This window comes from Cnephaeus nilssonii (genome assembly GCF_951640355.1).
Source record: "Cnephaeus nilssonii genome assembly, chromosome: X".
Classification (NCBI taxonomy): domain Eukaryota; kingdom Metazoa; phylum Chordata; class Mammalia; order Chiroptera; family Vespertilionidae; genus Cnephaeus; species Cnephaeus nilssonii.
The window spans coordinates 77,431,595-77,503,683 of record NC_137071.1 but is presented as its reverse complement, the minus strand read 5'-3'; positions in this window follow the sequence as shown (position 1 = coordinate 77,503,683).

The window sequence follows — 72,089 nt, the reverse complement described above, 5'->3', positions numbered from 1 at the left end:
TCTTTTTTTTCATTGTTTGGTTCTTTTGCTTGCTTTGTTTTTGTTTATTTTTTACTTCTGTTTTCCCTTGCCTCACTTGATATTAGTTGGTGTTGTAGTTTCTATTAATCTCCAGGTTCGTGTAGCTGGCATTTGCTGGGATTATTGGTTATTCTATTGGAGTTTATTCCCCATATTTATAGTTTGTTCCCTTTATCTCTCTTAGTATCGTTCTTGTTTCTCTTGTCTTTTTCGTTTCTTTTCTTTTTTATTCTATTTTCCCAAGTTCATTTTCACACTCCTTTTTTTGTTCTTTCTTTTTACTCTTCCTATTCCTTTCCTATCCCCTAATTTGTCTTTCTCTGGGGGACACCTTTATTGGAGGTTATTAATATCGTGAATACAATTCTGTTCAGTGCCTTGTGTATTGTACCTGGTTGTATTGTATTTAGTACCTTTAAATCAATGCAGGAGAGAAAGAACTATATAACCAGACATTCGGAGAAGAGAGACCATGGGGAGAAAAAGAAACAGCCCCCATAGGAAAGAAAAGCAGGCACCACCAGAAAAGGAAGTAAACGAATTCGAGGCAAGCAACCTATCAGAGAAAGAATTCAGAGAAATGGTCATAAGGTGGCTGAAAAGAATGGAAGACAAATTCGACAATATGAGTAAGAACCAAGAGAAAATGAAGAAGAACCAAGAAGAAATGAGAAATGACATCACTGCTGTAAAGAACTCAATAGAAAGCATCAAGAGTAGACTAGAATAAGCAGGGGACCGCATTAGTGAGCTAGAAGACAAGATGGAAAAAAATACCCAAATAGAACAGCTTCTAGAAAAAAAAATTAGAAAGCATGAGGAGAGCCTAAGGGAACTTCAGGACAACACGAAACAAAACAACATCCGAATAATAGGGGTACCAGAAGGAATGGAAACTGAGCAAGGAATAGAAAACCTGTTTGAAGAAATAATAACAGAAAACTTCCCTGATATAAGGAAGAAAAAACCTACACAAATCCAAGAAGCTCACAGAGTACCAAGCAAAATGAACCCCAAAAGACCAACGTCAAGGTACATTATAATTAAATTGGCAAACACCAACGACACAATAAGAATATTAAAAGCGGCCAGAGAGAGACAGAAAGTTACATACAAAGGAACCCCCATCAGACTAGCAACTGATTTCTCAACAGAAACACATCAGGCCAGAATGGAATGGAATGAAATATACAAAGTCATGCAAAGGAAGGGTCTGAATCCAAGAATACAGTATCCAGCAAGGCTATCAATCAAAATTGAAGGTGAAATCAGGAGCTTCACAGACAAAAAAGGACTAAGGGAGTTTATCACCACCAAACCAGCAATGGAAGAAATGCTAAAGGATCTGCTGTAAAAAAAGAAGAAAAGAAATAGGAAGCAAAGAAGGAACACAGGGGTATAGAATAAAAATGGCGACAAATAAGTACCTATCAATAATAACTTTAAATGTAAATGGATTGAATGCCCCAATCAAAAGACACAGAGTAACTGACTGGATAAGAAAACAAAACCCATATATCTGCTGTCTACAGGAAACCCACATCAGAAAAAAAGACGCATACAGACTGAGAATGAAGGGATGGAAAAAGATTTTCCAGGTGAATGGAAATGAAAAAAAAAGCTGGGGTAGCAATACTTATATCAGACAAATTAGATCTCAAAGTGAAGGACATAACAAGAGATAATGAAGGCCACTTCATAATTCTAAAGGGAGAAATCCAATAAGAAGAAATAACTCTTGTAAACATATACGCACCCAATACAGGAGCACCCAAATACATAAGAAAACTCCTGGAAGATATAAAAGGAGAGATTGACAGCAATACAATCATAGTAGGAGACTTTAATACCCAACTATCACCATTGGACAAATCCTCTAAACAAAAAATCAGCAAAGAAACAGCAATCCTAAATGACTCACTAGACCAGATGGAATTAATCGACATGTTCAGAACATTTCACCCCAAAGCCACAGAATATACATTCTTCTCAAGTGCACATGGGTCATTTTCAAAGATAGACCATATGTTAGGACATAGGCAAAGTCTCTCCAAATTTAAGAAGATAGAAATCATATCAAGTATCTTCTCAGATCACAGTGGCATAAAACTGAAAATCAACTACAATCAAAACAATCAAAAGAAATCAAACACATGGAGACTAAACAGCATGCTATTAAACAAGGACTGGGTTACCAGAGACATCAAGGAAGAAATAAAAAACATCATGGCTAAAATGACAATGAAAACACAACAATCCAAAATCTATGGGACACAGCGAAAGCAGTCCTGAGAGGGAAGTTCATCGCTCTACAAGCCTACTGCAAAAAAACAAGAAACAATGGTAATAAATTACCTAACCCAACAACTCAAAGAGTTAGAGAGAGAGCAACAAGAAAAGCCCAGTGTAAGCAGAAGGAAGGAAATAATAAAGATCAGAGCAGAGATAAACGACATAGAGACCAAAGAAACAATACAAAAGATCAACAAAACACAGAGTTGGTTCTTTGTAAGGATAAACAAGATTGATGAACCTCTAGCCAGGCTCAACAAGAAGCAAAGAGAGAGGACCCAAATAAACAAAATCAGAAATGAAAGTGGTGAAATAACAACAGACCCCGCCGAAATACAAAGGATTGTTACAAAATACTACGAACAACTCTATTCCAACAAACTGGACAACCTGGAGGAAATGGACATATTCCTAGAAAAATATAACCTTCCAAAACTCAATCAGGAAGAATCTAAACTGCTCAACAGGCCAGTAACTATGGAAGAAATTGAAGCAGTCATCAAAATGCTTCCGGCAAACAAAAGCAGGGGCCTGACAGCTTCACAGGAGAGTTTTACCAAACATTCAAGGAAGAACTAAAACCTATCCTCCTCAGACTATTCCAAAAAATTCAAGAGGAAGGAACATTTCCAGGCTCCTTCTATGAAGCCAACATCACCCTAATACCAAAACCAGATAAAGACAACACAATAAAAGAGAATTACCGACCAATATCCCTCATGAACATAGATGCCAAAATCCTCAACAAAATTCTAGCAAATCGGCTCCAGCAGTACATCAGAAAGATCATACACCATGACCAAGTAGGATTTATCCCAGGAATGCAAGGATGGTACAATATCCGCAAATCAATAAACGTGATACATCACATAAACAAATTGAAAGATAAAAATCACATAGTCATATCAATTGATGCAGAAAAAGCATTTGACAAAATCCAACACCCTTTCTTGATAAAAACTCTCAACAAAGTGGGAATAGAAGGATCATACCTCAACATAATAAAAGCCATATATGATAAACCCACAGGAAACATCATACTCAATGGACAAAAACTAAAACCATTTCCGTAATAACAGGAACAAGACAGGCATGCCCACTCTCATCACTCCTGTTTGACATAGTACTGGAAGTATTAGACATTGCAATTAGACAAGAAGAAGAAATAAGAGGCATCTAAATTGGAAAAGAACAAGTAAAGCTGTCCTTATTTGCAGATGACATGATATTGTATATTGTAGATAAAAAACCCAAGAGACTCCATCAAAAAACTAATAGACTTAATAAATGAATTCGGCAATGTAGCAGGACACAAAATTAACACCAAGAAATCAATGGCATTTCTATACACCAATAGTGAACTTACAGAAAGAGAGACTAAAAAAGCAATCCCATTTACCATCACACCAAAAAAACTAAGATACCTAGGAATAAACTTAACTAAGGAGGTAAAAGCCTATACACGGAAAACTACAGGACACTGAAAAAAGAGATAGAGGAAGACATAAACAGATGGAAAAACATACCATGTTCATGGATTGGTAGAATCAATATCATTAAAATGTCCATACTACCCAATGCAATCTACAGATTCAATGCACTCCCCATCAAAATACCAACAGCATATTTCACAGACCTAGAAAGAACTCTCCAAAAATTCATCTGGAATAAAAAAAAGACCCCGAATAGCCACAGCAATCCTGAGAAAGAAGAATACAGTAGGAGGGATTTCAACACAAGACCTCAAGATGTATTACAAAGCCACAGTTCTCAAAACAGCCTGGTACTGGCACAAGAACAGACATATAGACCAATGGAACAGAATAGAGAATCCAAATATCGACCCAAACCACTATGCTCAATTAATATTTGACAAAGGAGGCATGAACATACAATGGAGTCAAGACAGTCTTTTCAATAAATGGTGTTGGGAAAATTGGACAGATACATGCAAAAAAATGAAACTAGATCACCAACTTACACCATACATAAAAATAAACTCAAAATGGATACAGGACTTAAACATAAGATGGGAAACCATAAAAATACTAGAGGAATCCACAGGCAACAAAATCTCAGACATATGCCAAAAGAACTTCTTCACTGACACTGCCCCTAGGGCAATGGAAGCTAAAGAGAAAATTAACAAATGGGACTAAATAAAAATAAAAAGCTTTTTTACAGCAAAATAAACCATCAACAAAACTATAAGAAAGCCCACTCTATGGGAGAACATATTTGCAAATGCTATCACTGATAAAGTTTTAATCTCCAACATCTACAGGCAGCTTATGCAACTTAATAAAAGGAAGATAAATTGTCCAATAAAAAAATGGACAACGGACCTAAATAGAATCTTTTCAAAAGAAGACAGAAGGAAGGCCAAGAGACACATGAAAACATGCTCAAAGTCACTAATTATCCGAGAGATGCAAATCAAAACAACAATGTGGTACTATCTCACACCTGTCAGAATGGCTATCATCAACAAATCAACAAATGACAAGTGTTGGTGAGGATGCAGAGAAAAAGGAACCCTCGTGCACTGCTGGTGGGAATGCAGACTGGTGCAGCCACTGTGGAGAACAGTATGGAGTTTCCTCAAAAAACTGAAAATGGAACTCCCATTTGACCCAGTAATCCCACTCCTGGGAATATATCCGAAGAAACTAGAAACACCAATCAGAAAGGATATATGCACCCCTATGTTCATAGCAGCACAATTTACAATAGCTAAGATTTGGAAACAACCTAGGTGTCCGTCAGCAGATGACTGGATCAGAAAACTGTGGTACATCTACACAATGGAATACTATGCTGCCATAAAAAAGAAGGAATTCTCATCATTTGCAGCAACCTGGATGGAATTGGAGAACATTATGCTGAGTGAAATAAGCCAGTCAATGAAAGAAAAATACCACATGATCTCATCATTTATGGATAATAAAGAACATTATAAACTGATGAACAAAAATATAGATACAGAGATAGTAAAGCATAAAACAGACTGTCAAATTATAGGGGAAGGTTAGGGCGAGGTGGGGGAGATAAGAGATCAACCGAAGGACTTGTATGCATGCATATAAACATCACCAATGGACACAAAACTCTAGGGAGTGAGGGCATGTATGGGTGTGCGTTGGGAGGGACAATGGTAAGATATTTACACATATAATACCTTAATAAAAAAAAGTGGAAAAAAAATAATTGGCCTCTTAAGCTAAAGTAAGTAATTTGTGTTTTTGCCTCTCTGACAAACCTTATGTAAAGTTACTCAAAGACTAATTGTAGAAATTTAATTAATGTCATTTACTGTCCATAACCTAGGACAAGTAAGGTTAAAAAGTAAACCTTATTTCAGACTAATCTAAACTGGCTAATTGAAATAAGTGAATATTTGAGAAAACTTAATTATACTGGGCAGGAAATTGTTCCTAAAATATTAACTAAATTTTTTACAAATGGTTCATCTCATAGTGAAATTGCTTAACATGCAATGAATCCAGAGCAGTCATATTTCTATGCAAAAAATTAAAATTGAAAGTTATCAAGACTGCATTATAAAATTTCCAAAAGCCTCCTAATATTTAAATCAAAAAGGGGGGGATAGTGGAAAAATACTCTGTAAGTAAATTGCATCAAGAAATTTTTACTTTGAAAATTATTTTTCACTTGCAATACTGATAGCATGACACCCATGAAAAATCACATGGTGTCAAAATAAGTCAAAGAAAAATTGTTTGGGCAAAAATAAAAGGATCCAAAATCTAATTTATAGAAAAGATTTCTTTATTAACCTTTGGTCGAGAATATGTTTGTATATTTCCAGAAAACTCTTCCAAGCCTATGTGGATGCCTGCAACAATGGATCCCAGAGAGGAACTGATAGGACTGCTCCAGCCACAGAAATGGCAGTGGCCCCCCAAGAATAGAGGAGAAACAGTCCAGAAATGAAGATAGTGAAGACGCCTTGCCATACTAGCAGTCAGCAACTGTGCATCGCTGCAGGTTGCCCAGGACCAAACTAGAGAGGATCGAACCTCCATTGCAACTGTTTGTCCACCATCCAGAACTGAAATATCATTGCTGACATGTACACATAAGGAACTGTTGGATATTGAAATTGGGACTCAAAGAACTGTTGGCCCAGAAAGAAACTTACTGCAGGCTAATTCCTTTAATGCCTGGCAACAATTTAAAGGGACTTGATAAAATTTTGTCCTTCCCATTGAATTTAAAAATCTTAAAATATACATTCTTGTTAAATTTAAAAAATCAAAAAGGGCAAGATGCCAGGAACCAATTCCAGCATGTCATAATTTCAAGAGTTTCATCAAAAGGTTGATGAAACTTGGGGGCTCAACAAGGGCTGAGTTACATATGTAATTACCTGTTGGAGTGGCTAGAGGGAACTTCCCCCAAACCTGAATAGGATGATTGTTTACTGCCAGACAGCTCAGGGCATCTTAATCTACATGTTATTGCCTCCTGTTGGCCAAACACCTGAACAGCTGTAGGCTATTCCCCAATCTGACAATGCTTCTGTACCCTACCCTTTGAAATGTATTATCTCCACCTTGCCTTAGGACAAATCCTATCTAATAAAAGAGTAATATGCAAATTGACCATACCTCTGCTACACCCACAAGCCACACCCACCAGCCAATCAGGAGTGAGTATGCAAATTAACCCAACAAATATGGTGGTGGCCACGGAGAGAGCAGGAGGCTTGGGTTTCCCTGGCAATGGAGGAAGCCAAGCTTTCCACCTGCCCTGGCCTGCCTTGGCCTCCGCTTAAGGCTACAAAGTTTCAATTATAGAAGATAAATAAATCCCAGATACCAGGGCCTCCACTTGGGTCGCCAGGGGGCAGGGCCGGCTTGCAAACCACTACAGGCCCCTCACCCAGGCTTCCCTATGCCCCAAGGGAACCCCCACCCTGATCTGGGACACCCTTCAGGGCAAACCAGCTGGCCCCCACCCGTGCACCAGGCCTCTATACTACCTAATAATCCTATCTAATAAAAGAGTAATATGCAAATTGACCATCACTACAACACACAAGATGGCTGCCACAAGATGACCAGCAGAGGAGAGTAGTTGGGAGGGACCAGGCCTGCAAGTGAGGGCAGTTGTGGGTGATCAGGCCAGCAGGGGAGGGTGGTTGGGAGGAACCAGACCTGCAAGGGAGGGCAGTTGGGGGCAATCAAGCCCACAGGGGAGGGCAGTTAGCAGTGACCAGGATGGCAGAGGAGGGAAGGTTGGGGCGACCGGGCCTGCAGGGAAGGGCAGTTGGGGAGGACCAGGCCTGCAAGGGAGGGCAGTTAGGGGTGACCAGGCCTGCAGGGGAGGGCAGTTAGGGGTGACCGGGCCTGAAGGGGAAGGCAGTTAGGGGCAAACAGGCTGGCAGGGGAGCAGTTAGGCATTAATCAGGCTGGCAGGGGAGTGGTTAAGGGGTGATCAGGCTGGCAGGCAGAAGCGGTTAGGGGCAATCAGGAAGGCAGGCAGGCAAGCAGTTGGGAGCCAGCAGTCCTGGATTGTGAGAGGGATGTCCGACTGCCCCTTTAGGCCCAATCCTACCTAAACGGGCAGTCGGACATCCCTTGAGGGGTCCCAGATTGGAGAGGGTGAAGGCGGGGCTGAAGGACACACACCCCTGTGCACGAATTTTGTGCACCGGGCCTCTAGTTGTGTTAATGAAAAGCAAGGGGTCCTGAGACAAGGAGAGTCTTTAGCTCCTTTAGCTGAAGCTCCTCTGACCCCCAATGCCTTTCAAAATTATCTTTCTTCTTTGGACTCTCATTGAATCTACGCACAGCCTTTCTCCAGATTACTCAACCCTTCTTAATTCTGGGACAAGAACCCCGGTATACTATGATGTGCTAAGGCAAAAAATAAAACAGAGAAGGAGATCCAGGAAAAGTTTAGAGGTGAATTGATGATGGGTCAGGGTAAAGCCTCACTGAAAAGTGGCCTTTGAATAAAGACTTAAGGAATGAAAGAAATTAAGACTAATGGTTTTCTTCCATAATTTGAGAACTCTCTAGGGAAAGAGGATCCACAAGCTTCCATCCTAGGCTCATGCACTTCCATTTACGCACTCATCCAACACCTATTGATTAAATGCCCAATGCCATTGCACTTGCTGAGGATAAAATAATAGCTAATATTTACTGTGTGCTTACCATGCATCAGGCTATTTCAAACATTTTGCATGCTTTAACCCATTTACTCATCATAACAACTCCAAGAGGTAATTTTCATTATTAGCTCCATTATACAGATAAGTAAATTGAGGAACAGGTGCAGGGATAACAAAAATATACTAGTTGTACTCAATACCTCTCAATCTGATGAGGAATACAGATATATAAGTCATTATACTGTGACCTGATACATGTCATGGGAACACAGAAGGCCCTAATCAGCCTTGAGAAGTTGGGTGTGGCAGCCAGGAAAGAGTTATCAGAAGAAGGAATTGCTTTGCAATAAAGAATATTAAAAGAAGCTGTTTGCAATCAGATTCATTGTAAGATTATTTTGGAGAATGCCATTCCCTATAAAACCTTTTTAAAGGAACTTTAAGTATCAGGAAAAAAAAACAGTTTTTTTTAAATGAGGGGGTTATTTTAAAATTTGTATGGGCATTGTAAATTCTGTAACTAATCAGATTTCTATCCTTGCCTTTCCTGCCTGCAAGTTTAGAAATAAATTTGTGGCCCACCTCTCTAGGAGCAAAAGAATCCTTTAGCAGGCATTTTTTAAAAGGTAAATCTTGCCTTCCTGAATTTTTGTGTGATTTTTCCCCCTCATTTGGATTTTCTTTCTAACTATGATTTTTATCATATATTTGTGTGTTTTTTACCATTTTATATTTTGAAAGCTATCACAAATACTTTTCAGAATAAAGTATAATATAAAAAGTAGATTAAAGCCACAGGGAGTTTATCACCACCAAACCAGCAATGCAAGAATTGCTAAAGGGAATACTGTAAAAAGAAGAAATAAACAGGTAAGAAGGAATACAGACACAAAAATAGATATGACTACAAACAAATACCTTTCAGTAATAACTTTAAATGTAAACGGACTAAATGCTCCAATCAAAAGACATCGAGTAGCTGAATGGATAAAAAAACATGACCCATATATATGCTGTCTACAAGAGACCCACCTCAGAACAAGAGACTCACACAGATTGAAAGTGAAGGGATGGAAAAATATCTTTCAGGCAAATGGAAATGAAAAAAAAAAGCTGGGGTAGCAATACTTATATCTGACAAAATAGACCTCAAAGTAAATGCCATAACAAGAGATAAGGAAGGCCACTTCATAATACTAAAGGGAGAAATCCAACAAGAAGAAATAATTCTGGTAAACATATACGCTCCCAATATAGGAGCACCCAAATACATAAAAAAAACTCCTGGAGGATATCAAGGGAGAGATTAATAGCAATACAATCATAGTAGGAGACTTTAATACCCCACTATCACCACTGGACAAATCCTCTAAACAAAAAATCAGCAAAGAAACAGCAATCCTAAATGACTCACTAGACCAGATGGAATTAATTGACATCTTCAGAACATTTCACCCCAAAGCCACAGAAGATACATTCTTCTCAAGTGCACATGGGTCATTTTCAAAGATAGACCATATGCTGGGTCACAGGCAAAGTCTCTTCAAATTCAAGAAGGTAGAAATTATATCAAGCATCTTCTCAGATCACAGTGGCATAAAACTGGAAATCAACTACAATAAATACAATCCAAAGAAATCAAACACATGGAGACTAAACAGCATGCTATTAAACAAGGACTGGGTCACCAGAGAGATCAAGGAAGAAATAAAAAACATCATGGCAACAAATGACAATGAAAACACAACAATCCAAAATCTATGGGACACAGCGAAAGCAGTCTTGAGAGGGAAGTTCATAGCTCTACAAGCCTATTGCAAAAAACAAGAAACAATGGTAATAAATTACTTAACCCTACAACTCAAAGAGCTAGAAAAAGAGCAGCAAGAAAAGCCCAGTGTAACCAGAAGGAAGGAAATAACAAAGATCAGAGCGGAGATAAATGACATAGAGACCAAAGAAACAATACATAAGATCAACAAAACCAAGAGCTGGTTCTTTGAAAGGATAAACAAGATTGATGGACCTCTAGCCAGGCTCAACAAGAAGCAAAGAGAGAGGACCCAAATAAACAAAATCAGAAATGAAAGAGGTGAAATAACAACAGACCCCGCTGAGATACAAAGGATTGTTACAAAATACTACGAACAACTCTATTCCAACAAACTGGACAACCTGGAGGAAATGGACATATTCCTAGAAAAATATAATCTTCCAAAAATCAATCAAGAAGAATCTAAACAGCTCAATAGGCCAATAACTATGGACGAAATTGAAGCAGTCATCAAAAAGCTTCCAGCAAACAAAAGCCAGGGGCCTGACGGCTTCACAGGAGAGTTTTACCAAACATTCAAGGAAGAACTAAAACCTATCCTCCTCAGACTATTCAAAAAAATTCAAGTGGAAGGAACACTTCCAAGCTCCTTCTATGAAGCCAGCCTCACCCTAATACCAAAACCAGATAAAGACAACACAATGAAAGAGATTTACAGACCAATATCCCTCATGAACATAGATGCCAAAATCCTCAACAAAATTCTAGCAAATCGGCTCCAGCAGTACATCAGAAAGATCATACACCATGACCAAGTAGGATTTATCCCAGGAATGCAAGGATGGTACAATATCTGCAAATCAATAAACGTGATACATCACATAAACAAATTGAAAGATAAAAATCACATAGTCATATCAATTGATGCAGAAAAAGCATTTTACAAAATCCAACACCCTTTCTTGATAAAAACTCTCAACAAGGTGGGAATAGATGGCTCATACCTCAACATAATAAAAGCTATATATGATAAACCCACAGCAAACATCATACTCAATGGACAAAAACAAAAACCATTTCCCCTAAGAACAGGAACAAGACAGGGATGCCCACTCTCACCACTCCTGTTTGACATAGTACTGGAAGTATTAGCCATTGCAATTAGACAAGAAGAAGAAATAAAAGGCATCCAAATTGGAAAAGAACAAGTAAAGCTGTCTTTATTTGCAGACGACATGATATTGTACATAAAAAATCCGAAAGACTCCGTCAAAAAACTAATAGACTTAATAAATGAATTCGGCAATGTAGCAGGATACAAAATTAACGCCAAGAAATCTGTGGCCTTTCTATACACCAATAGTGAACTTACAGACAGAGAGACTAAAAAGGCAATCCCATTTACCATCGCACCAAAAAAATTAAGATACCTAGGAATAAACTTAACTAAGGAGGTAAAAGACCTATACACGGAAAACTACAGGACACTGAAAAAAGAGATAGAGGAAGACGTAAACAGATGGAAGAGCATACCATGTTCATGGATTGGTAGAATCAACATCATTAAAATGTCCATACTACCCAAAGCAATCTATAGATTCAATGCACTCCCCATTAAAATACCAACGGCATATTTCACAGACCTTGAAAGAACTCTCCAAAAATTCATCTGGAATAAAAAAAGACCCCGAATAGCCACAGCAATCCTGAGAAAGAAGAATAAAGTAGGAGGGATCTCAATACCAGATTTCAAGCTGTATTACAAAGCCACTGTTCTCAAAACAGCCTGGTACTGGCACAAGAACAGACATATAGACCAATGGAACAGAATAGAGAATCCAGATATTGACCCAAACCACTATGCTCAATTAATATTTGACAAAGGAGGCATGAACATACAATGGAATCAAGACAGTCTCTTCAATAAATGGTGTTGGGAAAATTGGGCAGATACATGCAAAAAAATGAAGCTTGATCACCAACTTACGCCATACACAAAAATAAACTCAAAATGGATACAGGACTTAAACATAAGATGGGAAACCATAAAAATACTAGAGCAATCCACAGGCAGCAAAATGTCAGACATATGCCAAAAGAAATTCTTCACTGACACTGCCCCTAGGGCAATGGAAGCTAAAGAGAAAATTAACAAATGGGACTACATAAAAATAAAAAGCTTTTTCACAGCAAAAGAAACCATCAACAAAACAACAAGAAGGCCCACTGCATGGGAGAACATATTTGCAAATGGCATCACTGATAAAGGTTTAATCTCCAACATCTACAGGCAGCTTATACAACTTAATAAAAGGAAGATAAATTATCCAATAAAAAAAAAAGGGGGCAACAGACCTAAATAGAATCTTTTCAAAAGAAGACAGAAGGAAGGCCAAGAGACACATGAAAACATGCTCAACGTCACTAATTATCTGAGAGATGCAAATCAAAACAACAATGCGGTACCATCTCACACCTGTCAGAATGGCTATCATCAACAAATCAACAAATGACAAGTGTTGGCGAGGATGCGGAGAAAAAGGAACTCTCGTGCACTGCTGGTGGGAATGCAGACTGGTGCAGCCACTGTGGAGAACAGTATGGAGTTTCCTCAAAAAACTGAAAATGGAACTCCCATTTGACCCAGTAATTCCACTCCTGGGAATATATCCGAAGAAACTAGAAACACCAATTAGAAAGGATATATGCACCCCTATGTTCATAGCAGCACAATTCACCATAGCTAAGATTTGGAAACAGCCTAGGTGCCCGTCAGCAGATGACTGGATCAGAAAACTGTGGTACATCTACACAATGGAATACTATGCTGCCATAAAAAAGAAGGAATTCTCATCATTTGCAGCAACCTGGGAGGAATTGGAGAACATTATGTTAAGTGAAATAAGTCAGTCAATGAAAGAAAAATACCACATGATCTCACTCATTTATGGATAATAAAGAACATTATAAACTTGAATAAAAAGATAGATACAGAGACAGTAAAGCATCAAACAGACTGTCAAATTACAAGGGGAAGGTTAGGGAGAGGTGGGGGAGATAAGAGATCAATCAAAGGACTTGTATGCATGCATATAAGCATAACCAATGGATGCAAAACTCTGGGAGGTGGGGGCATATATGGGAGTGGGGTGTGGGGGGGCAATGGTAAGATATGTACACATATAATACCTTAATAAAAAATTGAAAAAAAAGTAGATTAATTATAAGAGACAATGAAACTTGAGGTACCCTTGAAAGGATGAGTTTATCAGATGGAAACAGAGAAAAGGACATTTGAGGTGATATGAGAAGAGGAATGAAGCCATGAGAATTGATGGTGTGCACTGGGGAAATAAGCTGGACTAGAGAGTGGCTTCAAGCAGAGCCTGTGGAGTCAAACTGTTCGGTGTCTCAGCTCCACAATTTTTATGACATTTATTTAATGTAGCCAAGCCTTGGTTTCATTTCTGTAAAATGGGAATAGTAGTTACACTTATTTAATAGAGGATTAGATTCATTCAGGCATCAAAAATATTTATTGAGGGCCCCCCATGTGCCAGGCACCGTGTTAGACACAGTGGTAAATAGGTAGAAATGGTGGTCTTGCTCCTCATGCAGCTTACACTCTGGTGGAAATAACAGATGTAAGATGTTTAGCATATGGCAAGTGCTCAATAAATAGTATAAATAATCATGTAATAATAATAACAATATAAATAGTGCTTCATGTTTAGAGCATAAGAACTATGGGAAGTATAGAGGAAGGGGATGGGAAGACAATGACTGGAAAAATATGAAAGGGGTAGAGATCTTAAAAGGCTTTGAATGCAATACTGAGGAGTTCAGAGTTAATTTTTTTATTAGGCAATATTGATATATTACACTGTATTAGTCTGAAGTGTATAACATAATGGTTCAATATTTGTATGTATTGTGAAGTGATCACCACAATAAGTACATCAACATTCAGCCCCATATATAGTTATAAAATCCTCTTATGATGATAATTTTCAAGATTTACTCTTTTGAGTCACTAAGTTCTTATGCCTGAGCCAAATCTCTCTTCCTGTAGTTTTTATTTAATTTCCATCCCAGCTCCTCTCCCTTCTCCTCCTCTTCTTCCATCTATTACTACACCTACTAGCTCTCATTTCTTGAATGATTACTATGGTAGGCACAGTACTAGGTTCTTAGCACATACTCATAGGGTTATGAAGATTATCTTCATTTTAAAGATGAGAAAACTAAAGTTTAAAAAGGTTAAGTAACTTTCCCAAGGTCACATGGTTAAGTGAGTGGTGGAATTAATTTCTGAACCCTGCAATAATGATCACTATTTAATGGGTGCTAGGCACTCACTGTGCATATCTTTTTCTCATTTCATCCTCATGACAGCTTTGCTAGATAATCTAATTATCCTCATCTTGTAGATAAACTGAGTCTCAGAGATGTTAAATAACTTTTCTAAAATCACACAGCTTATATGTAGTACTAGAGGGCCCCTGCATAGGTAGGGTCCCTAGGCCTGGCCGGCGATCAGGGCCGATCAGGTTCCCCGCCTCTGCACCTCCTCCTTCCCTCGCTGCCTCAGTGCCCGGCCACCACCGCTAGTCACCCGCCATGTTATGCTCCACCCCCTGGTGGTCAGCACACATCATAGTGAGCTATTAAACTCCTGGTCTCCCGGTCGAACTCCCAAGGGGACAATTTGCATATTAGCCTTTTATTTTATAGGATAGTTTTACATTCAAATTTTGGAGAGTACTACTATTTAAATTGGCAGATTTACAGACTATACTTAAATTCTAGATACTATAGCATAAATACTTGAGGTCAACAGATAGACCAACTGAACAGTTATTCTTGTTTTACTAGTAAAGGGGCCACCATTTCCTGTGTGTCCTGGGAAAGAATGATAAGCAATATCAAAGTTGGCTTCCCATTGAAACAGCATTACATCAATTCCTGAGGTGTCTACCTTTTAATAGAGGTTATAAACCAGAACTCATTACCAAATCAGCCTTGTCCCTTAGCCCTTACCTACAAATAACACCTTCTCCCAGATATCCTGATACCATAAAACAAACTGAAGAAGAGGGGAGTTGTGCACAGGAAGATTTGGCCTGACTGTTTACCAAAAAACCCAACAGAGGCAGAAACTAATGAATCTGAACTTGACAGGTCTCTTTCCACCAAAAAAAAAAAAAATCATTATAAAATGTTGTTTCTTGAAGCTTCTCATCCCAGCTCCTGATTCATGGGAGATAAGCTCAGAGTTGCAAGCCACCTTATTGCCACACAAAACATTAATCTTTTGTGTGTTTTTTTTTCACCACCCCTCCCCCAACAGCACAAACTAATCAGACAGAATTATAGCTCTGAGACATTCATGATCATAGGATTTGAACCAAATAAACTGCTCAGGTGTTGATATCAATAGCCAACTACAGCTTTTTCTTTTCCTATCTTTTTTTATTTTACTTCTGCTGCTAGAAGGCCAAGGACACCTTTCTATAATTACATTCCACATACATTTCAAAAAGCCTTGATTCTCCATGAGCAAAATAAGTTCATTTTTACTACCAGAGCTAGCATTTGCAGATACTGGGACAAACTGGGGCCTGGTTGTGGCCTTGGTTTATAGAAGCTTACCTTCTAGGCTCTGTTCGCTGAATGTGTGGACAAGGTGGTAAACAGGAAATGAGAGCAGAGTCTGTGCTGAGAAAACACAAGACCTGTGTAAAGGCAGAATAGGAGATATGACTGCAGGGGGCTCAAGAGGCTCCTTCTTCCTCTCTCTCCATGGACTGCTGCTGCTGCCTGAAATCTCACCATGCATGTCTGATTTCTTTGGCTTCAGGTTCACTTCCCGGTTTGAATGCTCATGTCCTTGGGAAAAGCACATTAATACAGTACAGGGCAAAAGCAGTTTTGCCCTGCTCTGTATTACAGTTGTTCATATGGAAAATAATATAATAATTAATAAATAATAACACAAGAATAAACTCTGTGGTTCATGTACACACAACTGTAAACCTACTTTTGTCCCACCCTGCATGTTTCAGAAGTGTAACTAGCTAATTCTTGTAATTTAATGTTTTCAAATAGGTAGTACATTAACATGATTCAAAATTCAAAACTATTTAAAAGGGAGACATTAAGACATCTTCTTCCCTCCTGTTTTAATTTACTCCATTCTTGGTCCAATCTTCTTGCCTCTAATAGGTAACCAATTTTATTAAGTTCTTATATAATCCTTCAATATATGTGCAAATATATGCTTGTTTCTTTTTCATATTTTCCTCCATCTACACTAATAAAAGAGAAAGATGCTAATTGACTGTACCTTCGCTATGCCCACAGCCAATCAGGAGTGATATGTAAATGAACCCAACTAAGATGGCGGGTAAGCAGGCGGGGCAGGCAGCGCCTGACTTAGCCCACAGGGTCCAGGCCTCCATGGACCCAGCAGGCCTGGTGGGCAGCGCCTGATGTCACCCACAAGGTCCAGGCCACTATAGTGACTGGGCAGGCTCGGCAGGCAGCACCTGACGCTGTCCGCAGGGTCCAGGTGGTAATTGGGACCGGGCAGGCCCAGCAGACAGTGCCTGACATCGCCCGCAGACCAGGAAGCCATTGGGACCAAGCATGGCAGCATGGACAGTGCCTGACGCTGCCCGCGGGGTCCAGGGTGCAATCGGGACTGGGCAGGTAGCGTGGTCAGTGCCTGACGTTGCCTGCAGGCTCCATAGGCGGGGGTGGCCAGGGTCTCTGGGATCACTGTCTGCCCCCGGGCCACCTGAGGACACTGGTGGAGCAGGCCAGGGTTGAACATTTTAATGAAAATGCGATTGATGATTGCCGAAACCGGTTTGGCTCAGTGGATAGAGCATTGGCCTGCGGACTCAAGGGTTCCAGGTTCGATTCCGGTCAAGGGCATGTACCTTGGTTGCGGGCACGTCCCCAGTGAGGGGTGTGCAAGAGGCAGCTGATCGATGTTTCTAACTCTCTATCCCTCTCCCTTCCTCTCTGTAAAAAATCAATAAAATATATTTAAAAAAAAAGAAAGAAAATGCGATTGATGCCTGCACCCAGCCCCACCATGCCCTGTCCCTGGAGAGGAAAGGGAAGTGGGCAGTTAGGAGGCACCGGGACTCTGAAGTGGCTGGGAACAACCTACAGGCGAGCTACCAGGAAGAGGTGCTGAACCATGAGGATGCAGAGGGCTGTCTTATGGAGGTGAGCAAAGATGCAGATGAGACGGCTCTTGCCAGCACTGAGCTGGAAAAGTGCATCGAAAGCCTGATGGACAAAATCGCCTTTCTGAAGAAGGTGCATGTCCAGTATGCTCAGATCTCCATGGAGATGGATGTATTCTCCAAGTCTGACCTCTCCGCTATGCTCAAGGACATCCGCACCCAGTATGAGAAGCTGGCTGCCAAGAACATGCAGAATGCCAAAGAATGGTACAAGAGCCGCTTCACCATGCTGACAGAGAGCGCTGCCAAGAGCACCTATGTGGTGCGGGCCAGCGACTGCTCAAGGCCAAGACCCTGGAGATTGAAGCAAGCTGGGGCATGAACAAAGCGCTGGGAAAGCAGCTGGAAGAGCTGGAGGATAAGCAGAATTCCGACGTTAGTGCTATGCAGGACACAATCAACAAATTAGAAAATGAGTTGAGAACCACAAAGAGTGAAATGGCAGGATATTTAAAAGAATACCAGGACCTCTTCAATGTGAAAATAGTTTTGGACATTGACATTGCAGCTTACAGGAAACTCTTGGAAGGTGAGGAGACCCGGCTCAGTTTCACCAGTGTGGGAAGCATAGCCAGTGGCTACTACCAGAGTTCCCAGGTCTTTGGTGATCTGCCTACGGTGGTTTACAGAATAGCTCCTACTTGATGTCTGCTCACTCCTTCCATTCTTAATACACCAGCCACGTCCAGGAGGAGCAGATCGAGGTGGAGGAGACCATTGAGGCTGCAAAAGCCAAGGAAGCTAAGGATGAACCCCCTTATGAAGGAGAAGCTGAAGAAGAGGAAAAGGAGAAGGAAGAGGCTGAGGAAGAGGAAGAAGGTGCCAAGGAAGAATTTGAGGATGCAAAGGAGGAAGAAGGAGGTGAAAGTGAAGGAGAAGATGCCCAAGAAGCTGAGGACGAGAAGAAAGATGAAGGTGCTAGGGAGGAGCAAGCAACCAAGAATAAAGATTGAGCCCCTCTTTGCTTAATTATTTCAGGAATAATCCTCCTGAAACCAGGTCAACCCCATCACCAACCAAGCAGTTGAGTTCCCGATACTATATGAATTAAGAAGTCAATATATATAACATTCTGAGTTGACTCAGGTTGGACATTAAATGTTATGCTATGACTTTTCTCCTTATACAGAGTATCTGTTTGCTTGCAGAGTGGCTTCCTGGCTTGCTGCCAGCCTGTGCATGGTCCATGCTTATGAGTTCAGGATCTATGACAATGTGAATAATTCAGATGTTTACAATAAAAACACATGAATACACGAATTCACTAATGTTAATGTTAAACTTCATGGAAAAAATAGTCCTTTGAATCTTTGGTGGTTAGAAATTAAAGACCTAATTGGGCTGGAGGTCACATCCTCCCAGTGTACCAACAGCAATCAAGGCTTAACAACACCAAGACTTTGCACTCAGCCCACAAAGGGGGATATCAAGAGCGACCACCTAGGGAGATTGGGGAAGCTGAGCGATAGGGAGGCAGCCAAAAGGGGAAGGCACCCAAACAGGTCACGAATATAAGGGATGCTGTAATTCCTGCTGAGGGGCCACAGGCAGTAGCTGACCTACACTACATTGGAGACCCAGAAATGAGGGCATCTAGTGGTCGGTGTGAGATGACACCAGACTTCGACCACTCCCATAAGGGACACATTCAAAAGGCAGACGCAGTGAGCGCCGAAGCCTTGCTGCACCAAGACCCGGCACATAGGCGTGTCTTCCGCACAGCAACTCTTCCTTTATAGACACAGAGGGTCCGCACGGCCAATAGGCCTGGAGGACAATCCCTCCCAGTGACACCAACAACAATCAAGACTTAACTATACAAACAAGGACCAAGATGGAGGCATAGGGCAGAAGCCTGATTGCTGCCTACCACAACGGTTTTGAGACTACGACGGGAGAGCAGAGCAGACACCATCCAGAACCACCGGAGGGCTAACTGAGCGGATGCTATACAACTAGAATAAAAGAGAGGGGTACGCGGGATGAAGCTGATGCCGGTGACCCAAAGACCACACTTTAAAAACTACGGCTCAGGCGACACAATGGCGGCCTGGAACGTGCTCGGTGCAGTTCCCCCAGCGGTCTCCGGCTGAGGGGAAGGCTTCACTCGCTGCCGAGCACGGACAGACGAGCCCCTGGGAGACATGGGGCGGGAGACTACGCGCTTGCTGACCTCCGAGTCCTTCAAGAATCTCAACACCCCGGAAGCGGCCAGGTGCGCACGCTCGGCGACCGGCCACCGCTGCAGACCCAAGGGCCGACGCAGCCACCCCGGACCAGCCCGCCGCCGCGCACCGGGCACACCGGAGCTTCGCCGAGCCCGCCGCCCAACGAGTTCTGCGGTGGCTGCCCTGGAACTCTGAGAAAATGGCCGAAGGAATTGCTGAGAGGGAATTGACCAACAGGAATTGGGATCAAGAAGACGAAACCCCGCTGGGTCCCGGATCTGGGTGAAGCCGCGTGCCCCTGGGTCTGGGTGAGGCTGGGAACTGGGTCAGGGTGAGGCTGGGCCCCGGGTCCGGGTGAGGCCATGTGCCCCTGGGTCCGGGCGAGGCCATGCGCCCCTGGGTCTGGGTGAGGCTGAATCCTGGGTCTGGGCGAGGCCGTGCGCCCCTGGGTCCGGGTGAGCCCTGGGCCCCGGGTCTGGGCGAGGCCGCGGGCCCCTGGATCCGGGTGAGCCCTGGGCCCCGGGTCCGGGCGAGGCCGCGGGCCCCTGGATCCGGGTGAGCCCTGGGCCCCGGGTCCGGGTGAGGCCGCGGGCCCCTGGATCCGGGTGAGCCCTGGGCCCCGGGTCCGGGCGAGGCCGCGGGCCCCTGGATCCGGGTGAGCCCTGGGCCCCGGGTCCGGGCGAGGCCGCGGGCCCCGGGATCCGGGTGAGCCCTGGGCACCGGGTCCGGGCGAGGCCGCGGGCCCCGGGATCCGGGTGAGCCCTGGGCCCCGGGTCCGGGCGAGGCCGCGGGCCCCGGGATCCGGGTGAGCCCTGGGCACCGGGTCCGGGCGAGGCCGCGGGCCCCGGGATCCGGGTGAGCCCTGGGCCCCGGGTCCGGGCGAGGCCGCGGGCCCCGGGATCCGGGTGAGCCCTGGGCCCCGGGTCCGGGCGAGGCCGCGGGCCCCGGGATCCGGGTGAGCCCTGGGCCCCGGGTCCGGGCGAGGCCGCGGGCCCCGGGATCCGGGTGAGCCCTGGGCCCCGGGTCCGGGCGAGGCCGCGGGCCCCTGGATCCGGGCGAGGCCGCCGGCCCCTGGATCCGGGCGAGGCCGCGGGCCCCTGGATCCGGGCGAGGCCGCCGGCCCCTGGATCCGGGCGAGGCCGCGGGCCCCTGGATCCGGGCGAGGCCGCCGGCCCCTGGATCCGGGTGAGCCCTGGGCCCCGGGTCCGGGCGAGGCCGCCGGCCCCTGGATCCGGGTGAGCCCTGGGCCCCGGGTCCGGGCGAGGCCGCCGGCCCCTGGATCCGGGTGAGCCCTGGGCCCCGGGTCCGGGCGAGGCCGCCGGCCCCTGGATCCGGGTGAGCCCTGGGCCCCGGGTCCGGGCGAGGCCGCCGGCCCCTGGATCCGGGTGAGCCCTGGGCCCCGGGTCCGGGCGAGGCCGCGGGCCCCTGGATCCGGGTGAGCCCTGGGCCCCGGGTCCGGGTGAGGCCGCGGGCCCCTGGATCCGGGTGAAGCAGTGCCCCTGGGTCCAGCCGAGACCAAACCAGAGGGAGTCGGACCTGCATTACCACCATTTGTCCACCATCCAGAGCTGAGGGGTCAGTGCCGACATGTACTCATAGGGAACCGGTGGACATTGATATTGGGTCTCAAAAGAACTGTTGGTCCAGAAAGAAACTCACTACAGACTGATTCATTTGCCTGTCAGCATAACTATTATTGCTCGTCGCACATTCAATTCTTATAAGTATATCTATAGTGACACATGATTTCGCTCATCTAGGGGAAATGATGAACAACATAGACTGATGAACAAGAACAGAACCAGAAACAAGGAGGCATCGATCGGACTATCGGGCCTCAGAGGGAGGATAGGGGAGGGTGGGGGGAGGGGGGAGAGATCAACCAAAGGTCTTGTGTGCATGCATATGAGCCTAACCAATGCTTAAGTTCAACAGAGGGTTGGGGCATCCAAGGGGAGGGGTGTGGGATGGGAATGGGGGGATGAGGACAAATATGTGACACCTTAATCAATAAAGAAATTTAAAAAATAAAAAATAAAAAAAAAAATAAAAAAAAAAAAGAAAAAAAAAAAAGAAATTAAAGACCTCAAATCATGTGCAATAAACAGTAAATAAAGTTACACTGAATGACAAAAAAATACATTAGGGGCTAGGAAATGTCAAAAGAACTGGGGAACCATTCTCAGATCAGGAAGGGAAGTCACAGGTGTATATTATTGCTACGAATACAGTATTTCCTACTACTTACAACATATACAATGTAATGTATTAGATGCCTTCCTATTGCATGAAGTATGTATTGTCATAGAGTAATACTGGTAGATATGTTATAGTTATGGCAATATGTCATATCCTATCTATATTAATGAAAGGGTAATATGCTAATTAGACCATGAGACATTCCAGATGTCCTTCTGGACAAAGCCATGGTGGCGGGGCTGAGGCAGAAGCGGTTATGGGTGATCAGGCCAGGAGGGGAGGGCAGTTGGGGGTGATCAGGCTGGAGGGGGAGTGCAGTTGGGGGCAAGCAGGCCAGCAGGCAGAGTGGTAAGGGGAGATCAAGCAGGCAGGCAGGTGAGCGGTTAGGAGCCAGTAGTCCCACATTGCGAGGGGTTTGTCCAACTGCAGGTTTAGGCCCAATCCCACAGGGGTCCCAGATTGGAGAGGATGCAGGCCAGGATGAGGGACCACCCCCCATGCATGAATTTCATGCACCGGGCCACTAGTTCTTTCATAAAGGTAGAATACTATATACCCATTTCTGTACTTTGCTTTTTTCCCCACTTTATATCATAAAGACATTTCAGTGTCAGTATAGAGACAGCTTCTTCAATCATTTTTTAAACAATTGTACAATAAATAACTACATGGTAAAAATTGCCATAGTTTTTTTTTATTTTTTTAAATAAATCTTTATTGTTCAGATTATTACAGTTGTTCCTCTTTTTCCCCCCATAGCTCCCCTCCACCCGGTTCCCACCTCACCCCATGCCCTTAACCCCCACCACTGTCCTCGTCCATAGGTGTAAGATTTTTGTCCAATCTCTTCCCGCACCCTCCCACACCCCCTTCCCCCCGAGAGTTGTCAGTCCACTCCCTTTCTATGCCTCTGATTCTATGATATTCACCAGTTTATTCTGTTCTTCAGATCTTTTATTCACTTGATTTTTAGATTCACTTGTTGATAGATATGTATTTGTTGTCATTTTGTTGTTCATAATTTTTATCTTTACCTTTTTCTTCTTCTTCCTCTTCTTAAAGAATACCCTTCAGCATTTCATATAATACTGGTTTGGCAGTGATGAACTACTTTAGCTTTTTCTTGTCTGTGAAGCCCTTTATCTGACCTTCAATTCTAAATGATAGCTTTGCTGGCTAGAGTAATCTTGGTTGTAGGTTCTTGCTATTCATCACTTTGAATATTTCTTGCCACTCCCTTCTGGCCTGCATAGTTTCTGTTGAGAAATCAGCTGACAGTCATATGGGTACTCCCTTGTAGGTAACTTTTTTTCTCTTGCTGCTTTTAAGATTCTCTCTTTGTCTTTTGCCCTTGGCATTTTAATTATGATGTGTCTTGGTGTGGTCCTCTTTGGATTCCTCTTGTTTGGGGTTCTCTGTGCTTCCTGATCTCACCCCTAACTGCTTACTCCCCCTCATTGGCCTGACTCACCCCAAACTGTTTGCTCCCCTGCCAGCCTGATCGTCCCTAAACGCCTCTGCCTTGGACCCTGCCAATGTGGCTTTATCCAGAAGGAAGTCGGACAGCTGGAAGATCTCCAGTCAACCTGGTCTAATTAGCATATTACCCTTTTATTAGTATAGAGGGACACTTAGGCTGTTTCCAGATCTTAGCTATTGTAAATAATGCTGCTATGAACATAGGGGTGCATATATTCTTTCTGATTGGTGTTTTGGGATTCTTAGGATATATTTCTAAAACTGGAATCACTGGGTGAAATAGCAGTTCCATTTTCATTTTTTTCTTGAGGAAACTCCATACTCTTTTCCATAGTGGCTACACTAGTCTGCATCCACATGAACAGTGCATGAGGGTTCCTTTTTCTCCGCACCCTTATTAGCACTTGTCATTTGTTGATTGATTGTTGGTAGCCATTCTGGCAGGTGTGAGGTGATAATTCATCATTGTTTTAATTTGCATCTCTCTGATGATTAGGGGTTTTGAGCATTTTTTTCATGTGTCTATTGGCCATCTCTATGTCCTCTTTAGATAATTGTCTATTCAGGCCCTTTGCCCATTTTCTAAATTGGATTGTTTGTCTTCCTAGTGTTGAGTTATATGAGATATTTGTATATTTTGGAAATTAACCCCTTATTAGATACTAGAGGCCCAGTGCACGAATTTGTGCATGGGTGGGGCCTGGCCAACCCACCCCAATGGGGGCCAATTGAGCCCGGCCAGTGAGAGGGAGGGGCCATAGGAGGTTGGCCAGTTGGCCCTTCCCCCATCAGGGTGGAGGGGCAGATCTGTGGTGGGGCCGGCCAGGGGGGAGAGGCTGCGGATGGTTGGGGGGGTGATCAGGGTCCTGATTGGGCCAGTTGGCTGCCACAGTGAGTATCATTGCGACTGGTTGTTCCTGTTGTTCTAGTTGTTCCATCATTCCTGTAGCTAGACTTTTTTATATATAGACTAGAGGACCAGTGCATGGATTTGTGCACTGGTAGGGTCTCTCGGCTTGGCTTGTGGGGATCAGGCTGAAAGCAGTTCTCCAACATCCCTTGAGGGGTCCTGGATTGCTAAAGGGTGCAAGCCAGGCTGAGGGACCTCACTGGTGCACTACTGGGGCTGGGGAGGGCTCCTGGGTATGTCCGGCCTGTCTTGCCCAGTCCCGATCAGCTGGATCCAAGCAGCAAGCTAACCAGCGGAGCATCTGCCCGCTGGTGGTCAGTGCATGTCATAGTGACTGGTCGAATGGTCAAACAAATGGTTGGACACTTAGCATATTAGGCTTTTATTATGTAGGATACTAGAGGCCCAGTGCACGAATTCGTGCACGGGTGGCGTCCAGCTGGCCCAGCCCCAATTGGGGCAGATCGGGGTTGGGCCTTTTGGGAGGAGAAGATGGTGGGAGGTTGGCTGGCCAGCCCACCCAGATCAGGGCTGGGCCGGCTGGGGAAGGGGCCCGTGGGCAATTGGCCAGCAGGCCCCGCCCCCAAATGGTATTGGGGGGCTGACTGGGGGTGGAGCCAGTCATGGGGAGGAGCTGTGGGTGGTGGGCCGGCAGGCCCTGCCTCTGATCAGGGTGGGGGGGCAAATCTGGGGTGGGGCTGGGCCAGGGGAGGGGCTGTGGACCAATCAGGATGGTGGGGGCCCACCGGGGGCATGGCTGGCCAGGGAGCAAGGGCTGCAGGAGGTTGGCCGACCAGCCCCAACCCCTATTGAAGTGGGGTGGCAATCATGGGTGGGGCTGGCCAGGGGGAGGGGTTTCAGGCCAATTAGGGTGGTGGGGGCCCATCGGGGGTGTGGTCAGCTGGGGAGAGGGGCTTCAGGAGGTTGGCCAGCCAGCCCCGACCCATATTGTGATGGGGTGGCGATCAGGGGCAGGGCTGGCCAGGGGGAGGGCCTGCAGGCTGATCAGGGTGGTGGGGGACCATTGGGGGTGTGGCCGGCTGGGGGGAGGGGCTGCAGGAGGTTGGCTGGCCAGCCCCACCCCCTATTGGGGTGGGAGTGTGCGATCAGGGGTGGGCTGGCTAGGGGGAGGGGCTGCGGGCCTATTGTGGTGGGGCAGACTTATCGGGGGCACAGCTGGCCGGAGAGGAAGGGTGGGGCGTTTGGCCAGCAGGCCCCGCTCTTGATTGGGGTGGAAGAGTCCGATCAGGGGCAGGCCAACAGTGGGGAGGGGCCATGAGGTTGGCAGCCGGCCCCACAGCCTGATCAGGCCAGTTCACTGGCCACAGTGTGTGTCATAGCGACCAGTTGTTAGGTCGTTATGGCTGTTATGGTAGCTGACATATATATATACTAGAGGCCTTGTGCACGAAATTCATGCACTGGGGAGTGTCCCTCAGCCCAGCCTGCACCCTCTCCAATCTGGGACCCCTCGTGGGATGTCTAACTGCCGGTTTAGACCCGATCCCACAATTGGACATCCCTCTCACAATCCGGGACTGCTGGCTGCTCACCTGCCTGCCTGCCTGATTGCCCCTAACTGCTTCTGTCTGCCAGCCTCATCACCCACTAACTGCTCCCCTGCCAGCCTGATTAACACCTAACTGCTCCCCTGCTGGCCCAATCGCCCCCAACTGCCCTCCCCTGCTGGCCTGATCTTACCCCCAATTGCCCTCCCCTGCCAGCCAGATCTCACCCCCAACTGCCCTCCCCTGCTGGCCTGATCTTGCCCCCAACTGCCCTTCCCTGCCAGCCTGATCGCCCCTAACTGCCTCTGCCTGCCTGATCACCCTTAACTGCCCTTCCCTGTCCACCTGATCTCACCTCCAACTACCCTCCCCTGCAGGCCTGATCTTGCCCCCAACTGCCCTCCTCTGCTGGTCATTGTGGTTCTGATTGGTCAGTTTCTACGCCAGTCAGAGTCAAAAGCTCCACTTCCTAGGCAGCCATTGGGGTAGAACCATTTTCCATTCCCAATAGTAATGTGTGAGAGTGATCGTTTCAACAGTGTTGTTGATCATTTAGATTTTGGCAAATTGAATAAGAAGGAAAAAGTATGTAAGTTTTGTTTTAATTTATACTCATTGTGACTGTGTTTGAGCACCTTTTCAAATGTTTAAGGGCTGTTTGCTCTGTTTTTGTTTCTCCATTAAATCTTCTACAGCATTCAACAGACACTTATTGAGCACTTACTATGTAGCAAGCACTGTGATAGATTTTTGGGGCACATCAGTGAACAATGATCTCTGGCCTCCCTAAACCTCATATTCATTCACCCATTGGTTCATTCATTCTATGAAGCCTCTAACAGGCACTGGAGATTTGTAGATTAGTAAGACATAGTTTCTCCCTCAAAGTTAAGTTTGGTTGGACAAGGAAAAGATTTATTATACTATGGTGAGGTAAATGCTATGAAAGTAGTATGTACAAAGTGTTAGTGAAGCACAAGGATCCAGCATATAACTCGTATTTGAAGCAATCTTCCACCTTTGAGGAAGACTGGGAGTAGCCAGTACAAGAGAGAGGAAGAGGATAGTTTTGGCAGCACAAAATACAAAACATGAAAACTCATGTCACCTTTTGGGAATTGAGGGATCGTTTCTTATTGTGGTTATGGGGGCAGAGAGGAGGGAAATTATGAGAGGGTAGGAAGATACATAGTTTTCATATTTTGTTCTCATTACATAGTTATTGATTGGTTGGTTGGATGAATGAAGCTTGAGTAAATATACTAGAGTGGTATATTAGTTATCTACCACTGTGCAATAAGTTTCCTCCAAACTTTGCAGCTTAAAGGAAACAAACATTTATTATCTCAATCTGGAAGTGGTTTATCTAGGTAGCTTGGGCTCAGGTTGTAATCAAGCTGTTGACTGGGACAGTCATCTGAAGGCTCAACTGGGCCTGGAAAATCCAGTTTCAAACTAACTCACACAGAAGATGAGGGATGAAAACCATCTGTTGAAATTATCATTGGATGTTGGTAATTTATATTTCAGAGGAATACCTAACACATATTAAGTACTATACAAATAAAAGCTATAATTATTATTACCTAAAAACTATAAGGAGTTGTCAAAAGATTTTAAGCAAATGAGTAAGCAAATTATCTCTGTGGGGAAAAAGAAAGCAGGAGCAAGGGAAGTCCATTAGAAAGTTATTGCAGGTGAGAGGTGACAATAACCTGGATTAGGGTGGTAACTGGAAACATAGAGAAGTGGATGCATTCAATATTCTAGAAGTAGAATTATCAACACCTTGATTAGATGTAGGTGATGAGGAAGAGAGAATGATAGGGAACATAGGAAGAGGAGCAAGGTCTTTCATTTGAAGAGGTAAGGTGAAGGTGGTAAGTTGAATTAGGACCATGTAGAGTTTGAGGTACTTGTAAAACATCCACGAGGAAATGTCCAGTTGGCAGTCAGAGTTACAAGTGTAGAGCTCAGAAGGGAGATCTGGGCTAGAGATTTAAGAGTCATCAACATGTGTGTCACTGAAGCTATGGGTGTGGATAAGGTTATCTAGGGGAGTGTATGTCCAGTAAGAAGAGAAGGATGCTCAGGAAAGAACCCTGATGGTCACCAGCAGTTAAGAGGTGGATGGAGGAAGAAGTGACTGCAAAGGATTGTCAGAAGAGTAACCAGAGAGAAAGGCGAAAACCTGGGGATTGTGGTATCATATAACTAAACACAATGTTTCATGAAACAGAGAAGGAAGACTCAACAGTGTCAACACTGCCTGCTAAAAGAGAAAGGTCACAGAAGATAAGGGCTGAAAACCATCTGTTGAAATTACCAAGAAAAAAGTAATTGATGATTGTAGTGAGATTTATGCCACTGGAATGGGTGGGTCGGTGTCCTTGCCCCAGCCTCTTTCTCTAAACTGTGAGTATATTCTCATGTGATTTATAGACCTTGGTGTTGAGTACCAGCTCTTTTTCCTAAACAGAAGCTTAACTGCACTGCGATCAGATTCTTAGAGATATAGATTCAGGGGCGGAATTCACTAGAACTGGGGTACTCCTTGACCAAGGTGATAATAATAAAAAATAGGAGCTAATATTTATTGAGTGCTTATCTCTTTACATGGGTAATCTGATTTAATCCCGAAACCAATATCATGAGGCAGGCACATAGCTACAGTATTTACTGTGTGCCAAGCAATGTTTTCTTTAAAAAAAAATATTTTATTGATTTTTTACAGAGAGGAAAGGAGAGGGATAGAGAGTTAGAAACATTGATGAGAGAGAAAGGGCGATCAGCTGCCTCCTGCACACCCCCTAATGGGGATGTGCCCTCAACCAATGTACATGCCCTTGACTGGAATCCAATCTGGGACCCTTCAGTCCGCAGGCCAACGCTCTATCCGCTGAGCTAAACCAGTTAGGGCGCCAAGCAATGTTTTAAGTACTTTACACATGTCAACTTCTTTATTATCCTCAGATAAATATCTAGTGACCCTCATCACAGTATAAACCCAGGGTGAGTTGGTTTAGGGTAGGATCACCAAGATCTGCAGGCATTGAAGAACTTCTGCTGCCTTTTAGCTCCAGGAAAACTCTTCTCTGAGGAATGCAGAATTTTGAGGGCATTTTCTTGTGTGGATTATTTGGGCAGGACTGTCTGGAGCAGGGATGACAGGACAGGGAATCTATAATAATAAAACATAATATGCAAATCAACCAAACAACCGAACAGCAGAACGACTTTCCAGATGACCTTCTGGACTACCACTCTATGACATGCACTGGCACCAGGCCAGCCAAGGCGGGTGCGAGGTGATTGGTCAGAGGGCCCGCCATTGCCCCATGATCGCCCGCAGAGGGAAGCCCAGGCCACTGATGGGAGGGGGGATCGGTGGGGGTGAGGGGGACTTGTGGAACCAGGGAACCATGGCAGTGGACGTGGTCAGCGCTAGGCCAAGGTGGGTGCAGGCGGGGGGTGGGGCCAGGAGGCAGCCGGGGCCACAAGGGCCCTGGCAGCTGGGGCTGCGAAGGCCTACCCTTGCACGAATGTCGTGCATCTGGCCTCTAGTATTTTAGATATCATCCAGGAGACCATTATAACTTGCCTCAAGGGGCCATCCAAGATGATACCCATTAAGCACTGGAAGGCCCCTAACTGCAGTCTTCCATTGCTCTCCTTCTTGAGCACAGAGGAAGCTCTGGGAATGTTAGAAATTTAATTTCATGAGTATCCAAGCTCCCATAGGTTAGGGAGTAGCAAGAGCAGATTGCCATTTTAGATTGCAGCAGTGTGGTGACTGCAGTAATTTCAGCTCCGCTCTTAAGATCACCAAGCACGTACAGGTGTCCATATGCCAGAGAAAGTGCACATCTGCTTAGAGGTTTCATTGCCCTTGGTGCCGCTCCTGTGGCACTTAGCCTATTAAATCATAGGAAGGTATGAGCAGATCATCACTTCCACCAGACCATGAATTTGTCAATAGTAGAGATGAAATTTTGTTTAACTCATACCTCCCATGGTTTCCCAGCTTCTAACATGGTGCTAGGTTCATAGTAATCCTCAATAAATACTTGTTGAATTTACAAATAAAAGAATAAATTAATTTTTCCTAGAGCCAGCCCTTGTCCCGGCTTAACTCTTATTTATATTAAAAACCAGACTAACCTCCCTAAGCAGCAGAGCATCTGTTCCTTTTCCTAAGGCAAGGATAACAAATAATGAGTGTGGGAGTGCTATATCAAGTTTATTCAATTCAATAAGAATTTAGTAAGCCTGCTATAAACTTAGATCTGTGTCATCTGCCCTGTCAGAATAGACATGAGCCTATGCAATTAAAAGGTTTCAAAGAATTAATATTTAAAATATATAAGAAATTATAAACCATAATATAACAAACACTCAAGCACCCATAACCCAACTTCAAATTTTTCAAAATTAAGACATAAGCAGTATGCATAATTCAAAAGAGCTTTGAAAGTTAAGAGGCTTTTTAAAAAATACATTTTTATTGATTTCAGAGAGGGAGGGAGAGGAGAGAGAGAGATAGAAATATCAATGATGAGAGAGAATCATCGACTGGCTGCCTCCTGCATGCCCCCCACTGGGGACTGAGCCTGCAGCTCTGGCATGTACCCTTGACTGGAATCGAACCCGGGACCCTTCAGTCCACAGGCTGACACTCTATCCACTGAACCAAACCAGCCAGGGCAAGAGGCTTTTTTCTTTTTAAGTTTGTTGTCAAAATTCTTTTGACGGAAAAACCTAACCCGAACTGTTTTTTCTTAGGCAGGAAGGATTATCGTCCTCCTTTCTCCACTAGATGGCCCATCATTTTTTTAAAAAAAATCCTTTGTTCAAAAGGTTTATTAAACAACTTTCTCACAATCATTTTTAGTATTGCCATAATTAATTTTAGCTTTACCATAATATACTACTATGTACTCTTTTCAATATATTTTAAGGCTATTTCTTATGACAAATCATACATTTTGCTGCAGAAATATTAATAGGTTTGATTATGTGGTGTTATCTCAGACCACACTGGGTATGCTACTTAATGTCTGGTATATACTTATATTACCTTTCTAAAATCCAAACAATTCTGAATTCCAAAACATACATGGTCACAAAGTTTGTAGGTAAGGTATGATGAGTCTGTGGTCTATTGGGTCACGATTTAGGGCTTGGTTACCAAACAGTATTACCCAATGCTCCCCAAAGCAAGGAAAAAAAGGAGGGGGGCATGGAAACTGGGTACACAACCAACAGTGTCTGGTACTCCCTCATTATTCTCCTCAGCCCCCATTTTCATATCTCTTCCTTAGGCTCTATGCTTCTTTCAGCCTCTAACTTGCCTAACTCCGTGGCAGCTTCATCTTATAAACTTCTTATGCCAACATTTCTGTATTCTCTTTTGGTTTTGCCATTCCTTTTTTCTTACCTCCATCTTTCTGATGACTATTGATCTTGATCCCTTGAGTCCTGGATCACCAACTCCAGACCCACTATTCCTTCAAATTAATTTTTAGTGCAGCTCTTGCTCTCTGGGGCCATTATATTTTTCATCTATTCATACCTCTCTCTTCCCCTTCATCTTCAAGTTTACTCCTAAAATAGGCATATTTAAGTAAAAAATTAAGACAATTTAAAGGGAGATATTAAAAAAGAGTATATAGTAGTATGCAATGAAATTGCTAAAATTCATGATGGCAATACTTAATGATTGTGAGCAATTTCTTTAATAAAACCTTTTTGAACGAAAGAATTTTTTTGAATGATGGGCCCTCTAGTGGCGATTGGAGGATGACAGTCCTTCTTGCCTGAGAAAATACAGTGTATCTTTATTATTTTAAATTATTTTTATTTGTTGATTTATTTACAAAATAAATCTATTACCAGATTGTAGATACAAAATAATTAGCCAATTAGCCATTTCCATGCAATAAATGTTAATATTTCAAGAAAAATGATTTTAAATATAATAATGTTACATGCAATAAACATTAATATTTCAAGAAAAATTATTTTAAATATAATAATATTACATGCAATAAACATTAATATTGCAAGAAAAAAGATTTTAAGTATAATAATACTACCAAAATTGTACTAACATAGTATGATATCACAAAAGTTGTAGGAAATATTAAAAATCTTGAAATAACAGGATTACTTCTATTATACTGTAAAATATTTTTTCCTCTGGCTCTGTTTTTGTTCATCAATTTATGTTGTTCACTATATTCTACAAATGAGTGAGATCATGTGATATTTATCTTTCTCCTACTGGCTAATTTTGCTTAGCATGATGCTCTTCACTTCCATCCATGCTGTTGCAAATGGTAAAAGTTCCTTCTTTTTTTATAGCAGCATAGTATTCCATTGTGTAGATGTACCACAGTTTTCTAATCCACTCGTCTGCTGATAGGCATTTAGGCTGTTTCCAAATCTTAGCTATGGTGAAATGTGCCTCTATGAACATAGGGGTGCATATATCCTTTCTGATTGGAGTTTCTGATTTCTTGGGATATATTCCTAGAAGTGGGATTACTGGGTCAAATGGGAGTTCCATTTTTAATTTTTGAGGAAACTCCATACTGTTTTCCACAGTGGTTGCATCAGTCTACATTCCCACCAGAAGTGCAAAAGGGTTTCTTTTTCTCTGCATTCTCTCCAGCACTTGTCATTTGTTGATGATAGCCATTCTGACAGTGTGAGATGGTACCTCATTGTCATTTTGATTTGCATCTCTCAGATGATTAGAGACTTTGAGTATCTATACTAATAAAAGCCTAGGTGGCCCTCGAAACCTAGTGCCCTCACGTCATCAAAAGATGGCCACCCCCATGTCATCACAAGATAGCTGTCACAAGATGGCCGGCAGGGGAGGGCAGTTGTGTGCGATCAGGCTGGCAGGGGAGGGCAGTTGGGGGCAATTGAGCCGGCAGGGAAGGGCAGTAGGGGGCAATCTGGCCAGCAGGAGAGGGCAGTTGGGGGCTACTGGGCCGGCAGAGGAGGGCAGTTGGGGGTGATCAGGCCAGCAGAGGAGCAGTGAGGCGTCAATCAGGCCGGCAGGGGAGTGGTTACGGGGTGATCAGGCTGGTAGGCAGGCAAGTGGTTAGGAACCAGCAGTCGGACATCCCTTGAAGGGTCCCAGATTGGAGAGGGTACAGGCTGGGCTGAGCGACACCCCTCCAGTGCACGTATTTCGTGCACTGGGACTCTAGTGTTTTCATATGTCTCTTGGCCTTCTGTATGTCCACTTTCAAAAAGTGTCTATTTAGGTCCTTTGCCCATTTTTTGATTGGATTTTTTCTCTTCCATTTGTTAAATTGTATGAGTTCCCTGTAAATTTTGGAAATTAAACCCTTATCGGAGATAACATTAGCAAATGTGTTCTCCCATGCAGTGGGCTTTCTTGTTGTTTTGTTGATAGTTTCTTTTGCTGTGCAGAAGCTTTTCATTTTGATGTAGTCCCATTTGTTTATTTTCTTAGTTTCCATTGCCCTAGGAGCTGTATCAGTAAAGATATTGCTATGACATATGTCTGCTATTTTGCTGCGTATGGATTCTTCTAAGATTTTTATGGTTTGGCAACTTACATTTAAGTCCTTTATCCATTTTGAGTTTATTTTTATGTATGATGTAAGTTGGTGGTGTAGTTTCATTTTTTGCATGTATCTGTCCAATTTGGCCAACACCATTTATTGAAGAGACTTTCTTGACCCCATTGTATGCTCTTGCCTCTTTTGTCAATTATTAATTGAGCATAATGCCTTGGGTCGATTTCTGAGTTCTCTGTTCTGTTCCATTGGTCAATATGTCTGTTCTTGCGCCAGTACCAGGTGGTTTTGAGAACAGTGGCTTTGTAATATAGCTTGATATCTGGTATTGTGATTCCTCCAACTTTGTTATTCTTTCTTGGGATTGCTGCAGCTATTTGGTTTTTTTTTTTAATTCCATATTAATTTTTGGACAGTTTGTTCTAGGTCTGTGAAATATTCCGTTGGTATCTTAATGGAGAGTGCATTGAAAATATAGTTGCTTTGGGTAGTATGGACATTTTAATGATATTGGTTCTACCAATTGATGAATACGGTATATTCTTCCACTTGTTTCTATGTTCCTCTATCTCTTTTTTTAACACCCTGTAGTTTCTGAGTATAGGCCTTTAACATCCTTGGGTAAGTTTATTACTAAGTACCTTAATTGTTTGTTACAATGGTAAATGGGATTCTTTTATTTTTATTTTTTTAGTTTCTCTTTCTATGAGTTTGTTATTGGTGTATAAAAAAAGCCATAGACTTCTGGGTGTTAATTTTGTATCCTGCTACATTGCCAAATTCATTTATTAAGTCTAGTAGTTTTTGATGGAGTCTTTTGGGTTTTCTTTTTTTTTTTTTAGAAAACACTAAGCACATTTATTTATTTATTTATTTATTTATTTATTTATTTATTTAAATACAACCCATTTTTGTTTTTATTTTATTTTTAACATTTAAATTTTATTTCATTGTTTAAAGTATTACAAATAGTAGTACATATGTCTCCTTTTCCCCCCACAATGACCTTCCCCTTGCCTCCCCTATCCCCCGGCAAATGCCATTACACCCCCCACAGTGTACTGTGTCCATTGCTTATGCTTATATGCATGCAAACAAGTCTTTTGGTTGATCTCTTCCCCGCCCCCCCCTCCCCAGTCTTCCCGCTGTAATTTGACAGTCTGTTCGATGTTTCTCTGCCTCTGTATATATATTTTTGTTCAGCAGGTTATAATGTTCTTTATTATCCATAAATGAGTGAGATCATGTGGTATTTTTCTTTCACTGACTGGCTTATTTCACTTAGCATAATGCTCTCCAGTTCCATCCATGCTGCTGCAAATGGTAAGAATTCCTTCTTTTTTATAGCAGCATAGTATTCCATTATGTAAATGTACCATAGTTTTCTAATCCACTCATCTACTGATGGGCATTTAGGCTGTTTCCAAATCTTAGCTATTGTAAATTGTGCTGCTATGAACATAGGGGTGCATATATCCTTTCTGATTAGTGTTTCTGTTTTCTTGGGATATATTCCTAGAATTGGTATTACTGAGTCAAATGGCAGTTCCATTTTTAAATTTTTGAGGAAACGCCATACTGTATTCCACAGTGGCTGCACCAGTCTGCATTCCCACCAGCAGTGAAGGAGGGTACCGTTTTCTCCACATTCTCTCCAGCACTTGTCATCTGCTGATTTGCATCTCTCGTATGATTAGTGACTTTGAGCATGTTTTCATGTGTCTCTTGGCTTTCTGAATATCCTCTTTTGAAAAGTGTCTATTTAGCCAAAACCGGTTTGGCTCAGTGGATAGAGCGTCGGCCTGTGGACTGAAGGGTCCCAGGTTCGATTCCGGTCAAGGGCACGTACCTTGGTTGTGGGCACATCCCCAGTAGGAGGTGTGCAGGAGGCAGCTGGTCGATGTTTCTCTCTCATCGATGTTTCTAACTCTCTATCCCTCTCCCTTCCTCTCTGTAAAAAAATCAATAAAATATATTTTTTAAAAAAAGTGTCTATTTAGGTCCTTTGCCCATTTTTTGATTAGATTGTTTATCTTCCTTTAGTTAAGTTGTATGAGTTCCCTGTAAATGTTGGAGATTAACCCTTATCAGAGATAACATTGGCAAATGTGTTCTCCTATGCAGTGGGCTTTCTTGTTGTTTTGTTGATGGTTTCTTTTGCTGTGCAGAAGCTTTTTATTTTTATGTAGTTCCATTTGTTTATTTTCTCCTTAGTTTCCATTATACTAGGAGCTGATTGAGTAACGATATTGTTACGATATATGTCTGCTATTTTGCTGCCTATGGAGTCTTGTAGGATTTTTATGGTTTCCCGTCTTACACTCAAGTCCTCTAGCCATGTTCAGTTTGTTTTTGTATATGATAAAGTTGGTGATCTAGTTTCATTTTTTTGCATGTATCTGACCAAATTTCCCAGCACCATTTATTAGAGACTGTTTTGACACCATTGTATGCTCTTGCCTCCTTTGTCAAATATTAATTGAGTATAATGGCTTGGGTCAATTTCTGGGTTCTCTATTCTGTCCCATTGGTCTATTTGTCTATTCTCGTGCCAGTACCAGGCAGTTTTGAGAACCATGGCTTGGTAATATGGCTTGATGTCTGGTATTGTGATCCCTCCAACTTTGTTCTTCTTTCTCAGGATAGCTGTGGCTATTCGGGGTCTTTTTTTATTCCTGATGAATTTTTGGAGAGTTTATTCTAGATCTGTGTAAGGGAGTCCACAGGGCTGCTGGCAGAAGGGAACTCTAGAAATCAACCCATAGCTGGGATGGGCACAAAAAGGCAGCCTGAAGTTTTACCAGTATACTGGCTGTGCTGTGCCAGGGGAAAAAGACATGCACAGAGATATGCGCAGAGTTGCGCTCATTGCCGGGGCGAAAATGTTGCAAGTTCACGCGCTTACTCTGGCCCTTTTTTCCTCTTTAAATTCTTGCTTTTGATTACTAAGCCCTGTACATAGGATAACCCAATTAAAAACACTCTCAGAGACTGCAGGGGAAAGTTGTTTTTGTGGAACCTGGGGATCAGAGCAGGGAGAAACGATCAGAAAACCAGCTCTAGGGCAGTCCATTCCCCAAACCAGTATTAAGTGTGGCAGGTAAAACAAAATCTAAATATTGGGTAGAGAGGACTTATAGCTCCGGATGTCAATACAGAAACACTGCCACCCAGGGGTTGAATCACAAATTGACTATTGTGTAAATACAACTAAAGGCAGGCTGAGAAACAAAGAAATACTGCCTGCTTGAAAACAGGATTGTTGTTTATGACACAGAGGAGCGATGGAACGCAGGGAACTTCAATACTGTCCTGACTACCTGACAGGAAACAGGCATGCCAAACAGAACAGTAGAGGAAGTGAATTACCTTCACTACTGCACATCTTTATTTTTTATATTTTACTTAAGAAACTAATTTTTTTCTTATTTTTCTCACTTGATTTTACCTTTTTAATTATTATATTTTTATTTTTAATCAGTATTATTACTACTATTATTTTACCTTTTTTAAAGTTTCATTTTATTTTCTCTTCATTTTATTTTATTATGGATTAATGTTCTACATTCTATTTTCATTTTTCCTTTAGCATCATTTTACTCTATCTCAACTTTACCTTTATGCCAACACTTTCTTTCTCACTTTTCCATTTTAATTGTCCTGTTTCTCTTACCCTATTCCTTCTTTAGATTTTCCCTATTCCTTCTTTTTACCCCCTGTTAAAAATTCATCCTACTTATATATCTAATTTCCTATCCCCTGCTCCAAGTACATACATACTTATCTCTGCTCTTTCTTCACTATCCAGTTTTTTCTCTCTTCCATTTATTGTTGTTGTTGTTTTTTTACTTTGATTTATTTTGTTTTATGTTTTTTGTTTTATTTTGTTTGGTTTTGCCCTTCTTTCTCTCTGTTCTATTGTTGTTGTGTGTTTGTTGATTAGATTGGTTTTTTTGTTTGTTTCTGTGATTGTTTCTCTTTTTTTTCTTTTGTTTTTCCTCTCCTTGCTTGTTATTAGTTTTGGTTAGTATTTTGCATTCATCTTTGGGTGTTAGTTGTTTGCATTTTTTTGGATTACTTGTTGTTCTATTGAGTTTTCTCCATATATATAAGTAGTTTTCCCCCTTCTTTTTTATTTTATTTCTTTTCTCTCTTACTTTTTTTACTTTATTGAATATCATTTTTGCACTCTCTTTTTTTATCCCCTCATTCTCTTTTCTCTGGTGGTCACCTTTATTTGGGGTTATTAGTATCATGAATACATTTGTGTTCAGTGCCTTGTGCATTGTGCCTTGTTGTGTTGTATTTTGTGCCTTGAAATCAATGCAGGAGAGAGCTACATAACCAGACATCCAGAGAGGAGAGATCATGGGGCGACAAAGAAACAGTCCGCATACAAAAGAAAAGGAGGCATCATCAGAAAAGGAAGTAAATGAAATGGAGGCAAGCAATATGTCAGAGAAAGAATTCAAGCATATGGTCATTAGGTCACTGAAAAGGTTAGAAGACAAATTCAACAATATGTGTAAGAACCAAGAGGAAATGAATAAAAATCAAGAATAAACTAAAAAAAATGACATCACTGCAATAAAGAACTCAATAGAAAGCATCAACAGTAGACTAGAAGAAGGAGAGGACTGCATCAGTGAGCTAGAAGACAAGGTAGGAAAAAATTCCCAAGCAGAGTAGCATCTAGAAAAAGAAAACTTCAAAAAAAGGAGGAGAGCCTAAGGGAACTTTGGGACAGCACAAAATGAAACAATATCTGCATATAGGGGTGCAAGAAGGAGAGGAAACTGAGCAAGAAACAGGAAACCTGTGTGAAGAAATAATGACAGAAAACTACCCTGATATAGGGAAGAAAAAACTCACACAAGTACAAGAAGCTCACAGAGTCCAAAACAAAATGAACCCCAAAAGACAGACTCCAAGGCACATTATAATTACATTGGCAAACACCAACAACAAAGTAAGAATCTTAAAAGCGGCCAGAGAGAGACAGAAAGTTACCTACAAAGCATCCCACTTCAGACTAGTGACTGATTTCTCAACAGAAACACATCAGGCCAGAAGGGAATGGAATGAAATATATAAAGTTATGCAAAGGGAGGGTATGATTCCAAGAATACTGTACCCATCAAGGCTACCAATCAAAATTGAGGGTGAAATCAGGAGCTTCACAGAGAAAAAAGGACTAAGGGAGTTTATTACCACCAAACCAGCAATGCAAGAAATGCTAAATGGTCTGCTGTATAAAGAAGAAAGAGGAAGAAAAGAAGGAACACAGGCATAAAGAATAAAAATGGTGACAAATAAGTATCTATCAATAATAACTTTAAAAGTAAATGGATTAAATGCCCCAATCAAAAGACATAGGGTAACTGAGTGGACAAGAAAACATGACCCATATATCTGCTGTCTACAGGAAACCCACCTCAGGAAAAATGACTCACACAGACGGATGGTGAAGGGATGGAAAAAGGTTTTTCAGGCGAATGGAAATGAAAAAAAAAAAAAAAGCTGGGGTAGCAATAATTATATCTGATAAATTAGATCTCAAAGTGAAAGACATAACAAGAGATAAGGAAGGCCACTTCATAATACTAAAGGGAGCAATCCAATAAGAAGATATAACTCTGGTAAACATATACGCACCCAATACAGGAGCACCCAAATACATAAAACAACTTCTGGAGGATATCAAGAGAAGATGGACAGCAATACAGTAATAGTAGGGGACTTTAGTACCCCATTCACAACACTGGATAAATCCTCTAAACAAAAAATCAGCAAAGAAACATCAATCCTAAATAACACAGTAGATCAGATGGAATTAATTTACACCTTCAGAACATTTAACCCCTAATCCATAGAATATACATTCTTCTCAAGTGCACATGGGTCATTTTCAAAGATAAACCATATATTTGGACACAGGAAAAGTCTCCTCAATTTCAAGAAGATAGAAATCATATCAAGCATCTCCTCAGATCACAATGGTATAAAGCTAGAAATCAACCAATAAAAAGTATCAAAAAATCAAAAACCTGGAGGCTAAATACCATGCTATTAAACAATGACTGGGTTACCAAACAGATCAAAGGAGAAATAAAAAGCATCATGGCAACAAACGACAATGAAAACACAACAATCCAAAATCTATGGGACGCAGTGAAAGCAGTCTTTATAGGGAAGTTCATAGCTCTACAGGCCTACTTCAAAAAACAAGAAACAATGGTAATAAATTATCTAACCCTACAACTCAAAGAATTAGAAAGAGAGCAAAAAGCAAAGCCCAGTGTAAGTAGAAGAAAGGAAATAATAAAGATCATAGCAGAGATAAATGACATAGTGACCAAAAAAACAATACAAAAGATCGACAAAACCAAGAGCTGGTTCTTTGAAAGGATAAACAAGATTGATGAACTTCTAGCCAGGCTCACCAAGAAGCAAAGAGAGAGGACCCAAATAAACAAAATCAGAAATGAAAGAGGTGAAGTAACAACCGATCTCACAGAAATACAAACGATTATGAAAAAATACTTTGAACAACTCTATTCCAACAAAATGGACAACCTAGATGAAATGGACATATTCTTAGAAAAATCCAAGCTCCCAAACCTCAACAAAGAAGAATAAAAAAAACCCAGAAAACTCTCCATCTCTCAGGGGAGGGTGGGCCAAGATGGACTTAAAATAGTCCCACAGCCACTGGTCCCCATATGTTCGGAGCCCAGGGGGTGAGGGGTGGGGGGCAGGGATGGCTACTGGGCAGGGCTGGGAGTGAAGGACAGAAGCCCTGGCCTGGACCAGCCTGAGGGGTAGGCGCAGCAGAAACAAGGGCTCTCCAGGGAGAACTCCTCATGTTGGCGCTCCAGCCCCCGTCAACCCCTCCCTCCCAGGGGCCTGGCACATGACACAGGCACAAAGTCTCCCCCCACCCCTTGCTTTCTCCTGTCCCTGAGCACAGCTGGGAGCCCACCCACATGCTGTGAGGAAGCACCTGGAGTCAAGGGGGGCTGTACAGGAAGCTCAGCTGCGTTATGATCTATAGACCACCATGAGGTGCCTTGTTAGTGCAGTAGGTAGCGCGTCAGTCTCATATAGACCACCATGGTGCCTGCAGTCCACTGCTGACGGAACTGTCACATGCAGCCATGACGGTCCTAACAGTGACAGACTGAAATCGGGAATACGATGGTCCTAGCCATGGCAGTTAGGCAGGAAAAGGGAGGAAAGGCACCCACATTGGGAAGGAAGAAGCATAGCTCTCTCTTTGCAGGTGGCATGGCCTTGTACACAGGAACCATAAGGAATCCTCCAAAAGGCAATCTGATATGATAAAAAGTTCAAGGTTCCATGATACAAAAACCAACCATATGTCTACAGACTATTGAACAATCAGAAGGCAAAATTAATAAAATTCCACTTAAATGACATCAAAAGAATAAAATACTTAGGAATAAAAAAAATGAATAGGCTGATAACTACCAAAGAAATAGAAACAGCGATAAAAAACCTTACAGCAAACAAAATCCCTGGTCTGGACAGCTTTACAGGGGAATTCTACCAAGCATTCAAAGAAGAATTAAAACCTATCCTCCTCAGAGTATTCCAAAAAATTAAAGAGGAAGGCACACTTCCAAGCCCTTTCTATGTAGCCAACATTACCCTAATCCAAAAACCAGCTAGACACCACACAAAAAAGAGGAAACTACAGGCCAATATCCTTGATGAACATAGATGCTAAAATCCTCAACAAAATTCTAGCAAATCAGATCCAGCAGTACATTAGAAAGATGATACACCATGACCAAGTGGGATTTATTCTGGGGATGCAAGGATGGTACAATATCAGCAAATCAAAAAATGTGATACATCACATAAACAAACTGAGAGACAAAAATCACATAATCATATAAATTGATGCAGAAAAAGCATTTGACAAAATCCAACACTCTTTCTTAATAAAAACTCTCAGCAAAGTGGGAATATAGGGATCATACCTCAACTTCATAAAAGCCCTATATGACAAACCTACAGCCAACATCATACTCAATGGTCAAATCTAAACCCATTTCCCCTAAGAAAAGGAACAAGACAATGATGCCCACTTTCACCACTCCTCTTTGACATAGTAGTAGAAATACTAGTCATAGCGATCAGACAAGAAGAAAAAATAAAAGGCATCAAAATTGGAAAAGAAGAAGTAAAACTGTCCTTATTCACAGATGACATGATACTATACATAGAAAACCACAAAGACTCCATCAAAAAACTGCTAGACCTAATAAATGAATTTGGCAAGGTAGCAGGATACAAAATTAACACCCAGAAATCTATGGCATTTTTATACACCAATAATGAACTCACAGAAATAGACATGAAAAAAATATCCCATTTACCATTGCATCAAAAAAAATTAAGATACCTAGGAATAAACTTAACCAAGGACATAAAAGACCTGTATTCGGAAAACTACAGGAAATTTAGAAAAGAGAGAGGGAGACATGAACAAATGGAAGAACATACCATGTTCATAGATTGGTAGAATCCACATCATTAAAATGTCCATACTACCTAAAGCAATCTATAGATTCAATGCAATACCCATTAAAATACCAATGGCATATTTCAAAGATCTAGAACAAACTTTCCAAAAATTCATCTGGAATAAAAAAAGAACCCAAATAGCCACAGCTATCCTGAGAAAGAAGAACAAAGTTGGAGGGATCACAATACCAGACATCAAGCCATATTACCAAGCCATGGTTCTCAAATCTGCCTGGTACTGGCACAAGAACAGACATATAGACCACTGGAACAGAATAGAGAACCCAGAAATTGACCCAAGCCATTATACTCAATTAATATTTGACAAAGGAGGCAAGAGCATACAATGGTGTCAAAACAGTCTCTAATAAATGGTGCTGGGAAATTTGGTCAGATACATGCAAAAAAATGAAACTAGATCACCAACTTATATCATATACAAAAACAAACTGAACATGGCTAGAGGACTTGAGTGTAAGACGGGAAACCATAAAAATCCTACAAGACTCCATAGGCAGCAAAATAGCAGACATATATCGTAACAATATCGTTACTCAATCAGCTCCTAGTGTAATGGAAACTAAGGAGAAAATAAACAAATGGAACTACATAAAAATAAAAAGCTTCTGCACAGCAAAAGAAACCATCAACAAAACAACAAGAAAGCCCACTGCCTGGGAGAACACATTTGCCAATGTTATCTCTGATAAGGGTTTAATCTCCAACATTTACAGGGAACTCATACAACTTAACTAAAGGAAGATAAACAATCTAATCAAAAAAATGGGCAAAGGACCTAAATAGACACTTTTCAAAAGAGGACATTCAGAAAGCCAAGAGACACATGAAAACATGCTCAAAGTCACTAATCATACAGAGATGCAAATCAAAACAACAACAAGGTACCACCTCACACCTTTCACATTGGCTATCATCAAGAAATCAATAGATGACAAGTGCTGGAGAGAATGTGGAGAAAAAGGTACCCTCCTTCACTGCTGGTGGGAATGCAGACTGGTGCAGCCACTGTGGAAAACAGTATGGTGTTTCATCAGAAATTTAAAAATGGAACTGCCATTTGACTCAGTAATACCACTTCTAGGAATATATCCCAAGAAAACAGAAACACTAATCAGAAAGGATATATGCACCCCTATGTTCATAGCAGCACAATTTACAATAGCTAAGATTTGGAAACAGCCTAAATGCCCATCAATAGATGAGTGGATTAGAAAACTATGGTACATCTACATAATGGAATACTATCCTATCTAATAAAAGAGTATTATGCAGATTGATCATCACTGCAACACACAATATAGCTGCCCCCATGTGGTCAAAGATCCTGCCCCCATGTGGACACAAGATGGCCACCACAAGATGGCCAGCAGGAGAGGGCAGTTGGGAGGCACCCAGCCTGCCAGAGAGGGCAGTTGAGAGGGACCAGGCCTGCAAGGGAGGGCAGTTGAGAGGGACCAGGCCTGCAAGGGAGGGCAGTTGGAGGTGATCAACCCTGCAGGAGAGGGCAGTTAGGGGTGACCAGGCCGGCAGAGGAGGGAAGTTGGGGGCAAACAGGCTGGCAGCAGAGTGGTTAGGGGGTGGTCAGTCTGGCAGGCAGAAGCGGTTAGGGGCAATCAGGAAGGCAGGCAGGCAAGCAGTTGGGAGCCAGCAGTCCAGGATTGTGAGAGGGATGTCCGACTGCCTGTTTAGGCCCGATCCCACTGGGTCCTATATTGGAGAGGGTACAGGCTGGGCTGAGGGACAACCCCCCTCCATGCACGAATTTCGTGCACTGGGCCTCTAGTGCTACTATGAAAAAGAAGGAATTCTTACCATTTGCAGCAGCATGGATGGAACTGGAGAGCATTTTTGCTAAGTGAAATAAACCAGGTAGTGAAAGAAAAATACCACATGATCTCACTCATTTATGGATAATAAAGAACATTATAACCTGCTGAACAAAAATATATATACAGAGGCAGAGAAGCATCGAACAGACTTCCAAATTACAGTGGGAAGGCTGGGGAGGGTTGGGCGTGAGTTAAGAAATCAACTGAAGGACTGGCATGCATGCATGTAAGCATAACCAATGGACGCAAGACACTGGGGTGGGGGGTGAGGGCATGTGCCGGCGGGTAGGGGAGGCCGGGAAAAGGTCAATGGGGAAAAAAGAGAGACATATGTACTACTATTTTTAATACTTTAAACAATAATAAAAAGGGTTTGGAAGTGTTCCTTCCTCTTAGATTTTCTGAAATTGTTTGAGGAGTATAGGTGTTAGTTCTTTTTGTGTGTTTAGTAAAACTCCCCTGTGACGTCGTCTGGACCTGGGCTTTTGTTTAGTGGGAGTTTTTTGATTACTGATTCCATTTCATCATTTGTTCCTGGATTACTCAGCTTTTTTTTATTCTCCCTGATTTAGTTTTGGGAGATTGTATTTTTCTAGGAATTTGTCTATTTCATCCACATTGTCCAGCTTGTTGGCATACAGTTGTTCATAGTATTTTCTTACAATCCTTTGTATTTCTGTGGTGTCAGTGGTTACATCTCCAGTGTCATTTCTGATTTTATTTATTTGGGTCCTCTCTCTTTGTTTCTTGATTAGTCTGGCTAATGGTTTATCAATGTTGTTTATCTTTTCAAAGAACCAGATCTTGGTTTCATTGATTTTTTGTATTTTTTTAGTCTCTATGCTATTTATTTCTGTCTGTAATCTTTATTATTGTCTTCATTCTACTTACTCTGGGATTTTCTTGTTGTTCTCTTCCTAGTTCTTTAAGTTGTAACGTTAAATAGTTTTTTGCTGATCTTTCTTTCTTTCTTTCTTTCTTTCTTTCTTTCTTTCTTTCTTTCTTTCTTTCTTTTTCTTTCTTTTTTTTTTTTTTTTTGAGGTATGCCTGTAAGGCTATGAACTTCCCTCTCAGGGCTGCTTTTGCTCTGTCGCAGAGATTTTGGCTTGTTGTGTTTTCATTTTCATTTGTTTCCAGGAAATTTTTGATTTCTTCCTTGATCTCATTGGTAACACATCCAGCATGGCTAGGGTTCAGGATCTGAAGAAGGGGCCATGCACAAATGAAAACACTAGACAAGAAATATGAATTTAGAAGGCATGGAGGGGCAAGTGGAAACCTCTCTCTAGAGGAGAAGCTCATCAACTCCTGGCCAGTCTGCTTTCTATTTACTTGAATACACATTTGCCATTTAGGAATGCATACAGGCATATCAAAGATGTAGTTTGGTAAACAGTAAAAGGATTATCAGGTTAGGGGATTGCCTTCAGCCATTGAGCCAACAGAGTGCAATATTATGCTGATTTTCAGCCCTGCTGAATATCAAAGTCCATTGGTCTTCCAGTGTTTTGTTTTGTTTTTTGCATTAATATGCTAACGCTTGTTGGTTTTAGCCTCCAGTACATTGGTAACACAATTATTGTTCTTTTTAAATTTTTTATTGATTAAGGTATTACATGTGTCCCTATCCCCCCATAGTCCCTGCACCCCACTCCCATACATGCCCTCATCCCCCAGTGTCTTGTGTCCAGTGGTTATGATCATATGCATGCACACAAGTCCTTTGGTTGATCTCATATCTCCCTCCCCCCTCCCCAGCTTCCCGCTGTAATTTGACAGTCTGTTTGATGCTTCTCTGCCTCTGTATCTATCTTTTTGTTAGGCAGGTTATAATATTCTTCATTTTCCATAAATGAGTGAGATCATGTGGTATTTTTCTTTCACTGCCTGGCTTATTTCACTTAGCAAAATACTCTCCAGTTCCATCCATGAAGCTGCAAATGGTAAGAATTCCATCTTTTTAAAATAATCATAGTATTCCATTGTGTAGATGTACCACGATGTTTTAATACACTCATCTGCTGATGGGAACTTAGGCTGTTTCCAAATCTTAGCTATTGTAAATTGTGTTCCTATGAATATAGAGGCGCATATATCCTTTCTGATTGGTGTTTCTAGTTTCTTGGGATATATTCCTAGAAGTGGAATCACTGGGTCAAATGGGAGTTCCATTTTTAGTTTTTTGAGGAAAATCCATAATGTTCTCCACAGTGGCTGAACCAGTTTGCATTCCCACCAACAGTGCACGAGGGTTCCTTTTTCTCCCCATCCTCTTTCTCCCCATCCTCGCCAGCACTTGTCTTTTGTTGATTTGTTGATGATAGCCATTCTGACAGGTGTGAGATGATAGCTCATTGTCATTTTGATTTGCATCTCTCAGATGATTAGTGACTTTGAGCATGTTTTCAAATGTCTCTTTGCCTTTCCTATGTCCTCTTTTGAAAAGTATCTATTTAGGTCCATTCCCCATTTTTTGATTGGGTTATTTATCTTCCTTTTGTTAATTTATATGAGTTCCGTGTAAATGTTGCAGATTAAACCCTTATTGGAGATAACATTGGCAAATATGTTCCCCTATGCAGTGGGCTTCCTTGTTGTTTTGTTGATGGTTTCTTTTGTTGTACAGAAGCTTTTTATTTTGATGTAGTCCCATTTGCTTATTTTTTCTTTAGTTTCTATTGCCCTAGGAGCTGTAACTGTGAAAATATTGCTTCAGCATATGTCTGAGATTTTGCTGCCTGTGGATTCCTCTAATATTTTTATGGTTTCCCGTCTTACATTTAAGTCCTTTATCCATTTTGAGTTTATTTTTGTGTATGGTATAAGTTGGTGGTCTAGTTTCATTTTTTTGCATGTATCTGTCCAATTTTACCAACACCATTTATTGAAGAGACTGTCTTGTCTCCATTGTATGCTCTTGCCTCCTTTGTCAAATATTAATTGAGCATAGTGTTTTGGGTCTATCTCTTGGTTCTCTATTCCATTCCATTGGTCTATATGTCTGTTCTTATGCCAGTACCAGGCAGTTTTGAGAATGGTGGCTTTGTAATACAGCTTGATATCTGGTATTGAGATCCCTCCTACATTGCTCTTGTTTCTTAGGATTGCTGCAGCTATTTGAGGTCTTTTTTCATTCCAGATGAATTTTCGGTGAGTTTGTTCTAGGTCTGTGAAATATGCCATTGGTATTTTAATGAGGAGTGCACTGAAACTATAGATTGCTTTGGGTAGTATGGAACTTTTAATGATGTTGATTCTACCAAGCCATGAACATGGTATGCTCTTCCATCTATTTATGTCTTCCTCTTTCTCTTTTTTCAATATCCTGTAGTTTTCTGAGTAGAGGTCTTTTACCTCCTTAGTTAAGTTTATTCCTAGCTATCTTAATTTTTTTGGTGTGATGGTAAGTGGCATTGTTTTCTTAGTTTCCCTTTCTGTAAGTTCACTGTTGGTGTATAGAAATGCCATAGATTTATTTGCGTTAATTTTTTATCCTGCTACATTGACAAATTCATTCATAAAGTCTAATAATTTTTGATGGAGTGTTTAGGGTTTTCTATGTACAGTATTATGTCATCTGCAAATAAGGACAGTTTTACTTCTTCTTGTCCAATTTGGATGCATTTTATTTCTTCTTTTTGTCTGATCACAATGGCTAGTACTTCCAGTACTAGGTTTAACAGGAGTGGTGAGAGTGGACATCCCTGTCTTGTTTCTGTTCTTAGGGGAAATGGTTTTAGTTTTTGCCCATTGAGTGTGATGTTGGCTATGGGTTTGTCATATATGGCTTTTAAGATGTTGAGATATGATCCTTCTATTCCCACCTGGCTGAGAGTTTTTATCAAGAAAGGGTGTTGGATTTTGTCAAATGCTTTTCTGCATCAATTGATATGACTGTGATTTTTATCACTCAGTTTGTTTATGTGATGTATCATGTTTATTGATTTGCAGATATTGTAGCATCCTTGCATCCCAGGAATAAATTCTACTTGGTCATGGTTTATGATCTTTCTGATGTACTGCTGTATCTGATTCACTAGAATTTTGTTGAGGATTTTGGCATCTATGTTCATGAGGGATATTGGTCTGTAATTCTCTTTCATTGTGTTGTCTTTTTCTGGTTTTGGTATTAGGATGATGCTGGCTTCATAGAAGGAGCTTGGAAGTGTTCCTTCCTCTTGAATTTTTTGAATAGTCTGAGAAGGATAGTTTTAGTTCTTCCTTGAATGTTTGGTAAAACTCCCCTGTGAAGTCGTCTGGCCCCGGGCTTTTGTTTGTTGGAAACTTTTTGATGACTGCTTCAATTTCTTCCATAGTTATTTGCATATTGAGATTTTTAGATTCTTCCTGATTGAGGTTTGGAAGGTTATAGTTTTCTAGGAATATGTCCATTTCCTCCATGCTGTCTAGTTTGCTGGAATAGAGATGTTTATAGCATTTTTAAAAACAATCATTTGTATTTCTGTGTGGTCTGTTGTTATTTTGCCACTTTCATTTCTGATTTTGTTTATTTGGGTCCGCTCTCTTTGCTTCTTGGTGAGCCTGGCTAGAGGTTCATCAATCTTGTTTATCCTTTCAAAGAACCAGCTCTTGGTTTCACTAATCTTTTATATTGTTGTTTTTTTATCTCTATGTCATTTATTTCTGCTCTAATCTTATTATCTCCTTCCTTCTCCTCACTCTTGGCTTTTCTTGTTGCTCTCTTTCTAGTTCTTTAAATGGCAAGGTTAGATAATTTATTACCATATTTTCTTGTTTTTTTTGTTTTTTTTTTTTTTTTTGAGGTAGGCCTCTAGATCTATAAACCTCCCTCTCAGGGTTGCTTTCATTGTGTCCTATAGATTTTGGATTGTTGTGTTTTCATTGTCATTTGTTGCCAGGATGCTTTTAAGTTCTTCTTTGCTCTCTTTGTTAACCCAATCATTGTTTAATAGCATGCTATTTAGCCTCCAACTGTTTGATTTTTTTCATTGTTTTTATTATAGTTGATTTCTAGTTTTACGCCATTATGGTCTGAGAAGATGCTTGTTATGATTTCTATCTTCTTGAATTTGAAGAGACTTTGCCTGTGTCCTAATATGTGGTCTATCTTTGAAAATGTTCTGTGTGCACTGGAGAAGAATGTATATTCTGTAGCTTTGGGGTGAAATGTTCTGAAGGTGTCAATTAATTCCATCTGGTCTAGTGAGTCGTTTAGGACTGCTGTTTCTTTCCTGATTTTTTGTTTAGAGGATTTATCCAGTGGTGTCAGTGGGGTATTAACGTCCCCTACTATGACTGTATTGCTATCGATATCTCCCTTGATGTCTTCCAGAAGTTGTTTTATGTATTTGGGTGCTGCTGTATTGGGTGTATATATGTTTACCAGAGTTATGTCTTCTTGTTGAATTGCTCCCTTTGGTATTATGTAGTGGCCTTCCTTATATCTTGTTATGGCCTTTACTTTGAGGTCTATTTTGTCAGATATAAGTATCGCAACCCCAGCTTTTTTCTCATTTCCATTTGCTTGTAAAATGTTTTTCCATCCCTTTACTCTCAGTCTGTGTGAAGCCTTTGTTCTGAGGTGGGTCTCTTGCAGACAGCAAATATATGGGTCATGTTTTCTTATTCATTCAGCTACCCTATATCTTTTGATTGGTGTATTAGTCCATTTATGTTTAATGTTATTATTGATAAGTACTTGTTTGTTGTCATTTTTATTCTTAATGTTGTGTTTCTTCTTGCCTTTCTGTTTCTTCTTTTTACAGCAGTCCCTTTAGCATTTTTTGCATTGCTGGCTTGGTAGTAATAAACTCTCTTAGTCCTTTTTTGTCTGTGAAGCTCCTGTTTTCACCTTCAATTTTGAATGATAGCCTTGCTGGGTATAGTATTCTTGGATTCAGTCCCTTGCTTTGCATCACTTTTTATATTTTATTCCATTCCCTTCTGGCCTGGTGTGTTTCTGTTGAGAAATCAGTTGATATTCTCATAGGAGATCCCTTGCAGGTAATTTTCTGTCTCTTTCTGGCAACCTTTAATATTTTTACTTTGTCGTTGGTGTTTGCCAATTTAATTATGACTTGTCTTGGTGTCAGTCTTTTGGGGTTCATCTTGTTTGGGACTCTGGGCTTCTTGGACTTGCATAGTTTTTTTCTTTCTAATATCAGGGAATCTTCTGTCATTATTTCTTCAAACAGGTTTTCTATTCCTTGCTTCTCTTTCTCTCCTTCTAGTACACATATCATGTGACTGTTGTTTCATTTTGTGTTGTCCCAAAGCTCCCTTAGGCTCTCCTCTTGCTTTTTAAGTCTTCGTTCCAGTTGCTGCTGTGTTTGTGTGTTTTTTCCTACCTTGTCTTCTAATTCGCTGATGCATTCGTCAGCCTCTTCTAGTCTACTGTTTAAGCCTTCCATTGTGTTCTTTATCGCAGCTATGTCGTTCTTCATCTCCTCTTTGTTCCTTTTCATGTTGGTGACATTCTCATTCAGCTCCTTATAATTCTCATTGAGTTGTGTGTATTTGTCATCCAGCCGTTTGAGCATCCTTATAACCATTACTATGAATTCTTTCTCTGTTATGTTGCTAGCCTCAATTTCATTTAACTCCCTTTCTGGTGATTCCTCTTTTTCTTTCCTTTGGGGATTGCTTTTTTTGTCTTCCCATGTTTTGCTGTAATGTTCTAATTGTAGATCCGATTGCTTTGCTCTCCAGTTTCTTTTTGGGATGGTGCTACTGGTGTGATCTCTCAGGTCTCATGGGCTTGGTCATCTAGTGTAGCTCCCTACTTGAGCTATTTGGGTTCTCTTGATGTAGGCCCATGAGCTGGAAAGGCACAACTGCGGTTTCTAGAAGTCAGCAGCTGTGGAGTGGGGGTGTCCCAATTTTTGCTGTCTTGCGCCTTTGATTGAAATTGCACGTGCTCAGTGGTGACTCACAGTGGCACCTAGGAACCATCTGTTGGGGTGATGTGACTCAGGAGGCCTGCGCTCTGGAAAGGCATGACTGTGGTGTCCAGAGTTCTGTAGTTGTGGGGTGGGAAGACTCAGCTTTTGCTGCTGCACCTGTGGTGGATAGGTGCATGCTCCCAGTGTCAGCTCACAGGGGCACCTGAGGTGCATTTGCCAGTGAGGGGCACTGACACACTCTGAAGGGTCCTGGCACTGAAGCTGCGTAATTGAGGCATCTGTGGGCAGGTATCCAGGATGAATGAATTCAGAATTTCTTCTGCCAGGGGGAGTGTGTCCCTCTTTGTCCAAGATCACACCCAGCAAGAACTCACAGCAGCTCCCACAAGCGCACTGTGGATAGATGGGCTCAGGGTGCCTGCCCATTGGAAATGCATGCAGACTGTGGTGGTGTTTTTGCCTGTGCAGAGCTCTGACACACTTTGAGGGGCCCTGGCACTGAAGTTACCCTGCTGGGGTGTCTGTGTGCGGGTTTCCAGGATGAGTGAATACAGAATTTCTACTGCCGGGGGGAGTGCATCCCTGTTTGTCCAAGATCACACCCAGTGAGGGCTCACAGCAGCTCCCACAAGCGCCCAGTGGATAGATGGGCTCAGGGTGGCTGTCCATTGGGAAATGCATGACTGTGGGGGGGTGTTTGCTGGTGCAGAGCTCTGACGCACTCTGAGGGGCCCTGGTGCTGAAGCTGTGAAGCTGGGTTGTCTATGGGCAGTTATTCAGGAAGAGAGAATTCAGAATTTCTACTGTGGGGTAGCGCGCCTTTGTCTGTACAAAATCACACCCAGTGGGGGCTCACAGTGGCTCCCAAGTGCTGCCTATGGAGTGGTGTGCCCTGTATACCTGCGTACTGGAAATGTTGGAATGTGGTGTCCAGAAGTCTGCTGTTGGGGAGGGGGGAAGTTGCACTTATTGCTGCAGGAGCAGTGCCCCTTTGGAGGTGGAGGTCCCAGGGTCCGCGGGTCTGTGGGTGGGGCAGCAGGATTTTGGCTGGAGTGGCTGCTGGGTCTCAGGCAGTGTCCAGGCCTGTCTGGGTGGTGGTGCTGACGAGGTCCTAGAAAAGGCCTCTCTCCCCTTAAAGATGGCATGGGCTCCATGCCCGAGTCCCATAGTCCAGGGAGTGCAGCGGTGGTAGTCTCTCCCTGTCCAAGAGAGCTTGGTCTTCCAGCCCCTGCTGCTCCTGCCAGATTTAACTGTCCCTCACTCACTCACACACACACCACACACATCCACACACTCTCCTTTCATCCCCTCACTCATTCACTTCCTCTCCCTCACCTCCATCCTGCCAGCCTCCATCTCTCAGATTTCCCATTCATTGTTTAATAACATGCTATTTAGCCTCCATGGTTTGAATGTTTTGGGGTATTTTTACTGTAGTTTATTTCTAATTTCATTCCACTGTGATGTGACAAGATGATTGATCTGATTTCAGTTGTCTTGAACTTGTAGAGACTTGTTTTGTGTCCTAACATGTTTTCTATCTTTGTCAATGTTCCATGTGTATTTGAGAAGAATGTATGTTCTTCTGTGTTGGGGTGAAATGTTCTATAAATGTCAAATCCATCTGATTTATTATGTCCTTTAGAGTCTCTGTATTCTTGTTAAGTTATTGTCTGGAAGATCTATACAGTGAAGTCAGAGGGGTGTAAAAGTCTCTTATTATGACTGTACTAGAGGCCCGGTGCATGAAATTCATTCATGGGGGTGTGTCCCTCTCACAATCTGGGACCCCCCGGGGGATGTCGGGCCTAAACCAGCAGTCGGACATTCCTCTTGCAATCCAGGACCATACTTTTCATACACCAGTGACCATACTTTTCATACAGGTGACCATACTTTTCATACAGGTGAAAGGCATCTTGCTGTTGTATGGGCAGCTACATGTTTTTGCCCTGATTATCAAAAGTAGTATATAACATGATCCTTCTGGGGCATTAATACCATTTCCCTAATCTAATGGGTGGAAAAACTGAAGCAGAGAGAAGTTAAATAATTGGCTTTGTCACACAGTTATAAGTGTCAGAATCAGTGCTGACCACAAAATGTGCAAGCCAGAGCTTATGCATATCAGTGCTGCATCATCCTGTGTTTTTTTTCAGTGTTAGAGTAGCCTTGCTAGGTTTTAATTTTTAAATCTAAGAGACTGTTACCAATATATAGGGTAGGGTCCCTAGGCCTGGCCAGTGATCAGGGCTATCTGTGGGGTTGACCAGCAGGTGGGGCGATCAGGTGGTCCCCCACTGGCACCCACCTTTGCTGGCGGCCTGGTGCCGCCCACTGACCAGCTCCGCCCCCCTATTGCCTCCACCAGTTGCCTCCCTCTCGGGGGCGGGGGTGGCAGACGTTCAATGCAGGAGCTGCCCCCTGGTGGTCAGTGTGCATCATAGTGACCGGTCATTCTGCTGGTCATTCTATCTTTCAGTCGATTTACATATTAGGGTTTTATTATATAGGATAGTCCTGGGGTCCTAGCCAGTTTGGCAGAATGGATAGAGCGTTGGCCTGTAGACCAAATGGTCCTGGGTTCGATTCCAGTGAAGGGCATGTACCTCGGTTGCAGGCTCCCTTGCCCAGGCCCTGGTCGGGACAGGTGCAGGAGGTAAGCAATCTCACACTGATATTTATCTCTGTCTTTCCCTCTCTCTTCCACACTTTAAAATTCAATGGAAAAATATCCTCGGGTGAGGATTAAAAAAAATATTGGTCCTGGGAATATTTTTTATAGGTCTTTTAGTATGCATATACATACATGCATTTCTTTTGAATATGTATCTAGAGATATTTTGGTTTTAATGTATTTATGTCTTCAACTTTAATAGATGATGCACAACTTTTTCAAAGTAGCTATACCAGTTTATGGTCTTATAAATTGTTTATGAGAGTATCTGTTGATTCATACCTTCCTCAAAAAATAGTACAGTTAGATTTTTTAAAACTTTAGCCAATCTGGTATTTTGTTACTTTTTTGTATTTTTTATTTCTCTGAATACTACCGAAGTTGAGAACTGTTTCATATCTTGATTGTCCATTTCAATATCTTGTGATCTTGTAGTGTAAGTCTTTTTACAATATTTCCATTGGGCTGTTATTTTTATAAAGGTGGTGTGTCATTTTAGGGAGCAGATAGGAATTATATGTGATGAGCCCATTCTCAGCTTATATGTTTTACAAATATCTTCTTCCATCTGGTTGTCCTTTTAAAAAAAGACTATTTTTAAAATACTTTTAAAAGTTATACTAAAAAGCATTTGCCCTCCTAACTATGTTTAGGGTATATAGTTAGTAGTTTTAAGTATATCCACAGTATTGTGAAACAGATTTCCAGAACCTTTTTATCTGACAAATCTGAAACATTAAATCCATTAAACAACTATTGCTTTTCCCTTTGCCCCCTCCCAAGTAACCACCTGTCTACTCTTTGTTTCTATCAATTTGACTACTTTAAGTACCTCAAAAGAGTGGAATTATACAGCATTTGTCTTTTTGTGTACCTCATTTGATATAGCATAATGTCCTGAAGGTTTATGTCTGATCTCTCTATTCTATTCTGTTGTTCTATATGTCTATCTTCTTGCCAGTATCATACTGTTTTGATTATTGTTGCTTAATAGTATGTTTTGAAATAAAAAAATGTGAGGCCTCCAACTTTATTATTTTTCAAGATTGTTTTTGCTATTTGGGGGTCCCTTGATATTCCTTGTAGATTTTAGGATGCATTTTTCTATTTCTACAAGAAATGTCATTGGGATTTTTTCCCCCTAAGTTTTATTTTATTTATTTATTTTTAATCTTTATTGTTTAGAGTATTACAGATGTCGCTCTTTCTTTCCCCCCATTGCTCCCTTCCATCTGGTTCCCACCCTGCCCCAGGCCTTTGCCACCTTATTGTCTGTGTTCATAGGTAATGCATTTATGCATATGATTTTTGTTTAATCTCTTCCTGTTTCCCCCCTTCCTCTGAGAATCGTCAATCTGTTCCATTTCCATGCCTCTGATTCTCTTTTATTCACCAGTTTATTCTGTTCATGAGATTTCTTATTCATTTATTTTGATTTTTAGATTCAATTGTTGATGGATATGTATATATTGTCTTTTTATTGTTTATACTAGAGGCCCGGTGCATGAAATTCGTGCACAGGGAGGGTGTCCCTCAGCCCAGCCTGCACCCTCTCCAATCTGGGACCCCTTGAGGGATGTTCGACTGCCCATTTACAGGGACCTGGCCAGGGGTGTGTGGCCAGCCTGAGTGAGGGGCTGAGGGCTGTTTTCAGGCTGGCCACACCCCCTTCAGGGTGGTGGTCCCCGCTGGGGTGTCTGGCCAGCCTGGGTGAGGGGTTGATGGCTGTTTGCAGGCTGGCCACAGCCCCTTCAGGGTGGGGGATCCCGCTGGGGTGCCTGGCCTGCCTGGGTGAGGGGCTGAGGGCTGTTTGCAGGCTGGCCACACCCCCAGCAACCCAGGCTCCCAGCCCCTCCTTTTTTTTTTTTCAGCGCCTTTTTAAGCTGAGGCCAGGGCCAGCTGGAAGCAGGTATCTGGGATTTATTTATCTTCTATAATTGAAATTTTATAGCCTTGAGCAGAGGCCAGGGCCGGCCAGGGCAGGTGGTAAGCTTGGCTTCCTCCATCACCAGGGGCAACCCAAGCTTCCTGCTCGCTCCAGCTCCATGGCCACCACCATCTTTGTTGGGTTAATTTGCATACTCCCTCCTGATTGGCTGGTGGGTGTAGCAGAGTGATGGTCAATTTGCATGTTTCTTTTATTACATAGGATTGTTGACAATGTCTCCATTAAAGTATTCTAGAAGTTTTTTTTCTTTTAATGTATATGTAGGTGCTCCTATATTGTGTGCATATATGTTTACCAGGGTTATATCCTCTTGTTGGATCAATCCCTTTAGTATTATGTAGTGACCTTTGTTGTCTTTTGAGATGGCCTTCATTTTAATGTCTATTTTGTTGGATATGAGTATTGCTACTCCAGCTTTTTCCCCCCATTTGAATAGAAGCTTTTTTTCCATCCCTTCACTTTCATCCTGTGTGTGTCTTTTGTTTTGAGGTGGGTCTCTTGTAGACAGCATATAGTTGGGTTATGTTTTTGTATATATTCAGCTACCCTATACCTTTTGATTGGAGCATTTAATCCATTTACATTTAGGGTTATGGATAGGTACTTATTTATTGCCATTTTAATTCTGTATGGCTAGGTTTCTCTCTCTGTTTCTTCTTCTCATTACAGCAATCCCTTTAGCATTACTTGTAATGATGGCTTGGTGGTAATGTACTCCTTTAACTATTTTTTTTGTCTGGGAAGCTCTTCATTTGACCAACTATTTTGAATGATAGCCTTGCTGGATATGACAGTCTTGGTCTCAGATCCTTGCTTTCCATTACCTTGAGTACTTCATTCCATTCCCTTCTGGTCTGTAGAGTTTCTGATGAGAAATCAGGTGTCAGCCTTATGGGAACTCCTTTGTAGATAACAGTTTTCTTTTCTCTTGCTGCCTTTAAGATTCTATCTTTGTCTTTAATTTTTGGCATTTTAATTATGATGTGTCTGGGTGTGGGTCAGTTTGGGTTCTTTTTGTTTAAGGTTCTCTGTGCCCCCTGCACTTGTGTGACTTTTTCCTTTACCAGGTAAGGGAAATTTTCTACAATTATTTCTTCAAACATCTTCTCTATTCCTTTCTCCCTTTCTGACTCTTCAGGCACACCTACTATTCTAATATTGTTATGCTTCACTTTGTCCCACAGATCCCTTAAGCTGTCCTCCTGTTTTATAATTGTTTTTTCTTTTTGGTTCTCTGATTGAGTGATATTTTCAACTCTGTCTTCTAATTCACTGATTCGATCCTCAGCTTCTCTTAATCTGCTTTGTATTCTTTCCAATGTGTTCTTTATTTGTGTTATGTCATTCTTTATCTCAGACTGTTCTTTTTTCATAGTTACTATATCTTTTTTCATATTTTTGAGTATTTTTAACATCATTACTCAGAACTCTGATTCTGATAAAGTTCTTATCTCTGCTTCATTTGTCTCCTCTTCTGGAGAATTCTCTAGTTTTTTTTCATTTGGGGATTGTTTCTTTGTCTCCTCATTTTGTCTTTCTATTTGGGTTTGTGACTATGTATTAGGTAGATCCTCTATACCTCTCAATCTCTAGTGCAGGACAGTGTTAAAGGTGGTTTCTGACTAATTAGATCAGGCATCAACTTAAAGCCTCCAGAGACTGCCTCTACCTACAGATGGATAGGATTCCAACTTGCATTGCCTCCCCAGGCAATCGTTCTCAGGTGTGGTGAGAGTTTTATTTCAACAGGGTGGGGCAGTCGCTTCTGCCTGGAGGCTAATTGTTATTTTTAATCTCTTAAGTGGCCTCATGGCAAGGTGTTTTCCAATAGGGTGTGTTGACTGTCTTCCCCCCAGGCAAGGCAGATGTCTATGTGGGAAAATGCACTCTGATTTCTGAGGAAATGACTCAGCCCAGGAAACTTGTTATATATATATTAGGTGCACCTATATTGGATGTGTTCTTTATTTGTGTTATGTCATTCTTTATCTCAGCAGTTAGAAGACTTTAATGGAGAGATTGACAATACAGTCATAGTAGGGATAGTAGGGACTTTAACACCTCTCTGACTTCCCTGGACAGATCTTCCAGATAAAAATTTAACAAGGAAACAGAGACTCTAAAGGACACACTGGATTGGATGTATTTAATAGACATTTATAGAACATTTCACCCCAACACAGCAGAATATACATACTTCTCAAGTGCACATGGGTCATTCACAAAAGTATGGAGTTTCCTCAAAAAATTAAAAATGGAACTCCCATTTGACCCAATAATCCCACTTCTAGGAATATATCTCAAGAAATCAGAAACACTAATCAGAAAGGATTTACTAGTATGCACTGCTATGTTCATAGCAGCACAATTTACAATAGCTAAATTTTGGAAACAGCCTAAGTGCCCATCAGCAGATGAGTGGGTTAAAAAACTGTGGTACATCTACACAATGAAATGCTATGCTTTAGTAAAAAAGAAGGCACTCTTACCATTTGCAACAGCATGGATGGACCTGGAGAGCATTATATTAAGCAAAATAAGCCAGTTGGAAACAGATGAATATCATATGATCTCACTCATTTGTGGAATATAATGTACAACATAAACTGATGAACACAAATAGAGCCAGAGGGAAAATATGCTGGAATATAATAGAAGTAATCCTGTTATTTGCAGATTTTTAATATATCCTAAACTTTTGTGATATCATACTATGTTAGTACAGTTTTGGTAATATTGATATACTTAAAATCCTTTTATTCTTTAAATATTAACCTTTATTGTATGTAATTATATGTAAGAACATTTTCCTTGAATAATTGGTGTTTATTGTATGTAACATTATCATATTTAAAATCATTTTTCTTGAGATAAAAAAAGTAATGTAGTATATACATATAGTCAGTGGAATATTATTCATCCTTTAAAAGAAGGGAAACCCTGTCACATTTTTAACATGGATGAATCTTGCAGTCATTAAGCTAACTGAAATGAGCCAATAGCAAAATGACAAATGTATGATTATACTCAGATGAAGTATCTAATATAGTCAAAATAATAAAAATAGAAAATAGAAAGGTGGTCGTCTAGGGCTGAGTAAAGAGAGGACGGGAAATTAATGTTTAATGAGTATAGAATTTGTTTTGCATGATGGAAAAGTTCTTGAGATCTGTTGCACAACAATCTATATCCTATCTAATAAAAGAGTAATATGCAAATTGACCATACCTCCACTACACCCACAAGCCACGCCCACCAGCCATGCCCACCAGCCAATCAGGAGCAAATATGCAAATAAACCCAACCAAGATGGCTGCAGCCACAGAGAGCAGGAGGGAGGCTTGGGTTTCCCTGGCAATGGAGGAAGCCAAGCTTTCCACCTGCCCTTGCCGGCCTAGACCTCCACTCAATGCTACAAAGTTTCAATGATAGAAGATAAATAAATCCCAACAAAAATTGCAGCAGCCACGGAGCTGGAGAGAGCAGGAGGCTAGGGTTGCCCCAATGGAGGAAGCCAAGCTTCCCTGCCGCCCTGGAGGGCCTAGGCCTCCACTCCAGGCTACAAAGTTTCAATTATAGAAGATAAATAAATCACAAAAGAAATGGCTGCTGCCACAGAGCGAGCAGAAGGCTTACCTCCGCTCCAAGCTACAAAGTTTCAATTGTAGAAGATAAATAAATCCCAGATACCAGGGCCTCCGCTTGGGTCACTGGGGGGCATGGCCGGCCTGCAAACCATCACAGGCCCCTCGCCCAGGCTGCCCCACGTCCCAAGGGAACCCCCACCCTGATCCGGGACACCCTTCAGGGCAAACCAGCTGGCCCCCACCCATGCACCAGGCCTCTATCCTATCTAATAAAAGAGTAATATGCAGATTGACCATCACTCCAACACACAAAATGGCTGCCCCTATGTGGTCAAAGATCCTGCCCCCATGTGGACACAAGAGGGCCACCACAAGATGGCCAGCAGGGGAGGGCAGTTGGGAGGGACCACACCTGCAAGGGAGGGCAGTTGGGAGCGATCAAGCCTGCAGGGGTGGGCAGTTAGGGGTGACCAGGCCGGGAGAGGAGGGAAGTTGCAGGTGACTGGGCCTGCAGGGAAGGGCAGTTGGGGGGGACCAGGCCTGCAGGGGAGGGCAGTTAGGGGTGACCAAGCCTGCAGGGGAGGGTAGTTGGGAGGGACCAGGCCTGAAAGGGAGGGCAGTTGTGGGCGATCAGGCCAGCAGGGGAGGGCAGTTAGGGGTGACCAGGCCAGCAGAGGAGTAAGTTGGGGGTGACCGGGCCTGCCGGGAAGGGCAGTTTGGGTAACCCAGCCCTGCAGGGGAGAGCAGTTAGGGACAATCAGGTTGGCAGGGAGCAGTTAGGCATCAATCAGGCTGGCAGGGGAGTGGTTAGGGGGTGATCAGGCTGGAAGGCAGAAGCGGTTAGGGGCAATCAGGAAGGCAGGCAGGTGAGCAGTTGGGAGCCAGCAGTCCTGGATTGTGAGAGGGCTCAGGCCTAAATGGGCAGTCGGACATCCCTCGAGGGGTCCAAGATTGGAGAGGGTGCAGGCTGGGTTGAGGGACACCCCCTCCCCATGCACAAATTTCATGCACTGGGCCTCTAGTCCTATGTAATAAAAGGCTAATATGCATATTGACCAAACGGTGGAACGATTGGTCGCTGTGATGCACACTGACCACCAGGGGCAGATGATCAACGCACAGGAACGGGCTCCCTCCTGTCTGGATCGGGTCTGCAGGGATCAAGTGAAACTGGCTATCCAACGTCCCCTGAGGGATCCTGGATTCTGAGAGGGCACAGGCCAGGCCGAGGGACCCCACCAGTGCATGAACCTGTGCACTGGGCCTCTAGTCTATATGTATAAAAGCCTAAGTGACCATTACACCCGAATGACCAGAAAGACAGGTCGACCAGTCGCTATGACGCGCACTGACCACTAGGAGGCAGATGCTCAATGCATGAGCTGCCCCCTGGTTGTCAGTGCACTCCTATAGCCAACTTCCCGCAGCTGGCCAACCACCCGCATTGGCCCCTGGTGCTAAACCATTCGTAGATGACTTGCTTCTGGCTCAGGGTTTTGTACATAGCAGAGCAGCTCCTTCACTGCAATTTATGGAAAGTCAGCACTCGACACAAGGTTTTGTCTCACTCCCATCCTCTCCCTTCCCTGGGAGCTGCCTGCCTGTCATGTCGTGGTGGCAGTGTGGTGGCAAGGAAAGGATTAAGGGGAAGGGGGAACTGGGTGGTGGCAGGGTGGCATCAGTGCCCAGAGTCCTTTCCTTCCACTCCCGCCCTGGCATCCATCACCTCCTCTCCTGACCCCATGGGGGCCTTCGGGTCCTGGGCTGGGATGGGGACCCAGGGGTGGGTGGTGGCAGACACATTCCCTTTCTCAGCGGGGCTGAGGGCCAGCTCCCTCCTTGGAGCTGGCAGCCAACCTCCTGCGATCCCTCCTCCCCACCCCCTCCCCATGCACGAATTCCTGCACGAGGCCTCTAGTGTGAATATAATTAGCACTACTGAGCTATACACAAAAATAGTTAAGGTGAGCCCAGCTGGCATAGCTCCGTGGTTGAGTATCCACCTATGAACCAGGAGGTCAGGGCACATGCCCGGGTTATGGGTTCCATCCCAAGTAGGGGCATGTGGGAGGCAGCCAATCAACTATTCTCTCTGATCGTTGATGTTTCTATCTCTTTCTCCCTCTCCTTTCCTTTCTCAAATCAATAAAAAATATTTTTAAAAAATGGTTAAGATGATAAATTTAATGCTATGTACTTTTAACCACAATAAATAAATAAATAAAAACACAGTTCTGAGCCTTACCTCAGAGCTATTGAACCAAAATATCAAGGGTTGGAGCTGTGAGTATGCAATAGTTCCCTGTGTGATTTTATCTCCTCAATTTTGAGAACCACTGACAAAATGTATAGTAAATATTCTCTTCACAGCTATAAATTTAATGTCATGATCTTAGCTTCCCTTTTTCCCCAACAATATTTATGTGCACGTTCGCTTGCTGCCAGCTAGTGTGCTTAGAGAATATAAATTCATTTTATTATTAGCCAAATCAGAAAAAAAAAAATCCAAAAGGCATCTGTACTGCAAAAAAGGTCATCCAGTCCATTTCCAAACCAAACATAGATGACTTTGAATCCAGCACAGTTTTGGATTACCCATGACTAATTTTCTCCATTAGAGTGAGTAATTGAAAGCTGGCTATGTGTATGCTTACAGATATTATTTTAAATTGTTCACATTAGATAAATATCAGTCTCTGGTGCTGTCTGTAAGAAATAGTGTTAAGAATATTAATGATAACTGTCTTTAGAATGAAATTTTATAGTTTTAAAAACACTACGAAGACTCCTGTTTTCATTGTCACTAATTAGGGAGCTGCTGAGAAGGGGCTTGCCTTATTATTCAAGGTCAGTGTCAGGCAAAGGATAAGAACACTACCTCACATTTACTAGGCACTTACCATGTGCTGGGCATTGGGTTCATTTCTCTCCATGGATGAGTTCATTCAATATTTACCCTAGGTCTATAGATATATGTCATTATCACATTCTTTGTTTAAATGAAGGCTCAGAGATGACACAGCGTATGAGACATAGAGCAAGCCTGAAACATAGGTTGTTCTGTCCCTAGAGCTCATCATTATAACCATGATATGATGACACTGCCGGTACACAGTCTTCCTCTTCTCATACTCCCTACCTATTTGTAGTTTCTGCCCCAGACAAATAGTACTGTCAGACAAGGGGCATTAGATAAGGAGCTTTAGTTGGCTGGTTAGAAGTTAACGTTTCACCTTATCTGTAATACCTGGGCTTTGTTCCTAAGACAAGCACATCTTGAAGGCCAGACCTGATACTTCTGTCCTTGTCTTGTTACCTGACCTGTTCTCTGCCTCAGTTCTTAAAGCTAGAAGCCTGTCTTTCTCTTGCCAGTCTTTCCCTGATTCTCTAATTTCATTCTTTCTTGGATGTTCTTGCTTGCTTGCTTGGACATTCCTAGATTCCTTGTTGCTGTGCTACTCATGGGGTGGGTGCCTTGTTGCCTCAACTGAAGTTCTTTGATGCTGACTTCATAGACTCTGAAAATTAAAGCACTATTGGAACCACAACCCACAAAGTAGGCTATCACCTATGTGCTAAAGTTAAACAGGGTAGCTGACTGAAAAATTAAAATAATTAGTACACAGAGTCTCCTAACATAATAGACAAATTGTTCAGGATGGAATTGAATATCACCTGTCATGCCAAGAACCAATAAAACTATAACTTGAATTAGAAAGGTAATTAACTGAAGGAAGCACTGAGATTAATCAGATGTTGGGATATTCCGTGTCTGTGTGGCACATTTGTTTCTATAGTTCTCAAGGCTGGGAAGTTCAAGATCAAGGCAAATTCCATGTATGGTGAAAGCCTGTTTCCTCACTGATAGCTCTGTTCACACCATAACCTCTCATGCTGGAATGAGAGTGAGATCTATTTAGGGTTTCTTTCTTTTTTTTTTTTTTTTTTACTTTTTAAAATTTATTTTTAATTGAATTTATTGGGTTGACATTGATAAATAAATCATGTAGGTTTCAGGTGTACAATTCCATAATACAGCATCTATATATTGTATTTTGTGTTCTCCACCCCAAGTCAAGTCTCCTTCCATCACCATTTATCCCCACTTTACTCTCTCCTACCTCACCTGAACCCCATTCCCTTTGGGAATCACCATACTGTTGTCTGTTTATGAGGGTGGTTTTTCTTTGCTTAATCCCTTCACTTTTTCATCCCTCCTTACCTTCCTTCTTCCCTCAGACAGCCATCAGTCTGTTTTCTATATCTATGAGTCTGTTTCTACTTTGATCCTTAGTTTATTTTGTTTATTATATTCCACATATAAGTAAAATTCTATGGTATTTGTCTTTCTCTGACTGACTTATTCACTTAGCATAATACTCTCCAGGTCCATTCATGTTTTTGCAAAGGTAAGATTTCCTTTTTAATTTATTATTATTAAAAATATATTTTTGTTGCTTTATTTTTTTAAAGTATCTTTATTGTTGAAATATTACAGATGTGTCCCTTTTTTCCCCATTGACCCCTCCATCCCCAACCCAGTCCTCCCAGGTTTTCACCACACTATTGTCTGTGTCCATGGGTTATGCATACTAGTATATGTATATAGGTTCTGCGGTAAATCTCTCCCCATCACCCGCCTAATACCACCTTCCCTCTGAAATTCGTCTGTCTGTTCCATGCTTCTATGTCTCTGGATCTATTTTGTTCATTAGATCCCACATATGAGTGAGATCATGTGATGCTTATCTTTCTCTGATTGGCTTACTTTGCTTAGCATAATACTCTCCAGGTCCATCCTCGTTGTCTCAAAGGGTAAGAAATCCTTATTTTTATAGCTGCATAGTATTCCATGGTATAAATGTACCACAGCTGTTTTATCCACTCATCTACTGATGGGCTTTGGGCTGTTTCCAGATCTGAGCTATTGTAAATTGTGAAACTATGAACATAGCGATGCACATATTATTTCTGATTGGTGTTTTGAGTTTTTTAGGGTATGTTCCTAAAAGTGGAATCACTGGGTCAAATGGAAGTTCAATTTTTAATATTTTGAGGAAACTCCATACTATTATCCATAGTGGCTGCACCAGTATGCATTCCCACCAGCAGTGAACGAGGGTTCCCTTTTCTCCACATCCCCACCAGCCACTTATCATTTGCTGATTTTTTGATGATAGCTATTCTGACAGGTGTGAGATACATCATTGTCATTTTAATTTGCATCTCTTTGGTGATTAGTGACTTTGAACAGTTTTTCATATATCTCTTGACCTTTTGTATGTTCACTTTGGAGAAGTGTCTACTTAGGTCCTTAGCCCATTTTAAAATTAAGTTGTTTGCCTTCCTTTTATTAAGTAGTATGAGTTCTTTATCTATTTTGGAAATTAACCCCTGAATAAATAAGCCCATAAATAAGTTAATTCGGCAAAGTAGCAGGTTACAAAATTAACACCCATAAATCAATGGCATTTTTATATACCAATAATAAACTCTCAGAAAGAAAAACTAAAAAAAAAAAAAAGAATCCCATTTACCATTTCAACAAACAATTAAGGTACTTAGGAATAAACTTACCCAAGGATGTTAAAGGCCTATACTCGGAAAACTATAGGGTGTTGGAAAAAGAGATAGAGGAAGATATAAACAAGTGGAAGAATATACCGTGTTCATGGATTGGTAAAACCAACATCATTAAAATGTCCATACTACCCAAAGCAATTATAGATTCAATGGACTCCCTATTCAAATAATAATGGCATATTTCACAGATCTAGGACATACACTCCAAAAATTTATATGGAACCAAGACAACCCTGAATAGCTGCAGCAATCCTGAGAGGGATCACAATACCAGATATCAAGTTATACTATAAAGCCATTGTAATCAAAACAGCCTGGGACTGGCACAAGAACAGGCATATAGATCAATGGAACAGAGCAGAGAACCCAGAAATCGACCCAAGTCATTATGCTCAATTAATATATGACAGAGGAGGCAAGAGCATACAATGAAGTAAAGAGAGTCTCTTCAATAAATGGTGTTGGGAAAAGTGGAGAGACATGTGCACAAAAAAATGAAACTAGACTACCAACTTACACCATACACAAGAATAAATTCAAAATGGATAAAAGACTTCAATGTAAATCGTGAAACCATTAAAATCCTAGAATGAAACATAGGCAGCAAAATGACATCTCTCGCAGCAATAGGTTTATCAATACGACTCCTAGGGCAAGGGAAACAAAGGAGAAAATAAACAAATGGGACTACATAAAAATAAAAAGCTTCTGCACAGCAAACGAAACCATCAACAAAATGAAAAGGGAGACCACTGCATGCAGGAACATATTTGCCAATGGTACCATCGATAAGGGTTTAATCTCCAACATTTACAGGGAACTCATACAACTTGACAAAAGGAAGATAAACAACCCAATCATAAAATGAGCAAAGGACCTAAATAGATACTTTTCGAAAGAGGACATGAGGAAGGCCAAGAGACATATGAAAACATGCTCAAAGTCACTTATCATCCGAGAGATGCAAATCAAAACAACAATGAGGTACCATCTCACACCTGTCAGAATGGCTATCATCAACAAATCAACAAATGACAAGTGCTGGTGAGGATGCAGAGAAAAAGGAACCCTTTTGCACTGCTGGTGGGAATGCAGACTGGTGTATCCACTGTGAGAACAGTATAGAGTTTCCTCAGAAAACTAAAAATGGAACTCCCATTTGACCCAGTGATTCCACTTCTAGGAATATATCCCAAGAAAACAGAAACAACAATAAGAAAGGATATATACACCTCTATGTTCATAGCAGCACAATTTACCATAGCTAAGATTTGGAAACAGCCTAAGTGCCCATCAGAAGATGAGTGGATTAGAAAACTATGGTACATCTACACAATGGAATACTATGCTGCCATAAAAAAGAAGGAATTCTCATCATTTGCAGCAGCATGGATGGTACTGCTGGAGAGCATTATGTTAAGCAAAATAAGCCAGTCAGAGAAAGATAAATATCACATGATCTCACTCATTTGTGGAATATAATGAACAACATAAACTGATGAACAAAAACAGATCCAGAGACAGAGAAGCATCAATCAGACCATCAAACCTCAGAAGGAAGGTAGCGGTAAGGGGGATAGATCAACCAAAGGACTCGTATGTATGCATATAAGCCTAACCAATGGACACAGACACCAGGGGGGTAAAGGCATGAGTAGGAGGGTTGGGGGGGGGCAAAGGGGGATAAGGACACATATGCAATACCTTAATCAATAAAGAAAAAAATAAAAATTAAAAAAAATGCATAAACCTATCACACAAGTCCAGAACTGCTGACTTTTGCCTTTGTATATGATAGAATTAAATCTAGGATGGGTAAACCAACATCAGTTTGGGTTTTCTGTCATATTCATCATCTTAACTAATACAGTCATCTTTATTTATGCTGACAATGTTCATTGTTGAGAAATACCAAAAGGAGTTTCTTAGGGAAAGAAAAGAAGTTCAATTTTAATTGTGTGAGATTTAAGCCCAGCCAGTGTGGCTCAGTGGTTGATCGTCTACCTATGAACCAAGACTACACAGTTCAATTCCAGGTCAGGGCACATGCTGAGTTGTGGACTCAATCCCCATTGTGGGACATGCAGGGGCAGCCAATCAGTTATTATCTCTCATCATTAATGTTTCTATCTCTCTCTTCCTCTCTGAAATCAATAAAAATACTATATATACTGCCTAGCTGGTTTGATTCAGTGGATAGAGCATCATCCTGCGGACTGAAAGGTCCCAGGTTCAATTCCAGTCAAGGGCATGTACCTTGGTTGCGGGTACATCCCCAGTAGGAGGTGTGTAGGAGGCAGCTGATTGATGTTTCTCTCTCATCCATGTTTCTAACTCTCTATCCCTTTCCCTTCCTCGCTGTAAAAAATCAATGAAATATATTTTTAAAAATACTATATATATATATATATATATATATATATATATATATATATTCTTTTATATGGCTGTGTAGTATTCCATTGTGTAAATGTACCATTGCTTTTTTATTTAATTTTTTAATTATTTTTTAATCCTTGCCCAAGCAGTGAAGATATTTTTTCCAATTATTTTTAGAAAGAATGGAAGGAGGGGTAAGGGGAGAGAGAGAGAGAGAGAGAGAGAGAGAGAGAGAAACATTTATATGAGAAAGACACATGGATTGGTTGCCTCCTGTATGTGCCCAGACCAGGGTTGGGGATCAGAGCTGCAACCCAAGTATGTGCCTTTGACCAAGAATAAAATCAGTGACCCTCCAGTGTACAGACTGATGCTCTAACCACTGAACAATACTGGCAAGGGTTACCAATGCTTTTTATACACTTATCTACTGATGGGCACCTCAGCTCAAATCTTGGCTATTGTAAAGAACTGGAATATCATTACTGTCATGTCACAGGGGACAGTGATTTGAGAAGGGAACCCATAAAAAACTGTTGGACAGTGATTGGGAAGGGGTCCCATAAAAAACTGTTGGACAGTGATTGGAAAGGGGACTCAAAGAACTGTTGGCCCAGAAAGGAGCTTACTGCAGACTGATTCCTTTGATGCCTGGCAGCAATTTAAAAGGACATGAAAGAACTCAATCCTTTCCATTGAATTTAAAAATCTTAAAAGGACCAAAGTTCTGCAAATGGCATACATTCTTGTTAAATTTATTAAATCAAAAAAGAGGATATGCTGGTGACAAATTCCAGCAGGTCATAATTATGCAAGAAGTTCATCAGAAGGCTGATGGACCTTGAGGCTTCAGCAGGGCTGAAGATCTACAACAGCTGTAGGCATTTCCCCTAACCTGATAATCATTTCCTGTTTACCTGCTGCTGGCAGAATAGCTGAAGGAATTTCCCCTAACCTGATAATCTTTTCCTTTTTATCAAACTTTACCTGTTAGCATTCCTAAAGGGCCAATGTGTTTTCCAGCAAATAAAAAGCCCTGGGTCCAGATATTCAGAGGGCCCACTTCACTAGAAAGTGGAGCCTCCCCTGGCTCCCCCATGCCTCCCAAATTTATATTTCTTGTCTAGTTATTCATTTATACACAGCCCATTCTCCAGATTCCTGAACCCTAGCTGCAAAAAAGACTGCAGCAAATTGTATTAGTTCTTTATAAACTTTTGATATTAACCCCTTATCAGATGTATTAATGGTGAATAAGTTCTCCCATTCAGTTGGTTGTGTTTTTATTTTGTTGATGGCTTCCTTTGCTGTGCAAAACATTTTAGTTTGATGTAGTCCCATTTGTTTATAATTTTTGTTTCCCTTGCCCAAGGAGATATATCAGAAAAAATATTGCAATGAGAGATGTCTAAGATTTTACTTCCTATGTTTTCTACTAGGAGTTTTATGCTTTCAAGTACAATATGAAAATCTTCAAAACATTTTGAGTTTATTCTTGTGTATTGTGCAGGGTTGAGGGGCTTGAGGATGAGAGGGATGGGTAGCAGCCACTGGAGGTAGGGTATTCACCAAGGCTGCTGAACACCATTGCAAGGACCAACCTAATAGAAGCCACAGCCATCATACAAGAAGAAGAATTAAAGGGCATCCAAATTGGAGAGGAGGAAGTCAAACTGTCACTATTCGCAGATGACATGATATTGTATATAGAAAACCCTAAGGACTCCACCAAAAAAACTAATAGATTTAATAAATAATGTTGGCAATATAGCAGGATACAAAATTAAGATCCATAAATCATTGGCATTTTTAAATAATAACTAGAGGCCCAGTGCATGATTTAATCATGCACCAGGCCTTCCGAAAGCCTCCGGCGCGGCGGAGGCTTTCAAAAGTCCTTGTGCCGGAGCAGACAGCCAGCCAGCTCCCCCGCTTTGGCTTTTGATCGCGGGGGAGCTGGCCGGCTGTCCGCCGGTGCACCAGGCCTTCCGAAAGCCTCAGGCGCAGCCATGACACAGACGCTGAGCTCGCGGCGCCAGTGGCGCCGCGAGCTCAGCGTCCTGCTGGCCCAATCAGCTACCCCGGCCACCCTGAGTCCCGCCCCCTGCGCCTCCTGCTGGCCCAATCGTGGGCATAGCGGAGTGATGGTAATTTACATATTACCATTTTATTATGTAGGATAATGAACTCTCAGAAAGGAAAACTAAAAGAAAATAATCCCATTTACAACTGAAACAAAAAATTAAGATACTTAGGAATGAACTTAACCAAGGATGTAAAAGGCCAATACTTGGAAAACTATAGAATGTTGAAAAAAGAGATAGTAGAAGATATAAACTAGTGGAAGAATATACCAGGTTCATGGATTGGTAGAATCAACATAATTAAAATTCCCATATTATCCAACGCAATCTATAGATTCAATGCAATTCCTATTAAAATACCAAACTTTGCCATTTTAATTATGATGTGTCTTGGTGTGGGCCTCTTTGGTTCATCATTTTTTGGACTCTCTGCTTCCTGGAATTTTGTGTCTATTAGTAGGTGTCCTGTGGAACCCAGTGGCACAGTTTCCCTGATCCTCTGAGCTGGGTGCTCCAGGAATGTCCCTTATGGGGGTTATGTAGGCCCTCTTGTTGTAATTGAGTCTTGATTGGTATTGGCCCATTTGTGTGTGGGTGTAATCCTTAGGAAGACTGACTGTGAGGATTGACCTCAACCACAGTGTACGAGCTTCTGTGTAGGTGCTGAACACTCAAAGTGGAATTTGCCTCAGCAGGGACTTATGACTGAAGAGAAGAGATTTAACTTTGGATGTGCCACTTGTGAAACTAATTGTATACTGCTCTAATGTTGTCTGAAGCTGGCCATTGGGTGTGTTGGTTCTGGAGCCTCTTGGAAGGAAATCTGATGCAGACCAATGTCAGACGTTGCCTGTGACTGGCCCTGGGCAACCTGTTAGGAAGTACAATGTGATCTACAGTTTTTGACTGCCTCTGATGGGCCTGGCTGTACATGGAAAGAACCAATCTATGTACCAAGGCTGGCTATTACCAGCACCAGGCCTGGGGGCAGTTCAGTAAAAGTCCCAAACTACCCCAAGATTCACCTCCACCTGAAAGCAGTCTGTTAGGTTCAATCACTGAAATAGCCTATGGAATTATTTGAATTGCATGAGGTTTGTTCTCAGTGAGTCGTCAGGTAGGGGTGAGTGGTGTTCACCAGATTGATACAGGTTCAAACTTGGTTCCAGTGCTGGGCCTGAGGCCACTCAACAAATGTTCCAGGTTATATCAAGTCTAGCTGCTACCCACAGGGTGCTTGCATACTTTTTGGTGGGGCAGGGTGTCAGGGAGTCATCAGGGTGAGGCCAGCAGAGTTTATCAGGCCAAAACAGACCAAGAGTTGGCCATATGAAGGGAGGGCTCTGCACTGGTCAAGCATGCAGGGGGAAAATGGCCCCTGTCCTAGAGCCACCCAACTCAGTCTGTTCCATATTCTGCAAGGAGCCCAATCTCAGCAGGACAGGGCTGCCAGGAGTTAAAAGAGTGAAGCTAGTAGATCTACTGTGAGGGGGAGTTATCCGTCAGCCCCCAGAACCATATAACTCAATCTTTCCTGGATTCTGCCTAGATATTGGCAGGTTGGAATCACCAGGATTTGGGAGGGTGGGGTCCATGTGTGCCTAGAGAGTTGAGCTAGTGGATTGTCTGTGAGGGACTGGCACTAGTCAGCTTCATGGGAAAGTGGAGGGAATGGCCCCCATCCCAAAGCCATACAATTCAGACACTGACAATCCCTGAGTCTGCCTAGAACTCTACACCTCTGGCCTTTGCAGGTCGTGAGCTCTGTAGGATAGGGGTAATAGGGAGCACAGAGGGTGAGGATATTGAATTTCCCTAGGATTATTCCACATGGAGGGAAGTGCTCCACCCAAGAAAGATGGTGTTTGTAGTGTGGGAGAAGGACTCAGCGCAGGTATTGTGGGGCTGTCCCTGTAGTTCTATCCTCAGAGCCACAGACTCAAGTCTTTCCTCACACGACTCTAATCCACACTGCCCTCCTCCTGCTGGAGCCCAGGGTGAGTGGTTGCAAACTAGATTTTGTGCACTGGCCTTTTAAGAGGGTGTCTGTTTCTCTAGCAGACTCCTGTCTCTCCCTGGTGGACAGAATCTCCACTGATTTTCAGAGCCAGATATTATGTCGGCATCTCTTCCTGGCTCTGGTGATCTGGTCTGGAGAGCCCGACTTGGTGTTGAGACCATTTTTTTCTAAGGGGGGGACACCCTGATGCTGAGGTATCTCTCAGGAATCTTAGCCACCACCCATAAGAGCGGGGCCAGTCCCTTTCACGTGTCTGCCCTTCTCATTAGTCTCAATGTGTCTTCTTCTGTAAATCCTTGGTTATAAGACTTTTTTTCAGCTAGTTTTCTATTGATTATTCAGGTTGACTGCTCTATATTTTAGTTGTAATTCCAGTTTGGTTTTGGAAGGAGGCGCGTGTAACATCCACCTATTCTGCTGCCATCTTGAATCTCCTCTCTCTGACAAGGATTTTAAAGCAATGATCATAAAAATGCTTCAACAATGCAAATTATATTAAAACAAATAAAAAGTAGAAATTTGCAGCAAAGAAACAGAGTTTACAAAAAGAGCCAAATGGAAATAATAGGCCTGAAAAGTACAAAGCAGAAATGGAAAACTCACTAGATAGACTCAATTGTAGAGTGGAAATGACAGGATAGGATTAGTGAAGTTGAGGACAGATCAATAGACTTTTCCCATTCTGTGTAACAGAGAGACCATAGACTGGATAAAATAAGACTAAATATTGACCTATGGGACAATAACAAAAGATCCAGCATTTGTATCATCAGAACTCCAGAAGCGGCATATAAGGAAGTAGGGCTGAAAGAGTATTTAAAAAAAAATGTTTGAAAACTTCCAAAATTGGGTGAAAGACACAAACCTACAAATTCAAGAAGCTGAGCAAACGTCAAACAGGATAAACACAAAGAAAGTCATGCCAAGACACATGATAGTTAAACTTTTTGAATTAAAGACAAAGTCTTGAAAGCAGCCAGAGAAAACCAATGCATTACCTATAGGAGAACACCAATTCAAATTATATCAGATTTCTTATCTGAAACCATGAAGACAGGATGAAGTAACACATTTTTCAAGTTCTTAGAGTAAATAACTGTTAACTGCAAATTCTATACTTTCAAAAATACCCTGCAGGATTGAAGAGGAAATAAAAGAAACAAAGGATAGCCAAAAGAATGTTTCACTAGCAGACTTTCTTTTAAATAATGAT